This window comes from Lipophrys pholis (assembly GCF_963383615.2).
Source record: "Lipophrys pholis genome assembly, chromosome: 10".
NCBI lineage: Eukaryota > Metazoa > Chordata > Actinopteri > Blenniiformes > Blenniidae > Lipophrys > Lipophrys pholis.
The window spans coordinates 4,489,078-4,561,166 of NC_137640.1; the positions used below are offsets into that span (position 1 = coordinate 4,489,078).

A 72,089-nucleotide genomic window follows, 5' to 3' on the forward strand; every position below is an offset into this window, starting at 1 on the left:
TCAATCAATCAAAAATAGATAAACGTGTGTGATTCAAACAGATGTGTGCCGTTTTAATTCTTCTGACTCACAGACATAAACGTGTGCAAACATTATCAAGGTGAATGTTTTGAAGCAGTTATTGCAGCTATATAACATCTATGATCTGATGAAAGACCAACAGAATGTTCAAACATGGGCAGGGGCTGATGGGAATATCTGTCAACAAATAGTTCTTTTGAAATTGTTAATTCATTTGAGACATGTCAAAATAAAGATACAAAAATGCAGATATACAGAAAAAGAAAATCGATTTATTATTCTGCATTTACAGTTCATCATGTTGATGTGACTATTTAAAGAGTTGGAAGTCACAAAGCACATTGGACTTCAAGAATAAAACAACTGCTATAGCTATTTTATATTTATTACTGCAATACATAAGTGGCCTATAACTGGTAACAGTTCAGCAGTTGTGTATCTAATAAATGAATCAAACAAATCAAAACAAAGTCTCTCAGATATCACAATTCAGTCCTCAAAAATCAGTCCTACACTGCTGTCCATTCGAGTCCAAATTACATGTTACTTCACACTGTATAAGGGAGTTAGGAACATTTCAAAGGAGACATCTAACAAGATCTACTGATACTTGCACTGATATTATGGCATACTGCCTTCCAAAATGTTACACTACTTAAATAACCTTTCAATGTGTATCTGCGCAAGATTAAATTATTCTAAAATCAATTGAAAAACTGAATATCGAACTCTTTTATGAACATATTGTAAAATTAACCTCAGCAAGACGAGTATTTCAATCCAAAAACAACCCTAGTTCTTCATTTCTGAATTGACTGACCATCATGGCCAGTCAACGCTTCCCCAGAGGCCGGATGTGGGCGGCAGGCTTGAGATTGACCATCACTGCTGCAGGTCAGCAGTCAAGTTAAAGGCTCGAGGCTGAGGGAGTTGGAAAACTAAAACTGGGATTCACATCTGCTTTTAAGTGAGGAAAAATAATCTGTCACAGAAATTTCTGACACCGCCGCCCGCTCTCTCCACGTTAATTTCATACCGTGTACAGCCTGGATTCCTGGAGAAATAAATAACACAGTAGTCAGTAAACATGTGAAGAAGTTTTTTATTTGAGCTCAAGGCTCAGCCTGATCCACAGAGGATGTAAAGACCACAGTCATCCCTTTTCACCAGGGACCCACACCAGGAGATTTCCCACGCTTGGAGCATTATGTGTTGTTTTTGTTGCATTTCCTCACTCTTGTCTTTTCTGGTGCTAATAGTTCTGTCATGCATTTGCTCCCGCCTGTGAGAATCTGCTCAAATAACATGCTTTTCCACAGCATCATGAAAGTCACTTTTTTTTTTTTTTTTTAAATGACTGTAAATGAAGAGTGTGGAAAAACTGGGACCACAGAGTGATGCAGTGGCTCCTAACACACTTTACCCACAGTGGCTAATCCTGTAATGAAACAATGAAAGACAAGCGTTTTGATATTTTTATGTGGAATCTCATTTGTTTTAAAAGCAGCTTAAATTCAATTAATTTCGACGACCATTCTACTGAACTGCACCAGAAGGTTTCATTTACTACACTTTAAAGTTTGAATTTAAAGATATTTATGGCACTATTTTACCTGTCCAGTTCACTCAAGATGAAAATGGGCTGTATGTGGCCCCCGACACCCCTGCTCTAAATTGTCCACGTCCTTAATTTCACCCATTGTTTGCTGCAGCTCTGTTGGATCCAATACATATACATGAATAGATGGATTAATGGAAAAACCTCTTACTGTCATTTATTTTTAACAGTTTAAAATACAAATTAGCTCTTAACCCATGGTTTATGAATGAGCTGAACATCAGGGAAACAGGTTTTTTTTTTAAAATTTGGCTGGCTGAGAGGAGTTTTGATGTGCTTTCAGGGATTTGACATTGGAGGGAAAAAAAAAAAAAAAAAAAAGTCCTGTGGACGTCGACGGGCCACACTGAGGTACGTCTGCAAAGCACATGTCCAATCCTGAGGGAGGAACCGAGGAATGTACACACTGGGTCATCTTCTCCATCTTAATGACCACCGAGGGGGTCTGAGTGCGTCCGTACTCGTCCATGCAGGACACTGTGTGTGTGCAGCAGCACCTATTTTAATCTCAAGGTCAAAGGGCGCAGGACAGATTGTGCTATGAGGACAATCATGGACAATGATCTTACAATATGTTTATCTTAAGTACTGTTTAAGGAATTAAAACTTCTGTATTTTCCCTGCCTACATTTTTTTTTTTTTAAATCATCGTATTCTGTAGATAAGTTACACACATTTCCTCAAACACATGTTAATGTGTCCACTTCATGTCGTAATTCCTAATCTCTTTTATGGATAAAAAAACAGATTGACACGTACTCGGGTTCATTCATAGCTTTACACTGCCCTCTGGTGTTGTGAACTTAACCGGCTACTATTAAAGTGTGGACTTTAATAACCTTGAATCTGAATTAAATCCATCTTCTGCACCACTTTATACAAATCAGAGGTGTTGAAGTCAATTGCAGCTCAGTGTGAGTGAAGGCAGAGCTCACCTGGACAGCTTCCCAGTCCATCACAGAGCAAACGCAGAGACATCCACCTGGCGTCAATTCAAGGTGAACCAATGAGCTTAAATGCATGTTTTTGGATTGGGGTGATCGTCAGAGTAGCTGGAGAAAACTAGTGCTTGCACAGGGAGAACATGCAAACTGAAGCCAACAAAATCTTCATTCCACTCTAAAAAGATGTTTTAGTCTTATTTATAACTCCAAACGGAAGTTTTCTCCCACATAATTTTTTTTTTTTTTACAATATTTTTTCAATAACACATGAAACTGTATCAACTCTGTGTTTTGTTTTGTTTTCAAATTATCATACATTTGCTCCAGACATGTAAAAACACACACAAAAAAGAGATCCATAGAGCTATTTATACTAATATGAATTTGTCTATTCCTACTGTATTCTGTGTAAAATGCCTCTATAAATGAATATAAAAATACAGGTTAATGTCTCACTTCAGAGTTAATCCAGCCCCGCTATCTATCTATCTATCTATCTATCTATCTATCTATCTATCTATCTATCTATCTATCTATCTATCTATCTATCTATCTATCTATCTATCTATCTATCTATCTATCTATCTATCTATAAATCATCTCCCATGATTATTATACTTTACTAACACGTTGGCTTTAAGGGTTAATGCTAATTTGTAGTGTTCAATATCGGTTTCTTTTTTTTTTTTGAGTTAAAAAGTGGATTTTTCTTAATTTTTTGTCATTTCTTGGGCCTCTAGTAGGCTGGTTTTGGCCCGGGGCTTTGTGCTTGACACTCATGCCCTAAACAATGTGTTTTCTACTTGACATTTGGTGACTTCCTCCAAAGTCGTCCCACATTAAGAAGTCAAGTGTTTTAGTTTAAAATAATCTATCAGCAATGAAATATGTATGCATTAGTTGTCATTTTTAACCCAGCACTCAAACTGATGGCCACGCAACACAAAAACTTAACTGACACACAACATTTACCTCAATAAATCTCTATATTTAGTCGATATTAATGCTTATCATATGTACAGTGTTTGATGGAACTCTACATATTTATTCAAAATGCATTTGTATGACTGTATCATTGAGCCGTTGTATTCTGGCTGATGAATAACATAACTGGGGTTTGTTTTTATAGACATATAATCAGTACTTTCATTCTATAACAGTGCATATTACATTGAATTTCTGGATCTGAGTCCAAACAGCTTTTCATGACTCTATACTTTGCACGTGTAATTTGGTTTGAATCCTTATCCCAAAACACACGGCATTATTATTACAAAAGAAAATATTATCTCTACATTTCTAATGTGTTATGAGGTAATGTTTTTTGCAATACTTCTTCCAAACATTGCTGTACTACAAATAAATGGTATCCACTGAGTAAATGTAGTCTTTCTATACTAAAGAAAAAAAACAAAAACTTTTAACACAGGTTATGATGAGTGACCTTTCTTTTCTTTATGAAAAATATGTTTAGATTTTATTTCAATTCGACCGCTTGATTTTAGGGCATGGACTATATATATATACAGTATATGTGTGTGTGAGTGTGTGCCTGTAAAAGTTGGAACACCACCTTCAACCACCAGGTGTCACTATAGCTTCAGAATTTTCCCACATTGATTCTACTTGCTTCTTCACACACATTCCAATCAAGATATTTACTTGTATCCATATAGAAAATAAGTTTGTAGGTTTATTATCTAATTTCTTTTCAACTTTTCATGGATCAAGCAATAGTTAGTTATGCATAAATAAAATATTTTAACCACTCAGGCACGATGAATTAGACATGCTGTATTCATCAGAATGGTCACCCCCCCCCCCCCCCCCCCCCCCACACACACACACACACACACACACCCCCCACTGAGAAATCATGAGAAAATTCAAGGAAAAGCTCTTGCTGCGAGGTTTGCGGCTGCTTCGGGATGTGTGCTTCCTTATAAATGAAGTTTCCTGTAAACTATCACACCAACACAAGTGACGATTCATTCACTTCTTTGGAACTGAGGTGGGGCCAAATATGCACACGCAACAAACTTCAAAAACCTCAGAAAATAAAGGAAGGATTCTTCAGAGAAAAAAACCATTATGACAGGAAGCGCAACACGTCCGAACCATCTGCATGACTTCCCTGCTGTGAGCTGCAGTCTACCAGACTGAGGACGCAAGTGGAGTAAAGTCACTTGTGGCGTTGCTTTACGTCTCAGAGAAGTGGTCAGTGTGGTTAACTGGCTTTTAAAAGTGACTGCGACACGCCGTTCCTCAGCCTGTTTGCCTCTAAAACATTGTTATCATCAAAAGGGCCATTGTTGATTAAAGTGAGATTGGAGCCATATTTCGATATTAGCATAAACACCTTGGACAAAACTACAATGGACAAAAAGAAGAATGTTTTCCTCCAGAGTGAAACGACTGCCGGTCCTTATTCTCCTGGGACTTGGTAGTTTTATTTTGACAGTCACGTAATAACAATACAACTTGTTCGTCTGTCCATACGAACGTCTGCGTAGTCCCATAGTTAATGCTTTATTATTACATTATTATTTATGGCAGAGACGTTTGAAAATGTTGTCATTAGCAAGCCAGGCCATGAGATGGCGCTAGGGCACACAATAATGTTGATTGACAGCCTTTTGGTATCAGAACTGTTTTTGCTCTTGCCCCAAGAAGACATGACGATAAGATATAAACTCCATTTGGACATTTCACTGTATTTTGCTTTGGCTTTAAGTTGAGATTGTATTAATTTTTGGGAGCAATTGTTAGTTTTTTCTGAAACTATAGACCACATATTCACCACAATGAAGAAAAACTTCAAAAGCCTCCATTTTAAAGCTTATTATGACAGTATTTCGACCTGTCCTGCCAACACAAGATAGAAATGGGATGTACTGTATGTGGCCACTGAACTGAAATGAGTTTGACACCGCTGTAATACAGAATACTGTATACCGTATTCCAAACATCAAGAAACTTTCCTCCTCCCCATCTGTAACTGAATACATGTTTGTTATCTCCCACAGCAGATTTTAGTACACTGGCCCTGCAAACAGTGACACAGATGCTCATTGCGATGCTCACAAGGGCAAAGGGTCACTATGGTGAAAGGGAGCGGCATCGTGAGACGTTCATATGAAAGAGCCTCGGACAGCAGCTGTCCTCCACTCTGCTCTGATGACATTTGAATATACAAACTCGACATTCAGCCACCTTGTGTCCTTCGCTCGCAGACAAAACGTGCGGCACCGAAGCAAATACACCAGCAATATTCAACATTTTAATGTGAATGAAATTACACCAATGCCATCATTGCTTAACTGGACGCTCTGTTTGGGGTCGTCTCATCACTTTGTTGTGTGGTTCCCATGTTTGGTTAGCTTCAGCTTGACCGCCGTTTTCCGGGATTTAAAACCCGAGCGTCGATGGTTTGTGCAAACAGAGTCCCAGGTCATAACGGAGTTTTATGGCTCTGCCTATTACGTTAATGCTGTCACATCAGCCCTTGTGCTTCCTGTTTGCCTTGAAAGCTTCTTCTCGTTCTTTCGATAAGGGACAAAAGCCCCGGGCGGCAGAGTCTCGTCTGCGTTTGAGTTCTTTACGACACAGAGCGGGCCAGTTTCCCTGGTGAGAAACACAACATACAACCACACAAACGCCCTGTGATAGACTGTAAATGTATCATTGTAGTTTCTGTGTCAGATGAGCAGACATGCCGACTCGGGGTATTTGAACAATGACGTGTATGGTTCACCTGACCGACAATGTTATTATTCCACCACTGTTGATAGGAGAAAGAAGATATTAAAGTTACCCACTATTTAAGCTAAAAACGTTCGTAGTGACTTTGTTTTGTTTTTTCCCCCCTGCTCATCTTTAACAACACATACAAAACATGATTGAACAACATCTTCAAGAAGGACAGCACATTTCAGTATTTTTCCACACTTTCTTTTAGTTTATTTTTCTGGTATGTAAAAAAAAATGACAATATGCAATATAAATATCATTATATAAATTAAACTGTACTTTTTTTTTCCAGTCTTTGCAAAAAGAATACAGATATACAATATTGCAGGTAAATAAATACAAATAAATATTAATTCATGAAGTGTTCTTCACAAACGACAGAAACATTGCACAACACAACTACAAACGTTTGTCTATGACATGAGAAAAGTGCATCTTCCAAGTGTTCTTCTCCTCTCTTAAGTTGTGAATCATCTTTTTTTTTTGGTGTAGCTCCCCTCTCTTGACTCTAAAGTCCAAACTCCACGTGTGTGTGTGTGTGTGTGTGTGTGTGTGTGTGTGTGTGTGTGTGTGTGTGTGTGTGTGTGTGTGTGTGTGTGTGTGTGTGTGTGTGTGTGTGTGTGCGTGTGCGTGTGAGTGTGCGTGGCACACCAAACCCTCTATGTTTCAATTTTAAGGCATCCGCCTAAAACTTTTTTGCCCCTCCGACCTTCGAGGAGACGCCGTCGACAGAACATGCCCCATCGGGTGGCTTCACTCCGGACAAACCTCCACGTCTGCACGAGTGCTGGCATCGGCGTCGCGATGCAGCCGCCTTTCGCCGTTCTTCTCTTGCGCAGTCTCAACTTTTAAGGCGTGAACACGAACTACAATCCCTCAAACGCTTCGAGAGAGAGCGAGAGCGAGAGAGAGCGACCTCACGCCTTCTTGTCCTGCTGGGGCTGGTTGGTGGCCTTGGCGCTCGGCTTGGCTTGACACAGAAGGTCCCTGTAGTCCGGGGAGCGGAGGAAGCGTGGGTAGCAGTCTTTGGCCATCAGCATGTAGATTTTGTGCTGCGCTTGGTCGAAACAAGTAGGCGAGGGTGTCAGCATGTTGTCTTTGGTGATGTCTCGGGTTTCGTGATCGATGTTAACCTACAAAAAGATCAAGAGGAAGAAACGCATTGGAATTTCGATTCTTCTATTAAACTCTGAGGTGTGCAGTCGACCTGTTTCATCAGTTTAGATATTTGTTGCTTCCTCACCTCCCGGGGAGCATCACTGCCGATGAATTCATCGTAGATCTTCTGAGCTTTGGCGGGTAGTTTATCGTGTAACTTGGTGCTTCTGTAATCCTCACAGGCAAAGTAGAATGCGATGTTTTCCTCGCTGAACTCGGACACGAGGAAGGCTGTGAAGGCGCACAGTCCATCTGAGGAAAGACGGGGGTATTGAATTAGTTACTAGACAAAACTGCAGGCTGTGCCTGTGCATTTAAGGTGCGTTAGAAGAAATCCCAACATGTGCAAAAAATTGCTTACATTTGCTGGACAGGAGTTTTTCAAATGACTCTTTCCACCTGAGACATTCTTCCATAGTTGGCCTTAAAAGAGAAATAGAAGTAACAGTTAGATTTACACTTGATTAATATCTACTGCAAACAAATCACAAACAAATAGGACATTTAGAATCTGTTTGATGCTTACTTATTTTTCCCTATCTTGCAGCAGGATAGATTCCAGTTCGGCTTCAGCAAAATGCTTCCCAGTCTTGCTTTTAGCTCCTTGGCCCTAAGAGAAAAAGGAAAAAAAAACATTCATTAATCACAAAGACCTTGACTCCTCGTTTCCACAGAATGAATCCTCTTTGAGTGCAGGGCCAAGATTTACAAAACCCTGAGCCCCTGAAATGCTTGCATGCACATGCATATTGTTGCGCTTTGCAGCGGTCCTCTTCCCCATCACATAACCCATAACCTCCAAACATCAGCGGCTCATGTTGTTTGCATGAAGCTCCATGTACCTTTCCAAGCAGCAGCTAGGCAGAGATGATAGTCCTTTGCACATAGCAGCGGAGGGGCAGTCGGGTAAGGGTGGCGTCTCGGCAAGGCGGTTGATTAAATGTCCGTTCAGTGGAGCTCAGCGGGGAGCGAGATTGTCTGTGTCTGAAGGGAGTGAGAGGAGAGGCTTTATAGTGCCGCCTCCTCAGCTTCTGATGTGTCATCAGCACTTTCAGCCAATCAGAGGGAGAGAGAGGGAAAGAGCGAGAGGGGGCGGGAGAGGGAGGGACAGAGAGAGATGCAAGGATGAAGCTGGGGAAATAAGGGGAAATGATAAGAGCCCCTGACGTTTCACACTTTGTTTTTCCTGCATGTGCCCGGAAAGAGAAAGGGAAAAGAAAGGATATTTAGATCTGTGCTTTACAATCCTCAAGGACAATAGTTGTGAGTCCCAAATTAAGCACTTTTCAATATGAAAATACAAGAAGCCTTAATAAACTGCCTGGACTGTAAATAAATCACTATTAATATCATTTAAATGGTTTAAATGAATTTTAGCAAGTCCGAGTTAAAACACTTAATGACGACAACTTAAGAGGTTCGAAACAAAATGTGATATATCTTGGAGGTGTAAGACGTACATCAATTCTAATTACATGACAGCATTTCAAATGAAAACACTTTTGTGTTTTCGTTTCAGAGAAGTTTGACATTTCAAGAAAGGAAATTTTCAAAAAGTTCAACCTTGGAAGCTGTTTTCCAAAATTTTGCATTTCCAGTGTCCCCTAACTGCTGTTGTCCTGTCAAGAGTCTTGTAAAAGTAACACATGTACAAACACATTACTAATATATATATATATATATATATATTTTTGTTAAAGTGGCTGTTTTTGGGGTTGTTGTTTGTTTTTATACGGTGTATTACGCTCACTGTATCACAAACTGGGACATAGTAGTAATAAGACGGTATTAGCTATGTTACATGCCACCAAAAAAGGAACCAAGAAAAGAAGATCTACGCCAAAATCGGGGATCATTAAGCAACCGCAGTAACAAATTTAGTTCAATAAGAGCTATGAGTGATGAACAGAGTAAAAGAAGCTTCTTTTCCCCCGCAGACATGTTTGTCTTTTAAAACATGGTTTACTTTGGGAGCTGGAAAAGCTTCACCAAGGCCGCTCGTAAACACCAAGGTCTTGAGCGCCATGTAACGTCAGTGGTACATGTGAACAGAAGACATAGACTGTGTCGTGGTTCTGCTACAACACGAGTTATCCTACATTTCAATCCGGGGACATATTCGCAGAATTTTGGAAGAATGACATAACTGTTTGGAGACACAAAAGCCCACTGTAGTATTTGTTGATCAGCTGCCTCGTTGGTAAGAGAATACTGTATCTGTAGCGTTACGTGTAGTGTTTGATGTATGCGGCTGTGTTGGCTCTCACCGAGAAGCCATTGATGGGTGTATGCGCTGTACTGTGGATTACCGAAGACAATGAGTGTAACCCCTCGGTTACACTGTAGGACTGACAATAGACTTTCTATTCGTATCCCGAGTAACAGGTACAGGCCCCGTTTACATGTCAACGAATACAAGTGTATCCGCAAAACTCTCTTTGCTATTTGCGTCCGTTTAGACGACACCAGTGTGCGGATGCACTGTATCCACAAAGTTTCTAATCCGGCTCCCAAGGTGGAAAGATTCTTTCACGATTGCTATTCCCTCCTGCAGAGACTGATGGAGGCTATGGAGCACTGTTACTGCGCATCTCTCCCCCTCCCTCCCCTTCCTTCTGCTCATCCGCCTGTAAACAAACATGGCGGCCCCCTTGTGGTACGACTCGCCGTCCGTATTCCAGTTTTATCGTCCATATCATTAGTTTTACAGTTGAGACTCACCTGATAGCATCCGATTCGTCATCAGTCCATACGAATGTCGGGTTCTCTCCGTTTTCTTCACTTTTATAGCGTATGGTTCTCTGCACACAAGTCTGTGTGGTTTCATTACAATAAGCAACAGCGCCCTCCCATGGCCCGGCATAATAACTACATCGTTGTCAGTGTGTCTGCTGCTGCAGTGTAGACGCACTTTTTTTTTCTATTTCGTTTTTTTTTTAGGTGTTGTCACGGGAAACGTGTAATCTGGGCCACAGCGTGGTCACAATTTCATCTGCCACTCGTATTGAAGTTCAACTATGAAAATACTTGTCTTCCTCATAAAAGATGCATTTTTCTTTAGAGATCGATAGAAATTCTGATTTGGTCACTTTTTTAAGAGATTTGATGACATGATTGGTGGATCTGTTCATATTTACTTTAAAGGGGTGGAAGCAAATATCCTTCAACAACACCTTCAGCTTTATATATTGAAAAATATTTCAGGGATTTCTTTATGAAGGGTTCGAAAACAAAATGAAAGAGACAGAAGTCGTCTAGAAATGTGGTTGAGCCAGGCAATCTAAAATCTGCTTTTTTGCATCAGTAAATTAGCAACTAGACATGAAATCTACTCAAATAGAGGCTTTTAGATGACACATGCATAAATGTGGTAATGATAAACACAACCTCTGTACAGGTGAATACAAAGACTTCAGACTTTCATTTGCTTTAAAAAAAAAAAAAAAAGAGTAATTGTTCGGGGCCATTTGAACATCCTGCGCGGTTAAATTGCTTCCCGTCTCCTGTGCTTTGTCTATGTGTCATAGTTTTCTGGCAATAGACAATCGCACCCTCCGAGCCCGATAAAGGTATTCAGTGAATGATGGGAAGGAAACTCAATATTCACTCTGTATAATTACATTACTGTAAGCTGACTGGATGCACAGCCAGCTGTTAAACACAATAAAGATAAAGTGCGACTGCTTCCCATATGGGGAGCTGCGACTTGCTTATCTGCGATTTGTTTGTCATAAGTCGGATTAAAAGAACGGCAGATAATCTCGGGCAACACACGACCCAGGAGCGGCAGACATAAACAGCAGCTTGCTGTGCTTTTACCACACAGCTGCTGGCGGGCGCTTTTCCAAAACAGACGAGTTGGTTGACTAATGCAAAATTGCTAATGAATTTCACTCTGCAACAACAAATACAAAACCAAAACAAGACGGGGAGCAGCTGGATGTAATTATGAAATCAAAGCAATAAAAGACCTTCAACCACTTTTCCAATCGACAGAGGAAACATTGTAATGCAGCAGTTACGTAACCTTACACCCTTGGGCATTTCGAGGTATTGAGAAGGAGCGGGGCTGTGTGACAAATGAAAAAGAACTATTAAAGGCACACCACTCATTAGGAAATCTTGAAATATAAATAATTGTGAAAATGGATATGAAAAATGTATAAAAAATGTGTTCCTTTTCATTTACATTTTTTTTTAATGTAAAGCAATATGAAAGGTGTTGTTGCTGAAATACACTATATTAGCAATGTCACACAGCAGATGTTTAAATAAACAGACAAACAAACAACTTATTCCAACAATCAATACTGACCATGGATTTCAATTTATGCCGATTGAACAAATATAAAACCTCCAACACGAACCAGGGTTTGAGTCTCTACTGACAATCTATCTTGTGCTTCTCTCCCTCATCCCTAAACCTCCACCCAGATCAGTGAAAACTTTCCCATTCTACAGAAACTATCCACATCTTAAGCACCGTCCACACAAGGCTGCTTCATGGAACCGCATCGTTTTTGCCTGACTGTTCATCGGCGCAACGTTTTAGGAGCCACAAAACTGTTTTGTTTTTCAAGACATCAGGTTCCAGAGTGGAGAAATTTGAAGACGCCACCTCAGCTTTGAAGTGTGGATGGGCGAGATGCACATATGCTAAAAACCAATGATGCCATCACCCCATCGTACCACTTTTTCTGTGACATCACTTAACAACAACAACAACAACAACAACAACAACAACAATGGCGGACAAGATGCTCCAGGTGGAGTTGCAGAAGCTACTGATGCTATTTGATTTAATATGGCGAGATGTTGGATTTCTCAAATACGTGTCTTCTTCTTTTCAGTTTTTGGTGTATTTTTGTGACAGAGTTACAGAGTGCCCCCTATAGGCCTGGTATAGGTACTACATCATTTTGAGTCATGAGAGGGCGTAAAAACAACAACCGGGAGAATGAAGATCGTTTTGACTAATGTGGACAAGACCTTAGTCAGCTTTCTTCCTGTTAAGAGGGAGTTCTTCTTTTCCTGCTTGTTCATGTCAGATTGTTTTATTCTCTGTAAAATGTGCCATGAAATGACGAAATGCCATGAAAATGTATTTAGTGCAATATAAATAAAATTGAATTTAACTGAAGTAAAAAGGGAAAATGGTGAGACTAAAACACATATTTATTGAAAAGCTTTTTTTTTTTTATCCAAATATGTAATTTTGCATCCCATCTATTATAATGGAATGCAAAGTGCTTAAGAGGAAGAGGCTTCAACCCTCATCTCACCCTACTACAACAACATGAAGACCTGGAAGGATCCTGGTTTCATGAGCAGATGAAGGAACTGGTTACACCTGGGACAAAACCCATTTCCCACCTGACACCCATCTTCCCATCCGTAGATCTTCCTCCACAGTGCCTTCTCCCCCACCATATATGAAAACATCTCTGGCTCCAACAAAACTTTGCTCGCCTCTTAATGGATACAACCTCTGTCGCTCTAAAGTGATAAGCGTTAGAGTGAACAAAATGTTGTGACTACATGATTAGTATCGGGTCCAGGCTTGATGGATGATGATGTGTACAACCGCTTCCAGGATAAGCCAGGAACTTTTTCTTCAATGCCAGTTGTGATTAATAATAGAAAAAGAGAAACTAAACAGCAAAGAGAAAGAAGTTGGTGGTTATGCAGACTTATCAGATTTAAAAGCAGTTTCTTGTCCTCCAAACTGTGGCTCAAATAGCAAGAGTAATGATAACACGTCCAGCACATTAAACATTTGGTCTCGAACAGGAAAACAAAACACATTTCTAATCAAAGATACTTGGCTGGACAGAAACAATAGTGCAGCTATTCTTATCAAGTCAGCCCCTCCTAATTTTAGATTTGTCATTGAAACAACAACACATATGAAATGAGCCACAGTATTGTTTTATCTTCAACGGCAAGTAAATACATTACAGAAATGTTCTATCTTTTGAATATGTTGCTCTTCAGCTGAACACAACTTCCAGATCTCTGTTCCTGAATGTCCGCACAACGGAATAATAATTATTCTGAGCCGCTGTCCGTCATCTGTGTTGACGCCGACTGATTTAAAATTTTTATGTGGGTTAAACACCGAGTGGATTCTTCCTCGTTATGAACGTAGACAGCATGTGACAGAGCCCGCACACAAGAGGGAGGACAGATGAATCACAACAAAGGTCCTGAAACCTTTCCAAGGTTAAAGTAACAGAGTACTTTTGAAGAAGACACAGGAACAATCAGAGAGGAGAACATCCAACGCAGAGACGCTCAGACAGGGATCAGTTCAAAAAAAGATACGTCACTGAAAACATCAGTTTAATTAAGCATTTACGTCCACACACACATATAGCTGTCTAGCTTTAATCCAGTTTACTTTAAACCATTAGTGCCATTGCACCCACAGAAATGAAAAATGCCTCAAGTAAAATTTTTTTTATAAAAAGCTTTAACCTGCCAAACCTCAACCAATTTGTTCTCTTTACCAACGGATCCCAACAACAAAACAGTTCAATGCACAATTACTAAAGAAGTCTGACATAAACAAAAAGTTAATTATGTGTCTTTCACTCTCAATGTGACAATTAGCAGCTCCGCTTTACTGAGGTTTTAAAATGCATTTGATTGGTTTGATAAGATTGGTTATTAATGTTTGAGAGAGATAAAATGAAATTAAAAAGAGATAATATAGGATAAATTCATGTGAGAGACTTTAGAAAAAATAATACATTTTTGAATGCCCATATTCAGTTGTATGAATGCGCAAGTGGTAATTTATACAACTTAAAATAGCTCTGAGACATTTTTCAGTGGCGGGATTGTATATATGACTTCCATCTTCACTAAGAAGTGCGACATGCATTTCAATTTTTCTTTTGTATGTAAATTCAAGTGTGTGACAAATCTTGTTTTAAGAGTTTTAAAGTCATTTAATGGACACACTTCCACTGATCCACAGGCAGTAAAATGGATCAGACTATTCCCGATGCTACAAAGTTGTATTATTTTGTATAAGATATCAGAAGTGTTTTCAGACTTCACTGTTTTCCTGAAATAATCAGTTTTTTTACCTCTGCTCCTCTTTGCTATTTCCTATTTGTCCACACTTGAAATGATTAGATCCATGACAGACAGGAACAAACAATTCCAAAAGTCAACCGGATAATGAAAAAGCAGAATGTGAAATATTAAGCGTATTAATCTCACAAGTGATCATTTGTGGCCATTTGATGACTGTGTAATCTCAGACGTGGAAGCTGAGGAAGGGTAGTGTTTTTATCGGATAATTATTGTATTCTTTACTGAACCTTTAGTCGAAACGGACGACTGCCAAAAAACCCGTGAAGGCCTCGTAAACACAGAAATGAGTCATTGTTGGCACGGCAAGTCCCACGAGTCATTTATCAAAACAAAAACAACAAATGACCCTTAAAGTATCCGGGTCCAGAGTAAAGAGCAAGCGAAACAGGAAACACAGAGGACGCTGCCTGTGATGCACAAGCATTTATTAAGAGAGCTCACCATGTACCGAAGCGCCGCGCTTTACTGATTCGGTTAAGCCAGCTAATATAGAATGTCTCTGAAAGGGAAGATAACCACGCAGGGATTACCTAACCTGTCTCCATCTATTGTGTGTGTGTGTGTGTGTGTGTGTGTGTGTGTGTGTGTGTCTGTGTGTGTGTGTGTGTGTGTGTGTGTGTGTGTGTGTGTGTGTGTGTGTGTGTGTGTGTGTGTGTGTGTGTGTGTGTGTGTCTGGAGGATGTAATTGCACCATCCGTTGCCACCTGAGAACAAAGTTTTTTTTCCCTGAAGAGCCTGGGGGAATGCGGCGGCCCACTCTCACACCCCCACTGTGATGTCAGCACACTCCCATCGACCCCGGTGACACGGCCGGAAATGAGACAATGAACGAGTGAAGGTGAAAGAGAAATATCCTGTATCACGATGTTGAACGGAGCGCTTCTCAGAGAGCTGTGGGATCGCCGTCCTTGGAACCAGCTGATGCTCACATCACACAGGAGTGTGCGCGCCACTGAACTAACACACTGATGTCATACCAGCAGCTCAAAAACCGTTAAACTGGGACATACTACAGTATATGTTGAAAATCCGACGCTCATTCGCATACAACTGCTGATCAAATTGCAGTGGAGTGCGCTTACATGACTGTGTCCTTTATATTTAAATTAATTCAAAGGGCTAATATTAAATCCTTAAAACTGAATGTTTCAGTTGACACAAATTAAATAGAACGCATGTTGTAGATGGATGAATAAAGATTATCAAGAGAATATAAGATCTTAAAATTGGAAATAATACAAGAGCAAGAATAACAGATGTAATTGTTACTCCAATAAACGATTCATCACTTTACCCTAACCGCGCTTATTTATTCATCTCTTTATTGATTTAGCTTTTAATCGTGGTTTAAATTGTATGTGATCCATCCAGTCATTCATCTTCTAGTTCAGATGGTTTTGCTTTTGCTTTTTACTTTGTCTACATACTTGGAATGAATTCACGGGCTTGAATTGTATGTGGAGGTCAAAGGACTTTGCAGAGCCTGACGACACTTTACCACTGATTCAATGCAGTGAAGTTTGCAGTGCCAACACCACCAAGAAGAAATAAAACTGCATATATGGCTTAAAACAAAGAACAAAACTATAGTGCTACATGCAAAAGAGAAGTTAAAATGTTGAAAGAAAAGTCATGTGAATCCAGCTGAGAATAAAATCCCTCATCACGATGGGAAAAGCTGTTATAAAGTAATGGAAGTGATGCATATTTGGGTCGTGTGTTAAATTGAGTGTGTTATTTTGCATGTCGTCTGCACCTGTATAGTTTGCACCTGTATTTATATGCACCTTTAATGAATCAGGCTCTGGGTGTTTCTTGTAGGTTTGACCCAATGTACAATGTAAAGTGATTTGGGGATTGCCTTAGCGATGCCACAGCCGTGTAAAAGCTAAATCCCAAACGTTGTTCCACCATCTCGTTGAAGGCTGAAGCTCAGTTTGATGTGCTGTCACTGTTGGCGTGTGAATGTCTTTTGAGTTTAAACCGCTGCTTTTTTAAATTCATAAAACAAACTTTTATGCCATGAGTTTTCCAATGTATACACCCTTATTAAATGATATTTCATATATGTACGTATATACACGAGATGAGCTGGTGGTATCTCAGTACAGTAGTGTTTTCAGGATTTGTACATTTAAAAAATATAATGAAAAAAACCACAGTCTGAATAAACTATTGCTGTTGAAAATCCATTTTCACACAGACGCATGCCACATAGCCAATAGGTAAGATTAAGCTGTGAGAGATTTTTTGACTTCTTGGAAACGTCTAACTATGATTAAATCAGCTGTGTGGTGACAGCCTCGGGCTGTTCTACCCTTACAGATAAGTCCTCCTACATATTCCCAGGATGGAATTTCCGCATACAAAAATATCTGTAGGATAAATGGCCGCCGCAAACAGACTCGCTGTCTGGTGAAAACAGTGCTGCGCTTAATATTGAGTTTGGATAGCGGTCTTTCTGAGATAAGCCGGGAGTGTCCACCTATTTCTGAGTCCTAGAAAGAGGATTGAAATGGAATTTATTAAAAGGAGAGGGTGTTTCATGTTACTAATGCGGCCTTGACATAATTAACGGGATAGGGTGAAATATTTCTGTTACAATCTCCTACTTTGTGGTTTTGCTCTTCGTCTGTGATCTGCTGACAGTTCCTGGAATACACATGTACATTAAGTAGGACAAAAAAAAGGAAGTTTGAATATCACATCATGATCATATTTAAAAAAATATATTTTTGCAGTTTATTTTTATGCTATTTTTCCTCTTCATTCTAGCAATGAATGACAGTAGAATGGAAAATAAATATTCAGTTTGCTTCCCTGTAACTCCTGGCAGGGTAACAAAAATATCTGTCCAGTATTTGCAAAGAAAGGGAACTAAAACTTTTCGAAATCATTTCTTCCGCGTGTGCTTGTGTGCATACACGAACCTGTATAAGCAACATACGGTTCAATATGCCATGTTATAGATCTCTTTATACACCACAATCTATTGATTATGTATTTTGCGAGCTGCTTAAGAAGTGCAAAGTGTCTTACTATCCGGGGACACAACCGAGACTAATATAGTCATAAGTGTTCAGCATTTGTTGTCTGTAGCGCTCCCCAGGCTGTCCTCAGCCCTCAAAGTAAAAATACACGCAGGATTTGACAAAAGCTTTATTTAGAGACTTTGTGCTTGTTTTATGAATGAATTGCATTATGCTTACCCTGTTTGATCATAACCTCATGTCCTCTTGAGGGTTCCCACAGTGCCATGCAGCTTGTGTCCCACTGCAGTGAGACCTCAGGGCCTGAGGACATGTGCAAGCTCCCTAACCTCTTTCAGAATGGCCCTTAATGAAACGGTTTAATGACTTATTTGGAGTAAAGTTTAACCAATCTATTTCATATGTTCTTTTGATGCAGTTGTCATTCAAATTTTTATTCATTTGTTTATTATTTGCTGTGCTCTATCAGGTATTATGTGACTGTTTCAACAGTTATTATTCTTATTATTATATGTTCCATCTAGAAAATTCTTATCGAGCAGTTGCACTTCGTAACACAAATTAAATCCATTTCTACTTTTCTTTGAACTTATCAGTAAATGTTGTCCATACAGGGTTATTCTGAACATTGTAACATTAAACTACATAGTATTAAAGGCTGCAGTCCTTTTATTTATATGATCTATTTACTTCTAACTAAAAAATCACACAAAACAGCTACTTTGTCCTGTAGAGGGAAATAACTAAGATTCATAACACTGTGAAGCTCAACAAAATGCCTGGAAAAACATTTGCAGCATAAAACGCTGCATATTTTTGTTTTTATCAAACAATTATTAGCAAAAATCTAAACACAAATGTCTCAATTCACATTACAGGTTTTGAATTATTGTCTCGCTAGACGATAATGACAGGCGTTAACATCCCAGTGTGGGATTTACATTTGTTGTGAATATACAGTCCCTCTTATGTCACATGGATTAAACACACTACTGTGTCAGCGCCATCATTTTCTCAAGTCTGATAAAGGCGATACATAATAGTTGAACACGACAATCTTCATAAAAATAAACACCCATGTTCACTATGAGCTCAATAAATATATATTTACTGGACTTTACATGTATTTACTCTCACACACTGATCGTGTGACAGCTACCATGGAAATTGCTCACACATCATTGGGGGCAACTTTGGGTAGATTCTGTCATTCAACGACAATATTGGGATTAGGTAAGACAATAAAACATTTATTTATTTATTTGACCTTTATTTTGCCAGGTAAGTTAATTGAGAAATGGTTGAAATCTTTCCAATGAACTGTTGCACAGTTAAGTTGTAGCCAAGAGGTCAATGAATGAATGACTTTAGAGGTATATTTCTTTGCATGGGAACATATTTCTTTTAATCTCGGTGGTACAGTGTCTAAATTGGGGTTTAGGTTAGTCAGTGATTTGAAGAATTTCTTTTTTTCCCCTTTTGCACAGAGTACACAGGCACAGTTACAATGTTATTGGCACTGGAAATTAGAACTCAGATTTTTTACATTTACATGGAGACTAATATCATTAGCCAGGTCGGTCTAGGAGGGATTTTTATGATTTATCTTTGAAACTAAAGCACACTATATCTTGTGTGTCGTACCAAAATATTGAATGGCATGATGGAAATGCGGCACAGAACAATCCGGATAAACCAGAACCGACATCAACCCGAATGAAAGAGCCTTAAGTAAAAGGTCACGTCTCACTGGGACAGATTGAGGGCTGCGGCCAGTCTGGGACACCAAACAGTAAATCTCTACGTGAGCGAGTCCTGCCCGTATCACTCACCTCATGCCACCTAAAGCTGAAAGCCCTCCATCTCCACAGGCTTCCCATCTTCAGCCCGGTGAAGACGTGTTCTTTTCATTTGGGGCTCAGCTGTCATGGACAAAAAGCCCATCTTCAGCTCAGCGTGTTTCATTCACAGCCAACCTCCACGTGGGTTCTGAGATTGTAGCGCTGGGATCATCTTCTCCTCGGGGGGATGCTTTTAGGCTGTTTTCCAAAACACCGTCGTCAGTGAGAAAATGACAAATCAGATGAAGTGCCTGATTCCCCTACTATCACCCCCATGTTGGAAACAGAGCAGCCAAGGCGAATAACGACTGACGATGGGAGATAATGGGCTTTTGATGCTAAATTACACCCCGATGGCAAATTATTCCTTTTCTTGTCACATTGAGAAGATGCCATTAGCATATAAAGTAGGTCAAGGTGCTGATGATGATGATGCTGATGATGCTGATGATGATGATGATGATGATGATGATGATAACCACAGCACTTCCAAAAGTGGAACAAGAGTTTATCAGATGGAAAAAAGGATTAGACTCACATCCCCACAGTCACCTCATACATTTCCATGAGAGGGGCAGAATATCAGAGGGCATCTCAACATAATGCAGTCCAGCTCCACAAAGCTGGAAACTACACCGATACAGGTGTACCTCTTTGACAGTCTAAAGCAAAATGGAACATTATCGTTTAAATATGGGTTGTATTTACGGCAGATCTGTTGTACTGGATCATATGTCAGTCGCACAAGTGTACATGATAAAGACACCATTGTGCATATACACTCCACTGCATATGGAAGTCAAAAAAACATCTGCAGTTTTGATATTTAGTTAAGTAGTGTTGGAAATAATGCACGATGTCTTGCTCATTGAGCCTAAGTCTGAGGTATAACTATTTAACTGAACACATGGCATTACGTTTAAGTTTATTTCATTCATTGTAAAAAAGAAAAACCAACAATTCAATATGATACAATGCAGAACAAAAGTTTATGATTACAGAACATAAGCTCATGTAAAGTAGCTGACTTTGAGTAGCATCAGCATTAGGCCCCGTTTACGTGACGTTTCAAGTCCAAACATGTTTTTGCTTTTTTTATTTGGAAAGAGTTTTTCGTTTACATGGCAACGTTTTGAAAATGATGTTCATGTACAGGCCGAAAACAATGTCGTTACCATGCCAGGCCACAAGTTGGCGCTGTTGTTTGTGTTGGTAATGAAATCTCACACACAAACGTGCAGAAAACAATGTGCGATAAACATTTAACAATAGCGAGTACACGGACATTCGTATAGACAGGAGACGGAGTTGCATTGCTATTCCGGGTGACTCCCATCTATAAAACTACCAAGTCCCAGGAGAATACGGACTGGGAGTCATGTGCAGCATTTGCAGAAGAACTAAGGAAAGTTGCATTTTTCCTCAGTTTCCATGGCGATGCAGTCGGACCATTTTCGAAAAGTTCCACCTTGGGAGCCCTCAAATCAAGTAATTATGGTTAAATTCCACAATGCCAGTGTTTTATGAAAAATATGAGTTTGTAAAACTTTTCAATAAAACGTTTTAATAAAATTAATTTCTTCACAATATCATAATCCCCATCATACTCTGGAAGAGTTAGAATTCAAATGGAGTATAGTTATTTCTGCTGATACTTTAGAATACAAATGATGACTACAACTTTTAGGGGAAGAAAAACACATTAATATTGTAATATTGCGGATATTTGAACTCTCTGACGTGGAGAAAAAAACCTCTTCGTTCCCCTTGTGAATCATTAACCGGCTGTTAAAATCGCTTCGTGTTGAGGAGGCGATTTGCAATGAGCACAACTAAATGACTAAGGGCGCAAACGCCGCGCTGCAGAACGAGCGCAGTGAGCAGCTTCACTGCACCACCTACTTCCCTTCCAGATTGCTCGATTTGCTACGGATGCGTGTGTGCAACATGCATGCAGTGAAAGCAAAAAAGAAATCAATCGTGGGTAAGCTTCCTCACAGCCGTGTGTGCGACTCGACGCAGGAGGAGGCGACGCAGGAGGAGGCGACGAAAACACGGCGGAGGCAATCACATTCAGTCCCTGAGTGTTTTCCGCCAACTTGTTTGTTTGTGCTGCTCAACGCCTGTACAGTATGTTTTGGATGAGGTGAGACGGAATAAGAAAAAGGTCAGAGCCTCAGGAAGTGTCTGACATGATTTACTGGCATTACATCAGCCTGTTTGTTTGTTGTTGTTTTTTTTTTTCTCTGAAGGTCCTCTGCTCTGAATGGTGACTCGGCTATGAGCAGGAAATCCGAGACTTGAAACAAATGGTTGACGGTGAAATGACTCGCTGGGAAAGTTTTGTGATTGAAGGTTGAAATAATAAGAGTTTTGATTGGAAATCTAAAATTAAAAAACGAGGTTACTTTGCCTTTGATATGTCATTTTCAGAGTTGCTTAAATGAGGAATGGGGTTATATTCTTCACTGCATCTTCATTATAATTTATATATTTAAAATGAAAATATGGACTATCATTTTAAAACACACACACATAATATAGACATTAATTAACATACTAGTAAACAAATACAAGCAGATGCTTCATTAGTCCCTTTTAGGAACTGAATGTGTTTTGTGGCTTGTTTACTTGAAATGACAGTTAGTCTGAGTTTAGGGAAAACAAAAAAAGTACGTCAGGTACATTGTCAAACAACACATCAATGTAATCTTTGAAAACATTTTAGAAAGCTTTGACAGTGAAAAATAAACTGCTTTTTTTTTAAGCACTTAGATTTCCAGTCATTAACAAATATGGTTGTATCTGAACATTTCTAAACATTAACAAACCTGGACCCGTTCGCAGAATTCTCAACATATTTCTGTTTGTGTGCCCCGGCGGCCTCTATCGACCAGCCGCCACTGTAAATAAGAGCTCTCCATACATCGAACGTGCGATTCACCCAGACTCAAGGCGGCCCTGGCTGAACGAATCATGAGTGGAGTTTCTTATGCTTGAACGGTACGTTTGTGAAGTGGCCATGCTTGGTCTCTGTGGGAGAGCGTCTGGCAGTGTGCATGCCGCAGCCTCAGGTTGCTCATCTGTCTGATCGCTCTCTGGGGGGCGGAGGAGCAGCCTGCCGCAGGCCCGGACAGATGCTCACCGTGGATGTTGAGTAATAACCACTGGAGTGTGCTCCCCTCCCAAACACTGCGATCTACAACGGATCCCAAAGGGGCCGATTGGTCAAAAGGTTCGCCAGCCGACACCGTGCACACCGTCCTGAGATTCAGAGCGACGATCCGAAATGGTCTCAGTTCCTGTTTGGTAATGTTCATTACTTTGGTGTTTTAGGAGCGCTTTGTGCAACGCATCCATTTATGTTCACACTCCTTGACTTCCTTCAGTCAAATAGGAGTAAATCCAAGGTGCTTCATTGGACCGTCCATCCATCCATCCTTCGTTTGATGTATTTACCTTTGCTAAGGCATGACTTCCTCCCAGTGAATGCAGTTGATTAAAGCATTTAACTTCACTATTCAAAAATAATTTATTTAAATAAAAGTGTTAGAACGAATAAAACTACTGCATTTGCTATTTTCAGACAGACAGTGTAGCCGGGATGTATTTAAAAAATAAATATATAAATCGAAAGATTTAAAAATATATATTTTTTGGGGTCAATATTGTATGTGTAACATTTTAGTTATGCTGTTAGACCGAGCACAAGTGGCCCTTTTAATTTTTAAAGTACACCGCCACCAGGGCCAACCTGCATATCAAAAGTCGTGCCACACTGTGAGCCATTCGCTCAGACTTTGTGTTCTTTGTGACGTTACAGTCACATGTGGTGTTGGATTTCGCTCGCAGTCGCTCTTGTCCCCTTGCGGTGTATTATTGAGGGAAAGAGGACACTTTTTTCTTTTGTAAAATGTATGTCTAAGTGTACATATGTGCTGAGGAGGAAGTGTCATCTGGGTGAGGTGGAACAGAATTCACATCCATGAATGAAAAAATATGACACAGATACTTCCCCCCAACAAAACCCGCCACCACGGCCCTTGAATGTCTTGCAGATGGTCCTTGACCAATATAGAGCATACTCTGGATAAATGACGGATTATCATTAACTGGCTGTTTTGCTTTTGTTTTGTTATTTTTCTGCTCTCCTTAAGCAGCGGGGTAGTGAAATGTCAGGCCTGCGCAACAACAGGGCTGATATTTGACTCTTGTCAACATCCCATACATAGTACAAATGTGCAGCCTGCTGCCCTGGAGATCATAACAAACAACCAGGAATGTCAATATCAGGGAACAGCTGTGTTGTGGATTGAGCTAAAAATAAATGAAAGCACACAGTACAACAAAAGTAAATGAGCCAATCGCATCATTCCAAGTAAACTTTCTGGGGCAGGTGTAACCTTGGCTTTGTTTGGCGTCTGATTGTGACCTTTTCATGAATAATGAGGCCAAGCACACAACCTGGCCTAAATCTATATTTGTGGTATGTTTATTAATGCACTGAATGCAAATGAAAACAGTTTGTTTTGTGCTTTGATATTCGAAATAAACATTTCAAGCGAACAAACAAAGAACTGAGATGTGTGATGCTGCCATGAATTTGCATCTTTGTTTATGGAGAGGTATTATTTCGTTATAGAAGTGAATTGTATATCCATACAGGAAACGGAATTATAAAGAATGTGTGATTAAAGTTCCAGTATAATTGAAATATTCACCAGCATCCACCATTACCCAAATAAAAAAAGAAAAGAAAAGAAAACAACAACAATTTTTGGAAAGTCTAAATATAAAAGGCAAACAGGCAAATGTGGCTGCAGATAGGGAATAAATATATTACTTTTTGGGTTTTTTTAAAAGAAACTGACAGCTAAACTAATGACAATGAGAAGAACAATTCCTAACAATGCTACTCACCGTGAGACATTTTTAATGTTGCAGTCAGGAGAATTGTATTAATTAAGGATTTCTTTTACTTGAATTCACAGTAGAGTGAAATGCTGTTGAAGCTGCTCTTCATTGGAGTAACAGTGATGGCTTACGATGTCAGACTTATGAATCATATTGAATTATGACAGTGTAAAAATGCCATAAAACTAGAGGAAATACTTCAAAACTGCATCACAGTTTCGATAGTCATCAGGACACAGCAACAAGATTTATATTAATGTTGCGCATCACTGATGAAACTACTGTACTAACAGATTTGACTGTACTGGTGGAAGAAAAGACAATCCGACATGTTTGGTTGTTTTCTCCACCACACTGCTCGTGTTGTTGGCCTGCTGGTTGAACAGGAGTAATTAACTGTTCTCTCGTCCTCCTCTTGATCCATAGTCATGGATGTGCTGCTCCATGGGTATTGTGTTTACTGTTGATTAAATGAAATAGAGGGAGAGGTAGAGGTAGAGAAACCGTAACAGGTTGGCGCTACACCGCAAGAAGAGGTAGGAAGAACAAATCGAAAGGCTCCATGTATTTCTGTTTTATGAATTTTAGAAATCAAGGATGAGGTTTTTCCTGATATTTACCTCAGACAGGACATCCGTGTTTATTTGTCTATAAAGAACATATCTCAAAAACTAATGCGCGGCTCTTCATAACATTTGGTACACGGGTCTATTTTGATCAAAGGAAGAACCCGTTACATTTTGGTGTCGATCCGGATCAAAACAATTCTTACAATAGAAATTTTTAATTTTGCAATATATTGTCTTATATTGTGTTCTTTCAAATTATGAAATAAAATCACGTGATCACCAAACTACACAATAAGTAAATAAAGAATAAAGGCAGTTAATCTGTCTACCCTTGGCGGAGGTCAGAAATCTCTTGCTTTTAGACAAAATCTTGGTCGAGATTAAAATATAGTGTTGACTTAGTATTCCACAGTAGATCATGTTTGTCATGTGCAGCCGGCACATAAATCTACGTTGCTAAGAAAGCAACTAATGATGGACCATTTCCAAAAAGACGGCAAACGCACCAAAACGTGGTTATGAAATCGTTATTATTCACTAATTACATGGCAGCGATTTACACTTTCATAACCTCACATGATTTCGACAGTGCTGACCTAATGCTCCGTTTCTTGAACGAGAGATACGCCGGAGTTCTTTGTAGCCCAGTGGCCCAGATAGGCTCGTGTTGTGTCTAGCGAGAGGAGCGCCGCCCCACATTCACCCTGCTCTTCATTCTCTGAGTGACCAACACACACAACAGCAAAGCTAATGGATGTCAAAGAGCTCGGTACAGAGCTTCATCCTCGTGGTCTCCAAATACTTAAAAAAATAAGAGTGCTGCTTTCCTTTGCTTGCCGCGTAGAAATGGTGGCAATGAATGTTTGAAGATTTTTCTGGTTCTAGTGTTTCATCGCTCTAAAAATGACCGCAAGGCAATGCAATTATATTTTGGTGGTGAATTTCCTCAGTGCGACTCATTGCTGAGAAAGTAGCTGGAAAATCAATTCTTGATGTCTCCTTCAGAACTGTGTTTTGAAATAAAGTGGTAGATGACCCAGTCTGGGTTTTCATTTTTGAGACACTTTTTTTTTTTTTGGTGGTGGTTTTGTATGTGTTCCTGATTTCACTGCGGTTACAAAATAGCTTTGAAAACCAGGTCAATCCCCGTCTGATCGGTTGATGCTTTCATCACTCTGAAACCTTTTGGTATTATAAGAACAAAGTCACACAAAATGTAGATGCAGATTTATTTTTAATCAAAAATATATAAGGGCTTACATTCATGTGGAGTACAGTAACATACTAGATGTGGCAAACAATTGTTATTCAGTCATTATTCATGGAACAACAGGTCGTCCTAAATAGCACACATGCACTACTGCATATATTTCACCCCTTTAAATGTTCAGGGAAGGTTTAACTCAACGCACTCATTTAAAGGACGCTAAACGCAGAGGAAGCACAATGCCATTACAGACACATTGTTACATATTTGCAGTCATTTTCATTACATATTGTACCAAGTCTAAGAATATATAAATATAGTTATCATGAGTACTGCCTCATGCTGGAAATCACTGAGGAAGTTAGCACAACACATTTCCTTTTGAACTCTAAGCAAATCATAAAGGGTTCTGTCTGACTTCTGCAATACAAAACAAGCAAGATGGTTGTGGAAAAGACCCGATACTGAAGCAACTGGTGTCAATCAATAGTTTTAATCTCTGCTCCGTGACTACAAATTACTCACCATGTCAAACGTATGTTTGACGCCAAAGCAACCAATGACAACCAGTTATTCTGGACAATGCTAGAGTAGATATTCAATTGTTGCAAAACGAACTCTAATGGTGCTTTTCACTAGTTCCTACTCAGCCCTACTCCACTTGACTCTACTACGTGTTAGCTCGCTTGGAACCCTCGGGTACCCCAGGTACCACGAAGGTACTTGGTAGAGGGGACTGAGGCGAGTAGAGAATGTGGCGTCGGCAGAGGGTGATTGGCCGGTGTGTGACAATACAGATGAGTCAGAAGGCGGATCAGTCATATTTTAAGTCACAACAAAAACGCTCACAAACAGAGTTCGACGAACAGAAATCAACCCCGTGGAGCAGCGACGAGGTGATCAGAGGATTCAGCGGAGCGACTCGCTACGAGTATCGGGAGGTCTCCTAGCCGCGGATACCACCGGTGTTTCGGATTAACCGGTTTCCCTCTTAACTGGTTTATGCACAACAGGGAAAAGCTCAGATGACTCCGCCCATGCCGTGGTGGTAATGGAAAATGATCAAGGCTGAGTAGAGTGAAGGCGAGGCGAGCCGAGTCCAGTAGGGCTGAGTAGCTACTGGTGGAAAATCCCCATAATACCATTATTCAGTGTTGTACTGGTCCTGGTGAAGCCTCCGTTCTACATGTTTGGACTTGAGTAAACTCTTAGGGTGAAAAGGGGGCGATACCACACTGTTACTTCTCTGTATGAATGAAATCATAGCAAAAACATATCTTCTTAAACACTGCACACACAATATCACACAGAATACCTGCAAAACATCACAATACACCCTATCAATATCTAAGTGCAAGTTATTATTTTGGCACAGTTTCAGATGTTAAGTAATCACTTTGTTGTTCATTGTAAACACAAGACTACCACAGCAGGTCGAGTCACCCGCATACAACAGCTTCTAATTCACAAAGATGATAATATGGTAGGAGCAGGCAGCAAAACAAGTCATGATCTCAATGATGAAATCGAGCAAAACAAATGCACTGGACTTGCGTGCAAAAGGGAGAGAACGCAGAGTCTACAGAGAGATTCAACCACACTTTCATTGTGTATGCAAACCCTGCAGTGAAGAAACAAACAACAGGATCAATGCAAATTGGCAAAAGCATTTTCCCCAAGTTCCCCGCGCTTTGATTCCACCCAAGTCTTTATAGAAAGAGATTAAACAGATTATTGGTGATCTTGGTGTATGCGATTGCAACAGCGCCCCCTTCCATAAGAGCTCAATGACGACCAAGGAAGGAAATTCTGTGGATGCATAAAGCATGCTCAGGGAAGAAGGCCAGGGTGAATAGATAAAACATTCAATTTTTATCTTGGAGACTATTATTCTGTCCCAGAGCAATAACCCTGACTGTTGCACAACCTTAGGCTGTGTTTACAGCCACAAAAGTGAATATTTCCAGTGGTAAAATAGGTTTGCAAGATCAGTTGTGGTATCTCAGTGCGATAACTTTTAAGATTTGTTGCCGCCTTGAACTCATATTTTTGAATAAATACATAAATACCAGAGCTTATAGATACCAGTGTGTGTGTGTGTAATGAAAAATATTATTGCTAAATATGGTCATCCTGTTACTATAATCTCACCATACACATCACCATACCAGCACTAAACAAATAACCTTATCCGCGTCTACTCTCCTCTCTGTACAGTGTAGTCCACAGGGACACGTGTAATCTAGAGGAAGTGCATGCATGGAGCTGGTGTTGACAAAGGAAACAGTCAAGCAGGTCACCGCATCCTTGTAGATTCACAGTATTAAGAGATGATGTCAAAGGGTTAATGAATGGTCTACAGTGTAGGTCCAGTCTTTGTTCCTCTGCGATCGCCGCGTTCAGTCAGACAGACCTCCGCTGGCCTTGCATTTGTGCCCTGTTGATTATGTCTTGGTACATCTTCGACCTGAGAAATCGTGGGTAGGAGTCTTTTTCCATGAGGCTGTAGATTTTAGCCTGGGCCTCATTGAGGCTGGTCGGGGAGGGATCTGCCAGGCTCTGCTTGGTCTTCTCCCGGGTGCGATAGTCAATGTTTATCTGTCAGGATGAGGAAAAAGAAAAATGCATCTGTTATGAAAGGATGGCCACTGACATCTCAACCTTTATTATACAGAAAAATACACAATTGGCAATTGATTTTCCCGATGGGGATTAAAAACTAGTACTGTTGTGAAGGGCCAACACATAAATTCTATTAAAAATCTGCTCAATATGACTGCATCTGTCTGCTCTGCAGGCCTTATCAAGCCTATGCATGCATGGGTTTGTTCAAAAAGTTGTATATTTCATAGAGACAGAGTGAGAGAATTTTCAAAAAGCAGGCTTCAACCTCGAATGATATGCTAGAAAAGATAGTGAATGTGAAGTGGATCTTGGGCTGTAGTTTGTATACCAGCTGTAGTCTGGATACCCAGCTCCACTGTTTCCATTGTTCACAGCAAAATCATCGTTCAATTCTGACAAAAATAACATTTCTGGTGCATGTAAATACAGTTTCATGCAGTTTCCAACCCCAGTTCTTCGTCTTTTTTGGATTTAGTTTTTTATTTACTCTTTATTAAGTTGCTCCCTTTAACAGGTGTCCCACAGGACTACATTGTAGACCTAGTTTGTCCAAGTTTGAATAGCCTCATTCATTTTTTAACCATTTTAAATTTGTCTTAACTGCATTAAGCCTTGCTTTTATTATTGCATTTGCTATATAAGTTTAAATATTTGACAAAATTTACATTGATACACATGGAGTGAAATTGAGGAGAACATGCTGAGGTGTGTTGTTTGTGCCAACTTCCACAGATGTCTTTGCAGCACCAGACGGACCTAAATAATACAGTAGCTCCTGAGGCATTTTCATTTATTCTTCATACTTTTTATGAGATTAAACCACTTAAAACATGCAAAAACATTAAATTCTCATTATTGACTTCAGGTAATTTGGCCATCTATCGACTTTACCTACAACGTCTCAACGCACCTTCATTGTACCAAAATTCACACCAGCTGAAAGGTATACATGGGTAGCAGGAACGGGTAGGACGCAGTACCTTCGCCAATGCCACATTTGTCGCCATGAAAACCAGTGGATTACAAGGTTATTTGATGTACCACACCACTCCCTCCATCATTTGTCATGGTCGTTTGGATTGCTTCACGTTATCACTGTTCGACACTGACGTACACACACTTTACAATTTCCATGTGACCGTGGGCAGAGAATTTAAAACTGAACGTGTTTGCATCGGTTTGAGATCAATTGAATTGAAATTGACAGCGTTACGACAAAAATACGTTTGACCTTTTCTTGACCCTTGACCCAAACGCTTTTAAGGATTTTATGGACCCATCCTTGCATCAAGCTAAGTCATCCCTGGAAGAACTAAAAACCTGAGCAAAAACAACCTTCGCCCCAACTTCTGTTGGCAAAGGTAATGAATAAATATTTTTTTAAGCACATTGTGTGTGTTTCATGTTTTCACGTGAGGAGGCAAACTAAAAGTTTAAATCAGGTTGTGATGTCGCCCTGGCCTTAGTTTTGTGGACACACACAAAAAGTGACCTTTTATTTGAGTGCCCATTAAATTAAATTAGGACATCCCGACCTGGAACAACAGAAATTAGATGCATTATTGGTGTATTGGTAAAAAAAATGCATTTACAGGTTTATGGAAAAAATATAGAAATCAACACATTCTCTTTTTGGCTTCAAGCCTTCATCAGTCAATCATAATTAAACTTATTCTTTCTGCCATTGAAAAGCTTTTTATCGCCTAGAAATAATTGACAAAGAACTTGAAGTAAACACGAAATCAGACGCAAAATCAAACACAGAGAACGTACCTCTCTCGGAGCCTGCACATCGATGAACTCCTTGAAGATCTTCTCTGCCTTCGACACAAGCTTGGTGGAGCTCTTGATTTTTTTGTAGTCTTCACAGGCCATCCAAAACTCAATGTTCTCGTCACTAAACTCCGTCTTGAGAAACGTCCGGAAGGCAGCCAGCCCGTCTGGAAAGAGCAGATGAATCAAAGCTAAAAATGAGGGAGTACAACTTAAACAGAAATACAATTAATGTGGCAGCATATAACATATGTGTTTTTGTACAATGGCAGAACAAACCACCTCTGAGGATGTTTTTATTTATTGAACCCAGAATAGCTTATTCATGTGACGATGCCTCGTGGTCCACAATGTACACACTTTGTGGGAAAGAAGGACATGTTCCTATGACTGGAACACAAACAAAACCACAACAGAACTCTCCCACTAAGAGCCTTTTACCATCACGGTTTTACGGAATAAAGATAAGCGATCAATTAAGGTGCCCCCAAAGTGATGTTACCCAGAGGAAAATAGAATCAGTGATCATCTGGGAGCTGAGAAGCCTGCCACAGGTGCCGGACCGTGCCGTTTCAAAATGCTTTATCTGATTTGGATGCATGAGGACAGCAAATAGGGTAGAATAGGCTGCTGGTTACTGTATGCTGTGTGTAATGAGGAAACATAAGAAGTTAGGGTGTGGCTGACCGTTCTGCCTGCCTTTTAATCCAGAACACCCTGTGGAAAATTAGTGCCAAGTCATTTCTGCACGATCCCGTGTTTTTGTTTGACCTAAAAATAAAAAAAAAGCCAAACCCTGATGTTGAGACAGCCACGTTAGAGAATCTCAAAGACTTGATCACTTGACGGGTTTTACTCTTTACAATCAGGGCTGTAGTATGATTAGACCATGCATTAATCAACGCATTGACATCGGAAAATCAGATTTTGTAGTTGGTTTTAATCACATACTTGTAATTGTGGCTGCAATTTAATTGATATGCTGTTGAAAGCGTGATCTGTAGTGAGAAGCACTTTGAGTGGTCAGTAAGATGAGGAAACTCCATAAATGTTCAACTGCTGATACTCAAGTGGATAATATACCAAGCAATTCATATATTCCCGATGGGCATGGCTGTCAATAAAGAATGTGGTGAAAATGCTCGTCGAAATGACATCGGCATCTTTATAAAAGGAGAAATCAAGCTGGACAACACTCTTTGGCCTAGGTTGAGCCATTACTTGACCACTGCCAAACACCTGAAGATCTAATTGGCTTCACTCGTACATCATCGCAGCAGTTGGATGATGAAAAACATTGTACGAGAATTCTTGGACTTAAAAAAATTAAATCCCCATGGTCTTGAAGTTGCGACCCACTTTTTAACGTTTCAATTAACAACATTCATTTTTCAACAATATGTTTTTTATATATTTTTCTGAGTAACATGCCTTTCAGAGTAAGTTAATAATAAACCATGGCAACTGCATGGTACACAACTACAAGTGAAATAAATATCAAGATGCGCAAAATAAGGCAATAAACCCCAAACCAACCTATGTTTTCACTGCATTCAGAGCACATTCATAAGAAAGTAAGAAAAACCATCATATCATGCCAAAAGTTTTGCACAGTATGTGTTGGAGACATCGCTACTGCATGTCTCTGACACATGCCAGTCAGAATAAAAAATTTTCAAAATAAAAAAAAAAGTCCAACACGAGACGAGTATTTTGAGCAGCGGCATAAATGTGAAGTTTTTGAAAGATGTGCCAAACAAGCCTCCTGAGGAGAGACCCACCACCAGTCACATGCCAAGCACCAGTGCAGATATGTCTCTGTGGCTGTACGACAGGAAGATAATAAATAAAACCTAGTGAGGAATGAAAATGAAAATAAGCAGTTGGAAGACTTGCATTCAGTTCAAATTCACTACACTGCTAATCATTTTAAGACATTTATTACATGTGGTTAAATTAACTAGGCAAACAAACTGAGATGTATTTGATTTCAAAGACAATAACACCGACACTTGCATTGTGTGACTGGATTTCGAACATTTTCTTTTTGCATTTGTTTTCATTTATGAAGCACTTCTATATGTGCAGCTTTTTGCTGTTGCAGCGTGTTTCTGTTTCTGCAGCTCGCTTGTGTATATGCACCCGTCTGTCAACGTAATAGAGGGATCTGCTCTGCTGCCCGTTCACAGTGATGAGTGACCTCTTCTCCATATGTATAATGTTTTATAAATGGCATCTAGTGCTCATAGTACTCCGGCGTAGCAGTTATGGCATTGCAATTTGTGCGTAACCTGTAGGGAAGGAAGTACTGCATCCTGTGTCTTGTAATCTAAACTTGGGTCAGCCTTGAAATCTGTCAGTTGCAGAGATGTCCCAGACTTCAAAATTCAGCCCTACAAGTCGGTTTTAGTGTGAAAATGACATTCAAGTCTCTCATGATATCAAGTTTGCGAGATTCTTGCCAATTTGATTTGTAGAAGAAGAAAAACGAGTTGCTGTTGGGTTCTGAAAACCAATTACGATAACATTTTTAATATGGCAATACTGTTCGACAACACAGAGTACAGTCACCATTTGCATTAGCAAAAACAATGAGTTTGTGTTCGGAGATACGTCTGCAATTTTCTCATAGTTTATTTGGTGGTTTACTGCAGTATTGGTAAGTCGATGCTTTAAAGACCCTTTGTGCAGATGAATACAAATATTTTTGTTTTATTGTATTCTTGTTTTTTTCTCTCAAAAGCTTTATAAAAATAACAGTTTTGCTCATGGTCTTAATGGTGTTTCTATTCTTTGTGACACTACTACGGACCTCGGCCAATGTATTTGGTACAAGTACCCCTAATACCCCTGAAAAATAATTATAGACCTTGCCTCTGCACTAATGGCCAAAAAGCCCAAATAGCGTTCCATTTGCTGTACTTTGCGAAAGCAGTTGATCATCTTTATCAATGAAACGGCACTAGCACAGTTGTTGAAGTAGTTTCACTTGCTCTCTAATAAAAGGAGTTGAAAGTTTGGAGCGGGGTAAATGCATGTGGGGGTTAAACTGGGACACAGTTGGAAGTGCTGTCAAACAATAACGGATGGCTGAGGGACATTTGAGAGGACATTAAAAAAAAAACTGAATCAGGGTGAAATCGGGATACTGCTCGAGTTGAAACGAGAATTCAGAGTATATGCTAAACAGACTCGATGCTCGCGGAGAAACTTCCAAGTGCAGTGAGGTTACTTGTTGCATTGTCAAGACCTGAGGAGACACTGCCAAGAGCCTGAGCTTAAATGCTTTCCTGCAATTAGTAACAGCTGGGATTACCAAAGGCAGCAGGTAGGTGGGGCTGAAACAATCAGCAGATAGTTAGGTGTGATCATGTGGAACGACACATCGGCTGCATTTACACTTTGACCCAATTCCGATTTTTCTTTTTTTCCCCTGAGGTGACACAGATTGGCTCTGCTTTTGTAGGCAGCAAAAAGATGCATATATTCAAATATTTTGACATTGGATACAGAATTCATTCACATACTGTGTATATGTTATGTATATATTTGCTATGTAAAGTACCCCGCTGTTCTAAAGTCTTGATTCTTTTTCTCACTCTTGTACCCTTGGAAACTGCAGTCCAGACAAAATTTCCATACGAGGACAATAAAAGTATATCTTATCTTATATGTGGACATAAATCAGGTATGCGTCAGATATGTGCCAATGCGTTCAATGAAAAGCATGAATGATGTCCAGAATCGAACACGTGTCAACATTTTGGAAATGAAAAATTAAATCGATCATAGGTCTATAGAGTTAGTCCCACTTGTGTGGATTCTGCAGATAGAATTCTTCCGCATCTTGGAAAGAAAATTCGACCGGATTCCTCCCCTCTGCCCCGACATTTGAACGCATCAGAATGAGTCAGAGAATTACGAACCAATCAGAGGCCGCCTTTCAAAAGACAATATACCATATTTGACCAATCACGTTGCTCGTTACCGGGCATAATACAAACCGGAAGTCAGTTGTGAGTCATGCACTCGAGCCGATATTTTTGCTATATTTTAGTGAAAAAAGATAAACTTAAGCAAAATTAGCCGGTGACCAGTGGTGATGGACGTTAAATACATATTTTAGAGGCTTTGAGCAACACGTCCGCTATTTTTTCTTTTCCAAAAACTGACCGTCCTGCGTGGTCCAGCCTTAAAAAAAATTTACAAAACTGAATTTTCAAATAATGGAATTACAATTTATTTAAATGACACTAAAGTTTCAAATAAGGCCTTTTTTATGGTAGAGATTGCACACATGCAATTTAAAATTTTAGTTTTTGTCAATCAATTTTTGATTTCCAAATGGTTCATACCATCTAAATACTACGCATTTTAGAAAGCTTGGATTTTCCTTGTGTGGACAAACACACTGGAAGTCATTTTCATGGATATACAACAGCCTTCTCCTGCAAACAAAAACTTCACCTGAAATTTGTAAACAGGGCCTGAGAGTCATCCTATACCTTGAGGCAATGTGATATAAAGAGCCAAGTCGCTGGTACAACGTGTTCTTGTACCAATAAGTCACGTAATAGCCAATACTGTGTGCACATCAGGCCTTCAGGATACTCAAAATCCACTTTACTCGGTGAAGAATAAATAGCACCAAAATTCTGCAAGGTGTAATTCACCATTTCCTCTTTTGAATCGAGTTAAGGAAATTCTGAATACAATATCCTACCAGGGAACATTCAGTACTGTGTCCCTATTGATTTGGCATTGTGTGTGTGTGTGTGTGTGTGTGTGTGTGTGTGTGTGTGTGTGTGTGTGTGTGTGTGTGTGTGTGTGTGTGTGTGTGTGTGTGTGTGTGTGTGTGTGTGTGTGTGTGTGTGTGTGTGTGTGTGTGTGTGTGTGTGTGCGGGTGCGGTGCCTTTCTCTAATGTTTGGTTTTTGGAAACAGGATGCTCAGATGTATCACCTCTCTTTCTCTCTCTCTTCTGGGGGCAGGCTCTATTCTTAGAAACTTTTATGGGTTTTTTTCCCCAGATGACCATTATTACCTCTGAAGTGCTCGTGTATCAAGCCAATATGTTATGTCATAACCTCAGTCAAAACAAATCTTAATTTTTATGTGAGTGCAGGTTATTTTTTCATTTGTGTGAGCGCTTTCACGTCCTCCTTTTCACAAGCTCAGAGTGACACTTAATAAACTACCTCATAAATATCACAAAATGAATGTAAAGTCTATGAAGTCTCATCATTTAATCCATGGAAATCCATTGGAACTGGCTTGTAGTTTTTGACTGATATAGTATTTCTGATTGTGTGAAAGAGACTCAGTGAAAACAGTGTTATTTCAATACTTTTGGGTTTTTAGTAGCTTTTGAAGCTCCAAGTGTCATAATCTGGGGTTTTGGTGCTTTCCACGTGTGTTTTGTTGTCTGTTTTCCCTGTCTGTCTGCTCTTCCTGTGTTCCCCCTTCCCCCCCCTGAGCTAGATTGGTTGCAAGTGCTTTCACAGGTGTGGATGATCATCATTAGCTCCACTATTTAAGCCGGCTCTCTCCAGACAGTAGGTGCCAGATTATTGTCTTCATCTCGTGGCTCCTCGTCAAGACGACCTATGCGCCTGTCGTCTACGGTTCCTCTCTCTGGATTCACCTCACGCGTCACCTGGATTGTTGTTTCACCGCTCACGAATGAGCTTGGACTCTCGCTCATCTTTGTCACTAGTGTCACCTCCCCTTGTTATATTAAATCATCACTAAGACTGCTTGCTCTGTTTCTGTGTCGTGCATTTGGGTCCAGTTCTGAAAACCGTAACACCAAGTCAATAAATGATTGTATATGACAACTCCGGCCAAAGTGGAGATTTGGAAGAACTCTGTGTCCATTTGCATGTAATCACAAGGAGTGTGTGTTTGGCCTGTGTTTATAGTCACTGTTTTAAAAACAGTGCAAATATGTCCTTGCATTTTGATTGGCATGATTCCCAGTAGATATTTTCTTTACTTGATTTGTACTCTAATGCCACATTGAGGAAGAACTCCACTTCTCTATTGGTCCCAGAAAATTATCCTCATGGCGTTATCGCTGAAGGAACGGGGAGTCATTTGTACCATTCATTGTTGTTAGAATCCTGGAAAAGACACACTGATTGGCCAGCATGGCTTCATACAGGTTTGACATGCTCATAGTAGCACTTAGCAAGGGTTTTATGCAGGTTTGAGTAGATGATTTTTTTTTGGGGGGGGGGGGGGAACGATCTTCAGTAAACCACTTTGTTTTGGATAATGTTGACGGTAAAATATTCGGTTTGACCCGGCTTGGTGTAAATGTGACCTCAATGAACTAAATGTATACATCTAGAACTAATCATGTTGGTTTGAGTTGGATATCAGTGTATATAGAACCTTCCCTTTTGATATTCTGCATGAGCGTGCTGCAAACAGCTGGATTGGTCTCCAAAAGCAAGGCAGGGCTGTGCATAAGAGCACAGTGCATTGGTCATATTGAGTATGGGATGGAATAGTGCATCTACTTGCATACAAAAGAATCCAATAGGAGAATCTGAGGAGGGTTACAAGCACAGCACTTCTGCCATTATTATATTTCCCACCGACTACAATACATATACATAGAATCTATTCATCAGTTGGTCCATCACTCACCACCTCGCAGAGCCTCAACATTTACAGCCTGTCAGAAATTTAACTAATTCACTACAGCTACAATTTAGTTTTTACACATTTCAAAGATATCTTGCATAACAATGCCATGATTACCTGTGTTAACCTGGTCCATACAGCACTCTTACATAAAGTGCTTGGGAGGGAAAAAAAACCTATATTTAAGAGGCTTTAATTTTCTCTGTGGTGGCAGAACCCATCCAACACATTCACACCCAACACATTGACTTACATTTGTGAGAGAGGAGGTGATCAAACGATTCAGACCATCGAACAACTTCATCCGTTGAAACCCTGACAGAGAGAAAAACCAAAGGGAAGAGCCTGAGTAAGCTGCCAACCAACCGCTTCGCTTTCATGTATTTTTAACACAAGATGGTATTGTATTTATTATTGAAGAGCTGCTAAGTTTAATGAATAATTTATCTTCAGTTCACAGCAGTCCTTCCTCCCACCACTATATAGGACTTCAAATATCTGGTTACGTGTGTGGGACGATGTCAGATAGGAGAACAATAGCTGACCTTTTGCTCACACTTGCTTTTCACAAAATGGTGAAAACGTGGTGGTAGAACACCAGAGAATACGAATATATCAGCATTATGTTGTCCTGATGTGTGTAGACGCTACTTATATACAGCCAAAGCTGGTATGAGAGTGTTATTTTTGATTTTCTAATGTATTGAATGAATTTTGATTTGATTTGGTACTTTCTTGTTGAATCAGCTCCAGCTTTTATTTTGGCAGGTCAACACAGTCTCCACTTTTAAGATCCGGTTCAAAAACTTTTCCATGAAATAAAACTTGTAGATTACTCTGGGCCATTTTCTACCTAAGCTGCTATAGGTTCAGACTGCTGGGAGCTGCTGAATCAGAAGCTCATGATTTATTCTTTCTGCCCCAATCAAGTCTGCAATGTGTTGATTCGCTTCCTCTCTCATGTTGCCTCCTGTGCGATTTCTTTGACTATTTCTTTGAAACCAAAGCGCCATTAAGTGACTATATTATAATTGGCATATCCGTGGTCATTAAATCGACTCCATTTCTTAAAGGTATTTGAAGGCACCACAATGTTTCCACAGTCAATTTTACTGCTGCTTCATTCCTGAACTTACAAGAGTTTCAAAGTTGAAGAGACTTTCCAATTTTAGTTGGCAATTTAGAAACAACATCAGGAATGATGCCTTTATGAACAAAAGACTTTGTCTGGAACCGTTCATTTTTTAATTGAAAGTAACGCAATGTATGTAACGCACCTGCTTACAGCTCAATCTTTTCATCCACCTGAAATATTTTAGGTGAAATAAAAGTAAATCAAACCAGATAGAAGACCTTAGTTATTCTGAATTTATGCAAAAAGAAGCACATATTCGTCTTCTTGTGCAATACTGACAATGTTCATATTCAGGAACATTAATAAAGCAAGATGTGCTTTGGAAAAGGGACAATGTAGTAAAACTGCATGATGCAAAAGCTTTGCATGGTTACCCTAAAACACACCAAAGCACAACGTGTCTGCAAAAGTTTAACCGTTGGATTAAGAAATTGAAAGTATGCACAATGATTGTATAACACGTGCCAAGTAGCCTATGCCTTCTGAAAGTGATTTCACACAACAGAAGGGTGACTTTGAAATAGTTCTGTGGTTGTTGTCCCACAGGAACAGAGCAGGACAGTGTAGGTTTTTCCTTTTTGTTTGTTTTTTTTGGCAGACTTACTTCAGAACCCTGGTTGTGGTCTCGTGGGCAGGAGGCAGAAACTCGGAGAAGTCATTGTAGGAGTCAGATTTGTTGGACAAGCAGCCGAGTCTGGTCTTCATTGTGCGAATCCTGCAGGAAGAGAGCAAATAATATTCAGATTTGTTTTCTGTCTTCAGCTTTATGCAAGTACATCTCACATTATGTATGTGATTGTGTAACCAAAGCATTTAGGGTTGCTAAACTTCCTCCGATGATCGTGTAATCGTGGTACTTGGTGGGAATGTACAGCTCCGGTGAGAGCACCACCGTCACATTATAGCTGTTGCTACAGCGACTAATCATATGTTATGGCTTCAGGGAGCCAGGCTTCTCCTTTGGATGTTTTGACTATGTGTAAGTTCCTAAATGTTAAATCAAGATACAGAGCGATAAGGCCAACTGTGACCGGACAACAGGTGTAACTCCATATGCAAAAACCTGACTCAGTGCAGTTCTGACTCATTCAGAACAAACCTTCAAACATCACTGTTGCTCATCATCCTCTTTTCCTCAGTTTGACTTTTTTTTTTTTAATGCATTATGAAAAGTAAACATATTGTTGTTATCTGATAGCAACTTCTATGTTCCATAAGGGGCAGAAATCCAAAACATGCATTTTGGATATTTTTGTTAACATAAACAGACAATTTCTAGCATATTTTTAGTCTTTATAACTGCCTCATGCCATGTGATGCAACCATTGTGTTTCACTTTTGAAACAGAAATAAAAAATGACCCTCTCAAACTGAGGATGCATTTGTACTGAAATAAACCATATTCACAATTGTCATCGCTGCCTGTCCCGTCTCATTCGCACAGTCATGCTTGTCATGTACTGTTTGTCACAGTTTTGCCTCTGGGACACATGGGTCACTCCAGATAGGGCATGGTTGTGATGATGTTTATTCAAAGGCCAAATGTTTTTTTTTTAACCATTGGTCTGTTGTGGAGTACAAATAAATATCAAATAAATTATATAGAAATCAAGGTTAATTTCTTTTTAAATATGTTTATTCAGGAAATAAAACATTTGAAGTGAAAGTGAGGAGTATACAAGATATAAAAGAATATGTTTTTTCAGAGTCTGTCTTGATTGTTGTCAAGGCTATTCAGCTTAATTCTATAAATCGGGTGACCCACAAACTCGCACAAGTTCTCAGTCGTCAATGTGAAATTTGTAAAAAGTGGGTGAGACTCCAACCTGTTTCAATGACGGGTCAGATTTTGTGTGGAAATGGTACAAAATGGCACATTTTATTCAAAAACATTTGGCTTCGTCTACAAGCCAAAAGCAGTGTGTACATTTCTGTAAATTGGAATTTTAATATCAACATCAAGCGATTCAAATTTGAAACACTACCTCGGAGTAAAGCGTCTAGCAGTAGTTAACCTGGTGAAGTAGACCAGTAATTCTCTGCTGTAGGAGCATTTTCTTGGGAGGTTATTTTATTAAAACAACCACTGTACAATTACATTACTTTGGACTACATTAAACACACACTTGGAATAATTACTGTATCTGTAATACTGTGTGTGTGTGTGTGTGTGTGTGTGTGTGTGTGTGTGTGTGTGTGTGTGTGTGTGTGTGTGTGTGTGTGTGTGTGTGTGTGTGTGTGTGTGTGTGTGTGTGTGTGTGTGTGCGTTTCCTGGGATCAATTCGATGTATTTGACCTCCCAATTGCTTACTATGCGACGTCACGTTTCCACAATGCTTTCCGGTTTTCGTGACGGTTTCATTATATAAAACTCCCCAGCGTATTATAATGAATGAGTAAAAGCTTGAGAACAACTAATGTAGTCTCTACGCATTTCTTTATCTATCCATCCATCTCTCTGCTCATCGCATTTGTCCATTCACCTTAAAAAGCAGGGGGTTGCATAAGTGGTCCTGATTACTTCCCATTTTTTGGGATGATATCAGTGCAGTCTGAGCTGTGGACTGTTTTGACGCTTGGATCCTGAATTAGGAACGTTGCATTAAGTGTATTCCTCATTTTTCCACCAAAAGTCATTTGTTCATATTTCTTGTCTTCATTTAGTGCATAAACTTTAAAGTTAATTCTACATCCATCAGTTTTGCATCAGATTTCTGGTTTAGTTTGTTCATGGGATTTGTTTTTCAGTATTTATTTATTTTTTGTGAGTGTGTGTGTGACATGTAAGTCCGTGAGGTGAATATGATTTCACAGAGAAGGACGTGGGATTGATAAAAATCATGAATGAAAACCCTCCCTTCACCCGGCGCTGGGAAATATTTGTGTTTCAGTAAGGAGTTAATGGTCTACAAACTCACTCAAAAGCTTCTCTGTGCTGCCAAGAATAAACCTCAAAACACCGAAGGCATTTGCGGCTTGTTTGAGATGCACGGTGGATGTGACGCAGGCTGCCCTAGAAACCCATGTTATGTTCTGTATGAAGCAGATGCGCTGAACTGGAAGGATAGTTTCCGTCTCGTCTGTATGAGTCATAATCTCTAGGTGCACTTCATTTACTAATGAATAGTTATTTTCAGACAGGGCTGCAAAAATTGTTATGCGGGGATATTTTTGGCGTAGCAAACTATGTATGGAGTCTGAGTTAACTGAAGTTCAGCGGTGAGTGTTGAGCTGCACGTCAGAAAGGTTATAAAAGAGTCTTATTAGAATAAACAGCAGGATGAATGTGTCATCATCAAAGTCAAAGCCACTCATAGAACAATAATCTACAAGGAGTTGTTAAAAAAATAAATAAAAAAATGCAGGACTGTGGTACTCCTAGACCTTGATTCAAAACTACAAACACAAAACATGTCTTTGTTCACATCCTAATAGAGCTTCAAAAACGTCAAAGATTATTGAAAGAAAAAGCAGATCTAAGCCCACGTTTAGTCGATGTTTGAGTTTTGTTTTTCTCTGATGGGACCCTGTGTCTCATTCATATCTTAATCTTTGTTCAAGTCTTTTTTTGTTGTCTTGTTTTACTGTCTTTGGTCTTGATTGGCGCCTGTTTCCAGTTCACGTCTGGATTCGTGTCCCATATCGGCTCACCAGCCCTCCATTCGTCACACCCACCTCTTCTTTTTCTTAGTTTCTAAGAGGCACTGTTCTCTTCCACATGATTAATTATGCGGTGCATCTTGTTTTCCTGTGAACGATGAGCCACATTCATAACATCTATAAAGGGAAACGTTGCTTATGTATGTAAAAAGAGCCAGGCAGTCTTTATACATTGAGATTATGACCAAACACGTGACTAACGCCTCAGCATCAGTCCCTCCTGGACAGTAAAGACATGGAATGATATGATATTCACCTGTGGGGTTCCTCAGGCTCTATTCTTGGGCCTCTTATATATTACATCTACATCCTTCTACCTCCTCAGATCAAGGAATATCACATCTCCTATCATATTTATGCAAAATTCTAGTTATCACTGTCAGTATCTGCTCGGTAATGAGAGGATGTCTTAATGCAGAAAAAAACCAAGGTAATTGTTTTTGGCCTCAATAAGGAAAGGTTAACAAGTCAGTGCTCAGCTCGACGACTCAAGACAACAAATCAAGGAGTGTAATTATAGAGTCTGACCTGAAATTCAAAAGCCACATTAAGATAACAGAATCAGCTTACTACCATCTGAAAACCATTGCAAGATTTAAAGGATATGTGATCGAACAAGAGTCAGAGAAACCCATCCATGCATTTATTTTCAGTAGGCTGGATTATTGTAGTGAAAGAAATGTGTTTGACAGCTGCAGCTTATCCAGAGTCATCGCCAACACAAAGAGGGTGGAGCACATTACACCTGAGCATCAACCTCTGCACTGGCTGCTGGTACGTCAAAGGATTGACTTCAAAATGTCCCTTCTCTCCAACCACGCTATCAATGGTCTCAATCATGAATACATCTGAGATTAAGTACCCCACAGTCAGAAGGAACAAGGTGAAGCAGCTTTTAGTTCCTTCGCTCCTCACCTGTGGAAGAAATTTCACCAACCCCTGAAGACTGCAGACACACTCGCTTCTTAAAAATCAGGCCTTACTTTCCCAAGATTTCCAACATTTATTCAAGAAAATCAAACAATTTTCAAGCAAGTTAAAGGTTGACAGCCTGCTTTGTCTAAGGTCAATAAAAAGTGAGGAAATAGCAACGTCCAATGTTAGTTTGCTTCCTTCAAGAAGCAGCGGACAAACCATCCTATTGTATTGCCTCCTCAAGATGTATTTTTTTATTTTATATGATCAGGTTGTAAAACTGTATACAGCAAGTGTCCAGTATCATTTCTAGCATATGACTTGTAACACAATACAAAAGAAGGTCTGGGTAGACAAATAAATCCCTAAACTTTAAATGTTTTAACTTATCCATAATTGGTTCAAACAGTGTTGTGTTTTACTTAAAACATTTAATACTTGAAATAAAAGGATGTGACACCCACTTTGCTGATGGATAATATCATGTAGTAGCCTGGAGTTTATTTTTTATTTTTTCCAAGATTCAAGAAATAAACTTTATTTATCCCCTAGAGGCAATTTAAAACAGCACATACTGAGTAGTTCCTATAAAAACACCATAAGCATAGAAAAAGACCCATAAACCATATCATAAATACAGTAAATACTCATCTCGAGTCCTCATCAAAGTATGAGTATTGGACCCAATACCATAAAATGGTATCGTATCAGTGCATCCCTAAATATAGTAAAAGATTCACATTCCTGCATTAGCATCAGACTTGTAATTATGCTTTGAAATGATTAGAAGCTCATCTCATCATGGAATCCTATTTGGTATAAATCCATAGAGTTTAAAATATGAAATACTGACACGTCGTTCAGCAGCTTGAATCCGTCTGTGCTGCAAATAGCAACAATTTTTGAAATCTTTTTTTTTTCTTAAGGCCAAAACATCATGAGCCTTCGTCCGCAGGATAGTATCACTGAGGGGTTTTGATGACAGGCGCACTGGTCTTATTGATCAGTCTGCACAGCGTGCATCAAACTGCCAATACAGAGATGCCTCACCGCGCTAATGCGCCTCCTCTCCTCCGTCTCCTCTCTGTTTTGACAAATCAGTATCTTCACGGCTGTTGTGAGCCACATTCTTCATCTGCAGTGCGCTGCAGACACGTGCTGCGGCGCTGAGCTATTTATAAAAATCCCTGACAAATCCATGTAGTCAGGAGGAAGCAGTGCATGTTCTATTCAGCCATGCAGCAAGGCCAGCTCCTGGAGGAAAGAGGCTAAAAACAGCATCGGCACGCTAACGTCTCGGAGAGACACAAGTGTGCCTCTCCAATCTAAAAGCATTTCACAACATCCGCTAGACCTCCAGGATCTGAGATGCCTGGTGGGGTTGGTTGATTTAAAAGTAAAAATCTAGATCATGAAAGTTGTCTGTGCGCGCGCGTGTGCGCGTAGGAAAGCCTTCCTTGATGTTACCTAACTTGGTGCAATGCAGGTTTTTAAGATGTCTCTTCTTGTCCTCATTTGTTGATGCTGACAAGAGACACCCTGCAGTTCTTTATAAAGATGTGTGTCATCTTATCGGACTTCCTGCCAAGTAGTTATGAAAATGTATTTCTAAATAACGTCCATATAGTTACAGGTAAAACAACCATAACACTGGCTCGCCATTGATAAAGGGACCTGAGTGGAACTGATGTGCACAGGACATGTATGAGTGCACGGATGCGCTGGTGCACGATGACGACTGTGTTGGCGTACAAAAGGCAACGGAGACACGTGAGAGTGTCAAGAAGTCTCACGGGTTAAAAAAAAAGATCATCCTCGGCAACCATCATATTGCTGCTCTACTTCCTGCAGCGTGAGTAAAAAATAGCAACATGTCAAGTAAAGTCAGACATTGTAACTGTGACCAATTAAAGACGATTTTTATCCTATATGCATGCGTCATGCCCTTCCTTATACAGCATTGGGCTCTGCCAGACTAATCTAAGAGCATATTTTACAGCACAGCATAACCACTACTACACACAGAAACAAAAACCCCAATATACTTCATATAGGTTTATAAGTTAATAATAGTATGCTACACCTTTTTTTTTTTTGTGGTCAGAATACATCCATCTTGATTGAGAATCACAGTTTCAGTGAACTTGCCCTGCCTCCTGCAGCCCTGCCACCGAGACAGCTCTTACCTGTCACACATCCATTAATTAATAAACCTTGTGTTAGGTAACGCAATCTGTTCCACTTATGTCTCACACGCTAAACTCGATTACATTGTCTGTGTCATTCACTGAATAAATGAGCCATGTTGGGTGCTTCCTTTCTCTATGATGTCTTGCAACCTCTTGTTCGTTGGAGAATAGGATGCCATAAATTTAAAACCAATGCCACAGAGGTCACAAGCAAGTTAGTCTGCCATGAGTCATTTTTTACTGTGCTTCCATCAGTGTGTAGACATCTGACAAGGGAAACGATGGGCACATTGTTATCGTCGTTTAGGATGAAAAGTATTTCATCCTTACGACAATAGAGGCAAATTGTGATTAACTGCATTTCAGTTTCAAGGATTATGGCATGTAGCATGTAGCAGGGCTCAGAGTTACAGGCTCGGCAGTTAAACTAATAAGTGCCATCCTGCTAACTTTACTGGTCCAAATGTCTCTGGTGAGGAAGTTGCTGGTGTTGCACAAACTATCTGTCGCCTCCTCTTGATATTTTGGCAGAACATAAATTACAGTCTGTCTTATGTTTGTCGTTCTCATTAATATTTGACAATTTCCGAACCACGGACATCGCTCGTGCTCTCTTGTCTACCAATCATCTCTTTATGTTAATGTATAGACTCCCAATACTTTCTCATTGCTCTGCACTAACATTATATAACCTCTCAATCTTTTCACCACCTCTTGCAAAGTGCTTTGGAATAACCTTCACCTTTTGAATTACTGCAATTGATTTTCTCAGGGGGCACTTTAAGCATTACCTAACAGCATTTGTATGGCCACATAATGCCTCTGCATTACCTCGCAGTAATCTGTATGTTACCTCACCATTCCTTCCCGGAACCTGACTGATTGGACCCATGCTCACATGTAACAGCTTTGACATTCATTGGAAATTCGAAACAAGTGAGCGACAGACCAAAGTCTCCAAAGTACTGGGAACTTTCCAAATTTTGGTGTCATAACTGTGAAATGCCTGAAGAATTAATTAGATTTGGTGTCCAGTTTTTACTCTCTATTCTCTCCATGTGCCAGTCTATGCTGTTTTCAAGCTAATTAAGATGCGGCGTGACTCAGTTGACAAGTTATTAAGGGTGACTGAGCAGCAGCTCCATTTTGGCAAGTTTGTGCACGTGTGCCTTTTTCTCTCGACTACCAAGTTGTCAGATTTGGGACTTGAATCACAAGAGCACGACTGTGGTCTTGCACTTGTGTGTTTGCTTGTGTGTACTTCTGTCGGCTGTGCCCTGAGAGCGGAAGAACGAACTGCCCACAGAAGTGTGTGTCAGACCATCTGACATGTTGCCACTTTCAGCACCAACAGGGGGAGAGAAGAAAAAAAAATCTGAGCCAATTTTGTGTTTATTTCTGTCCTTGGAGACGACTGTGCTCTGTTGGCTCAGGCAGGTCTGGGGAGAGTTTGATGCTCAACACTCACTGCCTCCAGGATCTGCTACCTGGCTACTTTGACGCTACAGCTACAAACAACACAACCCAGCTCTGACACGTGCCGCTTTAAAACGACCTTTTACGTTCAGGTATTCCGGGACTTGGTTCAACTTTTGAGATCGGCTCAAACTGCCTGGAAAATGTCACGCAATAACAACAGCTGCTGGTTTGGGGGCGCTGTCGCCCGAAACAAACATTGACCAGAGAGGAAGTAAAGAATAAACACGGCTCAGTGATTGGTCCGGAATGAAACCAGAAGTCTCACCACTTTAGCCCGTGGTGGCTAGGTTAGTTAGCTTGTGGCTAATGGGTAGCCACAAACAACCGCAATATACAGTATAGTCTTCAGACCAGATATCAATGAGAGTCTTCCTCACTACTTCTTAATCGGATATTTTCCAACTTTTTCTTTCTGCGTCTGCTTCTTCCGATTCGTGTGATTAGCTTTGTTTGTTTACTACCCAGAATGCATTGCGCAGTACGTCACCCATCCACTAGAAGGATTGATTGGTACTAAACCGAGACAAAGCATTTCAAGGGGACCAGAGATCTCTTGTTAGATCCGGTTCAGAGTTCGAAGGAGGTTTCACGTCGCCCAAGCAAAACGTTTTTTCCTTCAAGAGACTCTGGTCCGATCAAACAGGGGAGTGTGAACACGCACTCAGTAAAAGGAAAACAATCTTACAATCGATACTAATTGACCCTTATTTTGGCAGATGGGTATGGGTATCAGTGCATTTGTAGTATATACACTTATGATCGATTCCATCTACAAAATCTTGGGTCAGCAATGATATAAAACTTAAGGAAAAACTGGTGTCAGAGATAAATAATGGATTTCTCTGCTAAAAAACACGCACCCAAATATTAAAGTACTCGTGCAAAATGGTGTTATTAGCTGCTAAAAATTGGATTCCTCAGCTCAATTTTAATTCGTAGCTCTTTTATTTGGTAGTGGTAAAGACTGGATATATCAACATGACTTACTTTTTGAGGTTTCAATGTTCTATCAGAAAATTTTCGTGTACTAAAACTAAAAGCATCGTGCAGGAACACTTGTGGATAATTGTTGACTTGTATTAACACTACAGATGATAAACACTTCAAAAATACAAATATCACACATCCTGCACTCGGCTCAGCACCTTGTTATTCACCACATCATCATTCTAGTCATCAACACACTTGAACATTTGATTTGTATTATATCAATACTAAAATATTCAGTGAATATGCCATTCAGTGTTGTTTTATTTGAATATTTCATGTCTATTTTTAGCATTACATCGTCGCCGTTTCAATCTGTTGTTTCTGCTACTGTGCATTAACAATCATTGCATTCAGAATTTGGACCCAATTATACTTTACACCTTTTGCACTTTTATTGCCTATGACGTGTTGCCCTGCAACAATCGTCAACTTAACATGTCTGTGGCATTTTATATCGTGTTTACTCAGTTTTATATTTAATGCCTATGTGGTTTTACAGTTATTTGTATTTCTTAAGAAAATAATGAATGTGAGCCGTGGCCCTTCCTATTACTCATGTTCCATAACTCCAGCGTTCCTGGGTCCTTTGAGACATGCTGTAGGGACCCCTGCGCTCACTCACATGAAGAGTCAACCTGGGATAAAACCACCCAGGGGGGCTTTTCAGCACATAACACCCTGATACTATTTTCATATGCCTTCTACTCGGAAAAGTACATTCATATAAGGTTAGATTAATGTTACTTCCCCGCTGCACAGACCCTGCTCTCTCTGTTTATTGTGTATCGCCATAATCTGTGTTCAATTCGCGAGCTCCAGCAGCTTATAGATTAATCTCCAAAAGAATACATATGCGCCCAAGCAGGCCTCACAAGGGCACGGTTGCATTATCTGTCACTGCAGCTTGCAGAAATGAGTTTCCTCTTCCCCTACAACTATGTTTTTATCCTCTTTTCGCTAACGTGAAATCATGTTCATTTGGATGTATGTTCACAGGGTACCATCAGTGTTAAAAGCCAGAGGGGGTCATCGTCTTGGTTACAGTGCAAACATGCAAGACAAAGCAGTAGAACTTCATCACAATACGATTTCAGTTTCAGTGAAAACTAATATATCAGTTGCCTGCACACCCAAAACAAATGCAAGCCAGGGGCAGGGACTTCTTAATACATTTTCAGTTACTAAAGAAAAATGTAAACAGCAACAGTTAACTAATCTAATTTAATGAATTTTGTTGTTGATATACTTGAAAATACAAAATTAGACCTAAATTTAACACTTGATTTGCATTCAACTATCAGCTGTGTTACATTCACTATTGATGTTTTCGAGAGTGCAGTCTGCTTTACTTGAATTTAGATTTATATCCTTGTTTGCATGTGTTCAGAGAATATACACCCATCAGAGTGAGATGTCTAATGCATTGCATGCAGGAGGACTAAGTCTCTTGGGCCTTAGTTAATTTAGTACTAGCTGATTAAAAGCTTCAGTACATGCATTGATACGTTCATCCAGTTAATGCCATCATTATATATTTTTGCATCCAGAATCAGCAATAATATTTGTACTTGTATTTGTCTATGCACAATCCTATTTGTCCAGGTAGGATAGTTGAGCTCATGCTGTTCCCCCGAGCTTGGCCGGGTTGTTTAAGGCCCTGTTTCCATGACAACAGTCAATCAGTTTCGAATGGAGCTCCAACATTTTGAAAATGATCACCGTGTACATGGAAAAGCCAGAAAAGGCTGAAGATTGTATAGTTTGCCGTTCAACTTGATTTGTAAGCATGTAGAAATTGCTGGAGGGGATTGACAATGGGTAGGGACGTTTCTGTTGTCTCTTTAGGTCGAGCTTCTAAGTAGCTATATACAACTTACAAAACTAAGTGATCTCAAATCAGACATTATAATATTCCATTATTCCTCCTACACACAGTGTGATTCAGGAGTATAATGCGTTTATGACCTGCAACTCTCTTTGAGTACGTCAGTGAGTTTGCCTGCACATTGTGGTTCTCCACAGAAGTACTTTATTATATACTCGTAACAATGTTAACCTTTACAGCTTCTACATAATGTCTTCAGGAATAAATCAATAAAGAGCAAACTCAATTGTTCTTCTAGCATTCATGTAGAAGAAATAAGATGGGTATAGATATGAACTGAGAATGTAAACATGGTTCATTTTACCCCCTTGGAAATTTGCAAACTATTGTTGTGGTGTGATGGTGGTCGTGAATTTTCTAGCACTTATATGTCAGAATATTTGTAGTCATACAATCAGCGGAGCCCATTTTCCTATATGACAAAAATCACAGATTTTAAGCTTTTATCAAAATTATAACCACCATTGGCTGCCTTTTGTCTTTTACAGCCAAAATTACATCATGTACAGCCGGCTTATGATGCAGAAGCCTATTGGTTGGTTGATTGGCCCAGGAAATGTCAATCGTTCGAGCAGCACTAATGACTCATTGGCTTATTATGGACACATAAAGCCGTGAAGGCTTACATGTTTACCGGCATTTGACCAATTGCACTGTAGAGATTGACAGCACAGGGGAACTATGCAGCTTGGTCAAGACTGTCAAAGTGCATTTTGTTGTGAATTAGCATTTTATTATTAGTTTGTCTTTCACTTTTGATGATATTTAGCCAAGACAGTCCACAATCATTTCAGATAACAACAATAAAAATGAAACAAAACATCAGTTATTCTCTCACTGAGGTGTTTCTATGCATTTTCTCACTTGCCAAGGTAGGAAACATTTGAATGCAATCGAATCAGGCCAACTGGACCTGGTCTTATATCTCAAAGATGTGTTTCTACTCGTATAGGGGCAAAATGTCATCAAAGACCAGTTGACTGGAATTGCTTGCATTGAGAAACCTTCACTTGGCACTTAATATCACTGTCTTGCAATAAAATCTACAAATTAGAGCTATTGGGCAAATGTTTAAATATGAATATAAGGCACTAGTTCCAACAGCTGCATTAGCTGGGAGAACAGCAATTATTTCATCATGCATTTCAACTCAGTCAAAAATATAACATGATCAATGCACAAGTTTCTAAATATCGTCAATAAAGACAAACAAAACATATATTCTAGAGTCGCTGTTCGTCTTTGCTTGTACCTCACACAGTTGCTGCTGTTAAAGGTCTCCTCAGACACGGAAGTAGGCCGATAAGGCTTCCTAGTCTTTCGCCGTTTGACTCAGAGCTATGTCAGATTACAGTCAAGTAAATCTGGCTGTCACTGGCTGGACAGCACTATTAAAAGCACACGCGTGCACGCCGGATGATAAGGGCAGGCCACCGACTTGCATTTAGCTTCTGGAGAACATTTTTGCTTGGTGATAAAATTAGAGCTTGTCATCCACTGGAGGCTAAATCCAAACGTGATGTGATGTGACTGAGCCGAATGGGCTTTTGTGTAGTCCCGCTAAATGTCTTGTTTTTGGTAATGTTATGCCAAGGACGGGGGGAAATTAATGGCTGCAAATTAGGATGATTTGCAGTTGGGGAAATAAACCTTGCCAGTTCATGCAAATATTTTGAACGTTAGGCAAAAAAAACCAAAACAAATCTGTCATTTCTGACTAAATAAAGTGAACACAAACAAAAATACAATTTGTAATGAATATATATATATATATATATATTTATTTTTTCCTTTTTGTTTGTTTGTTTTAACCCTAAGCTGTATTGCCTGGGTGCTTAAACCTTTTGCCCTTTTCAATTCTTCCCAGTTTATTCTAAAAATTGTGCATGTCGCTCATCCCGCATTTAGCCATTTATATAATCAGTTTGTTTCAGGGATTTATTTTGCATTGCTGAAACCGGCTTCATTCCAAGGTTCGTCACTGTGTCTACTAAAAGCATTTCACTTCGGAGGGATTTAAAACTGTGTCGACAAATGAATATATTAAGCACACAATGGTTTCCACTGCAGAGCATCGTTGATGTACTTGCTCTATGGCTTGAACTTACCACTGCATATGGCGATCACACTGCATTCCGCTATAAGATTAAAGCATAACCACTAAACTGCTCTCAAGGGAGTATCTATCTGGATTCAACAGAGAACTATGAGGACGGTGAGCTTTTCACTGGATTATGTAACACATCATCATATTGAAACTCCCAAAACATTAAGCCTAAGTGCCGTCTATAGGACTGGCAGTTTTGAGGAGTTTTATGGGTTCAGGTGAAATGAACTCAGAAAGTCCATCTTTACTTCTCGCTCCTTTTAGTCAGAACTTTATTCCCTGCTGCTGCCATGATGGACACTGGTTGTCGCAATATAAGAACTTGCAAGTTGTATTTATTGCTTTTAACGCCATGAGAACAGTTTGATTTATTTATTTTTGCTTACTATTCTAAGTAGAGCCATCAAAATGAACCCGTTAATCTGGAATAATCTATCATCAGAATTAATCTGATTTACAATGTTAACATAATTAAACTGCGGTGCATGCTGGGTACAGGGCATTTCGAGCTGCGTCGTGTCGCCGCAAGCCTTTCCAGAGCTCACCTATATAAAGTGGAATCCAGCCAACTTTGTGCAGATGAGAAGCAGGGAGTGGCGGTCTGGCGCATCGAGAAAACTTTCGGAAATGGTCTAAACTTTTACCGATTCAGCAACTGCGGAGCTTTTTTTCTCCCGTCAAATGGCTCATAAATACTTTTCACTGAAATAAAAGATAAACTTCGTGAGTGGGCTGTCATCTTAGTTTGGCTTTTACCCCGGGGTTACACTGAAAAAGGAGTAACGGCACCACGTTAATGAGGATACATGTTTGCTTTGGAAAAAGATAGCATGCACTGTTAAAGGTGTGTGTGTGTGTATGTCTATCTATCTTGAGTCTGTTTGCTCATGCAATATAAAACATAATTATTAGAGATTAAAAATATAGATATTTAATCATAATCAAATTGAATTCACAGCAACCGTGCGATCAATCTGATTGATCACTAATCTTAACACATACTAAGTATTTCTATTATGTTTGGTGTTTTTGTACTGTACAAAGACCTGAATTCGACATCCTGTCATGCATACTGATCCTCAGATGTTATACTGAAAATGGAAAAATATATATATTTTTTTTTGTTAATTGTTCTACACCAAGAGGAAAACTGTGGCCAGGGAAAAATTGTAAACAAACAACAAACAGGAGCTTGACCTTTAAATTATATGAGCCCAGAAGACTGATAACAATGAATCAATGTTGAAGGGTTTGTATACACTTCATTCTGAGGGAATTCTGATGTGGGCTTCAAAGCCTCACTCCATCTTTGAGAACTCTAACGAGTGACATTTAGCGGACTGAACAGCCCTCAGAGAGAGCTTCCAGGAGGGGTGGGGTGGGGTGCGGGGGGGGGGGGGGGGGGGGGGGGGGATGTGTGAAGCGACTTCCAGAAGTGCTCACAGGAAATGGTCCTGGAAGCATTTATCTATTTGTTAACAGGTAGAAATCTGGACATGCAGGGTAGAGAGCATGAAAATCTGCAGCAATAATAACACTTCTAAGCAAAAGCCTGCGTTTCTCCCCTGAAACTGTTTTATTGCCAGTTTTATCTCTATTTCCTCAACTGTGTTTCCCCTGATTTTGACAGTCAGCCCAACATAAAGCTGCACATGTTAATCAGCCCGGTGAACCATTAGGAATAACAATAAGACCTGCACAATGCCTGCAGCTTAGTGTCCACAGCAGAATTACATAACACACTGTCATTCGATAAATGAATATGGATCTTTTACCTTGTGTCCGGTGTGAGTGAGAGAGCTGCTGGACTCTTTCCTCCCTTCGTTTTTTTGGTTTTTTGTTTTAGCACCGACTAGCCCCAACGTGCGCTTTGGCAGGATGCAGCCTCTGTCGCGCCAATGCTGGTGTGTATTTGTTTGAAACTGTACGGCTCTGGACTGAAGATATCTCGTGTTTCTGATGCCAGCGAGTGGGAGCTACATGCGGCATGCTCATTGGTGTGAAATTGTGGGGGGAGAGATGCAGCCGGAATGGATGGAGGCAGAGGGGGTGGAAACGGAGAGAGACGGAGGGGGGGAAAAGGGCTTTGTTTGCACAGGGAAATCTCCAAGGACAACCCCGAGCACATCTGTGAAGCGGGGAAGTGCTGCTCAGTGATGTTGTGCTTAGAGAGATGGAGACATGCATGACGGAGTGCAAAGGGGAAGCCGGGGGTTGATCCAGAGGCTGAACAGAGGCTGTTTACTGGTAATATTTCACTTGTGCAGGACAAGGATGCCTCAAGACCCCCAAAGTGATTCGATCACACACTCAGGCATAATTGATATTGACTCTTTAAATGTATTCATAATAAAATAAAGTTATTAGTCATATCATTTAATATGTTCAAAAGACTGTAATGGCTATGCTTTCAAAGGCATTGCAATGAGGAGGACTGAGTTATGAGTTTCCTGTGCAATGCAAGAGCAATGAACTGAACACAGAAGATTGTTTTCCCTTTTGCTTTTGATGCATGCAATCTTGTTGATGATATCGGGAAGATCAGTGCTCTGTGTGGGCCACACCATCTGTTGCAAAATCATTTTTCAGGCTTAAGGTAGATAGTGGTCTCGATAATGCTGTATATTAAATAAATCTACAGACAGATCAATTAGAACCCGAACTTCTAATAAGCTTTGAATTTCTGCATTCCAGGGTTCAGCCAAAATGTTTAGATTTTTTAAAACATTTCTTTTGTTTGTCTGTGTGCATGCATGGGATTTTCTTGCTCAACACCTTGTGCATCTTTCTGCAAAAAATAGATGGTTATCTAACACAGCATCCATGGTGAGCATATGCAAACGACTACTCAGAGGGTAATGGAATTTTATAACTGACAACCTCCTGATGGATTATCCAACTGTATCTTTCATCGGTGGTATCTTAACGCTCAGTGTGATGTTCACTATGAATGAGCACAATGCATACAAGAGGTGTGATTGCACCTGGATTTGTTTTTTTTAACCAGAAAGCATATGCGAAATGGCTAATGACAAGCGTTAGAGCTTATAAGAAAGAGCATATTAGACATTTTCTTTTTTTTTTTTCTTTTTTTTATTCTGCAGTCAGATATGTGATCTGCAAGGAACGGAGTGTGTGGAGGAAGTGTCTTGGCAGAGAAAAAGATCATTTCTCGCTACTTAATAGACGAACCAAGTGTTACATAAAATAACACGCACACATGCACACACACACACACCCACACACACACACACAAATGCTGCACAAGCTCTGCCTACACACACATGCTCTCTCCACCGTCCTCCTTCTGTCTCTCCTTCCTCCTCACTCTTCAGTCCTGCACACACTCGTTTGAGCGATGGAGTGACCAGCACGGGATCATTAGCAGCTTCATTTCACACCATTGATCTTTTGGGAAACCAAGTGTTAGACGTGAATGCATGATATTTTCCAGCAGGGCTTTTTGCACGTGTTCATAAACTGAACACTAAACTGTGGACAGGAGTGCTGAATGTGTACCCTGGGAAAGTAAAGTTAAGCAGCTTGATTCTTGATCAGTTGAAGTTAAACCCAGCGGCCATCCACAACGCTGAAACAAGCAGCAAAGAAATAAAAGAAAAAACATTTCGGAAAAGAAACTCATAAGAAGAAAGAGACAAGGCAGGAATCTGAGCCGAGAGAAAAGAGGCATGAGAGTTGGTTTTACCTCAACAGATTTAAGGTGAGATCTGAGATCTGCACATTTCTCTAAAGATATCTTAAGATTTCAACTCTGGCAGCTTTTCCTGGCAAGTCCTCTGAGAGTGATAAATGAATCTCTTCCCTCAACTTTGCAGATAATATTGCAGCATCATCTGCTGGAGAAACTATCCGATCTCTTCCAGTGTGCTCTAGAAATCGCTGGATAAATGTTTTGGAGCGACATGGCCGCGTGTGGACATGAGAGCCAGCAGCAGGTTTTATAAAAATATGAGCTCTCGATAAATAGTGAAAACTTGATCAACCAAGGCGTGTAAGGCGAGCCAGCCACACCAGGACGCAAGGAAATATTGGATGGATCGGCTCATAGGCTTGATGAATTCACTTCATGCATCTTTTTCAGTGGATCACAGTGATTCACTAGTACCAGTGTGTCGGCGGCTGCTTCACGACAAAGTTTTCAAGTGAAAGTTTAAAACTTTCATGTTTTTTTTGATGTCAATCAAGGTGGTCAAGGTGGTCATTTTGTTAAGTAGACGGTGCCTGAGGAATGAAAACCATTTCCAATGTCAACGCACTAATAGGTTGAAATTAAACGTTATAGCTTTGCAGTGGGGCATTCCCAGTTTGTAAGGGACACATCGAGGGACAAAATCTAACTGAAGCCTGTGACCAAAAGTAGCCTATAAAATATATTTGTATTTCTTTTCTAATCTAAGGCTGGATAAAATACCCATAAGTATGTCAGAGAAGTGCAAATGACATAACATCGTCCCCCCAGTACATATAATTCCAGCATCTTAATAGAGAAAAACGCAGTGAAGTTTACAGCTGCGTGAATAACTCTGACAAATGTACCTTGTGTTTCCTGTCCTCCGGTGTGTCATAGACAATGTCACATAAAGTTAAAGCGGTTGAAAATGAGCTCTGACAAAAGAGAATTTTGATGACGTTGTGTTCGTGCCCCGGAATTCACAGTTTCTAACTTCATCTATTCATTTTTCCCGTAAAAGAGTCATCCATCAGCTACATAGAGAAGCAGAAACATAAGACGAAGCATAATTCGAAATCCTTTTTCAAATGAAAGAAAGTCCTCCACAAAGGCAGAGTGATGAGAAATCCTCGCCCACACAGCTGACTGGGAGATGTGTGACCTTCGTGATGCTGCAGCTGGAGAGCTGCAGGTATTGTGAGGTTCCCCAGCCGTCTTTGTCTGCCTTTATGACGAACCGGAAATTCCTTTTAAGGAAGCAATTTCTTTTCTTTCTTTCATTAGGAAGTACGTAGACGTGCACTGTGGCCACGTATTATAGCATTTGACACGTTTCAAATGTCAGGATTTGACAGACTGACTAGATTCACAAGGATGATTAATCCTAAATGTTTTCACTTTAAAAAAGAAAAAAAGATTTATATAGCTTACAACATCTCTATTCTTACAATTATCAAAATTAACATTCATTACAGATTTTTAAGTTATCTAAATATTCAAATAAACTCTCTTTGATTGATTAGATTTATTCTCATTGTGTGAGTGTATAATTATCAAAAAATGAATAAAACACAATTAGAGAGTGCTTTGGCTCCTTTTAAAAAATATGGCTTTCAAGATCTAACATTGATTCAGTCTTAGTCTCCGTGTTTGACCTTACTGAGGAGATTATGTCATGAAAGTGTGACTATTCGATCACATGGCCTGTGTTTGAATGGCCACACTGCAGAAGTCCTTGGGAACACCATTATGACGATATCATGTGACCTAAAGACCCTTTTCCTGTTTATCATTCTTCTAGATGTCATGAACAGTCAGTAGTGACAGGATAGGAGGAAACGGGTTAATAATTACAGCATATTTTAAAGTATTTTAAAACATTTTTTGTTATGCTTATGTCTCGTGCTGTCAAACGAATATCATTTCCAATCTGCTCGCATGGTGGCGCAGTGGTGAACGCTCTCCTTTTGTTGATTGGTTTTCCTTCAAGGTACTCCGGTGTCCCCCACAGTCCAAGAAACATGGACCGGGGGTCCCTGAGTGAGACCCTTGGCCCCCACCAGCTCCGGGTTGAGCTTCATGCTATGTGGCTGCCTACTCATGGGTCAATTCGGTGAAGAAGTTTCCCCAAGAGGAATAATAATGTATGATTCTTCTTCAATCAGAGTAATCACAGGATTGCTGTGGTTTAATCACAATTAGATATTATTATTATTTTGTAATCAAGATGAAACACGTTTCATTATGCATGAGTGAAGCGTGTTTATTAAACACCTTTATCAGTTCATGTTAATAGAACACTTCTCTTTTTCAAAACAAACATTTCTCCACATTAATGTTCCTGTTCCTCCTTTTTCAGCAGCGACTAAGACAAACTGACTTGTTGGCAATGTCTGAGTCTCTTCATGGATATAGTGTATTAGGCATATCCCCAGATTTTCTAAAACACTTGACTGAGTTTATTCTCATAGATTTACGTCAAATGTGTAAATGGGTTGACTACGTTTGAATCTTCCTGGAGTGTTTATGATTGTGTTTGATTATGTTTTTTGCTTTAGATCAATGGGAGACTCAAACTGGCTCAACCTTCGCCAGAAACACTGCAGCTATTGCGAAGAGAGGAATTTCCTTCAGGTGGCTCATTACGACTTTTGCTTGCAGGTTTTATTATACAGTTGTTTGTTTTCCAATCGCTTATACACTAAAATTTAAAGTGACACACATGCATGTGTGTGTGGTTTCATTATAAAAAACAACCAACAGCACCTCCTAGTGGCCAAACATGAAAAGTACATCGTTTTCAGAATTTGTGCCGTTTCCGTGTAAACGGACATCGTTTTCAAAATGTCACTTTGTAAATGCAAAACTTTTCTGAAATGAAAACACGAAAATGAAACATTTTTACTGGAAACGTCTAAATGGGGCCTCGTGGTATCACCCACAAAACACGTGTGTGAGCATGCAATGCAGCAAACCTCAGGCAGGATCTTAACCCCTCTGACGGGAGACTGGTAACTTCATTATCACGCTGCCTGCAAATTTGCCCTCAAAAGTGATTGATATATTTGCACATTCCCCCCCCCCCCCCCCCCCCCCGAAAAAAAACACCAAAAAAAACCACGAGTCAAATTCACAGGTTCATGCTGACAGATGGGATCATGTTTATCTATAGTCTCCTCCTTATACATGGCGGTGTAGGCGGAGGTGAGACTTCAGAGGGCAGATGGTGGAAGAAGAAGATTCCAAATGCTTAACATTTGCATCTTAAAGGACCAAGAGATCATATGTTCACCACACACACACACACACACACACACACACACACACACACACACACAGTCAGTGACAGAGCGCCTCTCCTTCAGCTGTCTCACGTACCAGTGAATCATTCATGTTAGGCCATGTGATTACCATGTGATGTTGACAAATACAAACCACATTGTTTTTGGTTGTCATCTAAAGTTGTCCATTTACACAATTCAATTCCCCTCACTTTCATCGTATGGGTGTGGATGCAGTAGCAAATAACGGGGGTGGGGTTGGGGGGGGGGGGGGGGGGGGGGGGGTAAGACCTATGTGTATAGAGGTTACACATTGAGCCATGAGTAACGTCTGTGAGTTGGCCCACGCAACATTTGACAACTATTGATTAAGGGGTGAGAAGCCTGTAGGGCTTCCCCCTCAGCACTTCCCTGCCCACAGTGTGTTAATATACAGCCTTACTAACGGATGAGTGGGCAGGGTTGTTTAAAATGCTAATCATGGAGTGTATTTTTGTCAAAATTACAAAAACATATTAGCAGAGCAGGCACATTTCTGTTAACTGCTGCAGAGTCGAGGTTCATTGAAGGCTGGGATATGTGCTAGTGACTTGGCTAGTTTTTCACGTTTCCCATTTTGAGACTCAATCGGTGACTAATCCATTTGTTGAAGTGTCTGCGAAGCTTGACCAGGAACCCACGTGGCACCCAGTGTCCTGCGAGGTTATATAATTCAAGGCTGCGATGAAGTCACCCTTCCTGCTCCTTTCCACAAGCACACCCTGTTCTGGGTCAGCTACGCTTTTTTCAGTTCATTTTTTCACGCTCTGTTGTGCATCCTCACTACTCCTGCACACGCGTCCAGTTCGCATGCACATCACACAATGCAGACTTTACCAATTCCCTTAGTACATGATGCAATGGCTTCTTTAAAACTCTATTTAATGACAGGTCATGAACTCCATTTTACGGGTGAAGCCAGAACGAATGTGTGGTGCGACGGTCGAAGCACATAGGAGTCATCCGCATCAGATAAAGCATCTTGGAACATCTTGCTTGAAAAGTGAAGTCAGTGTGAAGCGGTGCAGAGGTGACCTTATCAGTCACTGCACAGAGACAACAAGCTCAGCAGCGTACAGATTGTGGGCTGATTATCACACCGTTCACTCAGTAATGAAACGGTACTGTGTGAGAACAGCAGCAGCAGCAGCAAAACACAGTAAGGAGCTGAACTTGTACATCTCTCTAGCCTCGAAAAGAGCCAATGTTAGTGTACATTCATACATTAGGTGGCTGTGCTTCAGGCGGTTGTGTCGGTTGGCCCCATTTTATTATCGGCAGTTCAATTCCCAACTCTGCCTGTCCATGCATTTCCTAATAATGAAGGAAATGTGCTTCTTGCATGATGTTATGTTACATTACATTGTGCTGTGCTATGTTTTGTAATGTTGTGTTATCTTCTTCTATGTTGTGTTAAGTTATATTATTTTGTGTTCGGTTTTGTTATATTGTCCATCCATCCATTTTCTTCCGTTTCTTTTTTTTCTCAATAGTTTTGATGAACAAGTCAGTCTGTGAAAATCTGTGGAAAAAAAAGTCATCTCATCTCAAACGTCAACTCATTTCAAATCTCTTTTGCTATTTAACCAACAACTTTGTCATGTCTAAATAGCCAACTTTAATCTATATTTGATTTTTCTCTAGATATATTTTGATGAATGGCAATAATGAGAAGAGGAAATTGAAGTCACTTATTTGAATGACAGAGAATTGGTTTTATTATTTTCAGGCGGTTTCTCTGGCAGAAAACCCTGAAAGCGAATTTCTCCTGTGCTGTTTTATCTGACATTTAGATTTAGTATTTTTTTTTTGGTTTCTTCTCCTAACAGGAAGTCTTGACGATCACAACGGAATCAACTGGGCACATCTTTTCTATTTATTAATCACAGTTATGTTGTTTTATGTGATCTCACAGGAATAATCATCAGTTTCTTGAGACGCACCTCAAAGAGGCTTTAACACCTGTTTTTGAGGGGGAAGACGCAAATGTTACATCTTCTGGGAATTAAATCAAAGACTTGAATCTCTCTCGCTTAGTTTTTTAGCACATTACTGATTTTCTTCTATGAATTACTCAATATGGAAGTAGATTCAGAAGCTTTTCAGGTCGAGTGGTTTGAAGATTGAAACAGAGACCAGGGAAGAGAGCAAAGGCAGGCCGATCTGTATTGAGATGCTCCAGAATGTCCGTTCAGTACCACCATCTCCTCTTTGAGAAGCACCTGTACAGATTCCATCCACCCGACCAGTCTTCCTGACACACAGTCCTTCATATGTCATCAGACAGTCATGGACACGAGGTGGGCAGCTGCCTACATCGACGAGCAGCCCGCTTTAGTTGAAGGCATCAGAGAAAATGAAGAACATGACGAGATACAAGCGAAACAGAAACTAGGACGGAATGAAACTGAACGATCCAAATATGACATTTCAGACAGGACATTTAGCGTACTTCAACAGTTAATCGACAGTCAACTAAATAATCAAACATATGTATAAAAAGTATACTTTTTCACAGCATTAAACCTATTCATAGTTAACTTTAACAACACATGCAAGGAGCAATGGATCGATGTGGTGCCCTGCTGGGTGTCAAGGGCCTTGCTCATGAACTGTGTCACGGCTGAGGTTGTTGAAAAATTACAATTAAATTGTGGTTTATCTCAGTTTGGTTTTTTTCTGTGCTCCCAATGCTGCTGCCTGTTGGCTTTAGATATTGCTGTTATTGTTGTTATTGACACCTCCTGAATCCCGAACTGATGCTGTTCTCCTGACAGCAACATGAAAAATATGTTGCTCTAGTAAGCATTAGCCTGCATCCAAGGCAAATGGAACCTTCTTGTAACCTTAAATAAACAGTAGATTACCTTTAGGTGCCCTCTCTTTTTGTGCTGCTCAATAAACCCACTGTTTGCGTTAACATTATATGAACTGTGTTTCATTTCTTTTCTAAGTAGCTTATAACTCAAACTAATACCCAACTCCACCCATGATACCCAATGACACAAGTCTATGGATTTATTCGAGAATCAGTATATTATAAAATAACTGGAAAGAACGTATTTCGCCGTACGTCGCCTTTGGGCAGGAGACAACTTCCCCCCAGCATTTACCCTAACGTGACATCTCCTTCACTACAGTACAGCTGAGACAACAAGTATAACTACTTTTTCTTTTAATCTAAATTTAGCACACAGTGAATCACACAGGGATGCATCATTTAACCAAACATCTTTTGCACGAGACAATCTGACAAGACAAACTAAGTGGAACCATCATATATATATATATATATATATATATATGTTTGCATTTCAATTTTTGTGTCACTGATTACACGAAACCAGAGTGGAATGGCTTAATTAAGACATCAGTAAGCCTAATGAGGTCTGCAGAGTGAGATCCATGCCGAGCCTCTTTGCTGTGCTTTCAGTGAGGTGGTCTATAAGACAACGCCACACACAAGCAACATGCCGTTGTCAAGACCTGATCAATTAGCGTGTGTGTGACACATATGATATTCCAGCTCATTCCAAGTATTATCTGCCCTGCTTATCGTCTGGGGACCTTAATTAGCTTACTGTTTTAATTTAGGTCAGACATGAATACACATTAATCATCTCACCACTTGCATATTTCAGGCTGATGTTGTGTAGAACTGAGAATCAGGGGGTTACACCTCGACTGGATATCACAGCATGAAACATGAGCAGGGTTATTTTCCCTATCTGTGGGTTTACTTCTTGGAAATTGACTCATGTGCAAGTATCTGCACATATTCAATGACGCATGCTATGCGTGCAAGGTATTTGAAAGAGGATCGAAGCTGTAAAAATAAATTAATTTTATAACATGGCACCAACACTTTGCTTCAACATGGGCCTCTTCTCTTGTTACTGCACCTACTAAAACCCCCGATTCACTAGATTTACCTCTTCGTTATTGCTAAGCAAGTAAATTATAAAATCCATCTTCAAAGAATAATTAGCTTTCTGTTTGCACACTTGATCAATATAATTTTAATCTAGGTTTTGCTTAGTATCTGTAACAACCTGATTATTTTATTGTGAAATGATGAATCTCATAAGGCCTGGTGATGAGTACAAGGAAAATCAATAACAATACAAGGTTTGTAAACCTATTCGTCCATCTAATTACATAATTAGTAGGTGTCTGACTGGTGAGTGATTTTTGAAACATGAGTTTTATAGAGTTTACCATTCAAAAGAGGAAAATTAAGACTTTGTATACCGATTCCATCCATGCCTTGCAGGGACCTGTTTGTAAATTGTTCCTGTGCCGCCCTCTACTGGCTATAGTGATGAAGTGCACCTCTAATATTTGAATCTCAGGCACGTCCACACATTGATTGCTTAAATCCCACCGACATACTGAGAAAAAAGAGGAGGGGGAGGGGGGATCAATTCACAAGTTATTTTCATAAATGAATTGCATGAGTTGATGCACATCCAAGTGTAATATTTATGTTCCTGGTGACTGCTGCTGTAATCCTACTGACAGGCCCCAGTGTTGACAAAATCTCCAGGTTTTCTCTCGTTACAGAGGCTCATCATGAGCCCACTGGCAGGTGGTTTGCTGTCTCTGTCTGGTCGCCTGCAGCAGGATGTTTCATGTGTGGCACAGTGAAAACGCGCCTCTGGCTGCGAGCAGCAGGGAGACGGCGGCAAAGTACGAGGCATCGACGGGAAGCTTGAAAAGAGAGGCGAGGATTACTTCCGCTGAGGATTAAACATCATACATGACTGAATGAATTGGTCTGTTTATTTGCTTTCCTTGTTAGTTTTTTTTTTTTTTTCATCTTTATGTTCAGCGAAAGCAGCAGTAACCCCATTTACATAAATGTGTCCAGTTTATTTTCTCTTCGACGTGTTTTCATTCCTCACTTTGTCACTGACGCTGAAGTCAGATCGTTAAAACATGTGATTGTTTGTAGAAAGCTGTTCCTACCAATGACTCCCACTAACTGGCCAGCGGGTCTGAAAACTGGGAAAAACACGCACGCTATGATCACATAAATACAGTAATAGTGCTGAATAAATGTGTTAAAGTTTAAGGGAAGTATCCAAAACAATCCAGCAAAGTGAAAATACTTTCAAAACTTAAAGGTTTCATAGCATTTTTTATTTATTTTTTCCTCCCGCTTCTCCCCTGATATTCAACATGCACAGAATAGCTGTACAAATGTAGTACAGGAAACTACTTCCTCAGAATGGATGTTATGTGTCGGTCTTTGTCATAGCACTTCTTGCCTTCACTGAACATCCGATCTCCAACATCTGTTTTTCTTCAAGAGCACACTTTGTTTTAAAACTGTATTAATGAGGTTCCAGTAAAAAAAAAAAAAAAAAAAAAAAAGGTTGTGCTCCCCCAATTGATATTCATTCTATTCAAATTCATTCTATTCAACCAATCCTCTTCTATACACTTTCTCACTCAGGCCTTGTTTGCACAACAATGTTTTTAAGCAAAAACCAAAAACTTTCATTGAGTCTTGGGAGTCCGTTTCCATGACAACAGAGCTCTCAGCCACTGAAAGTGCCGCTACGGCGCATGTGAACCGCGGCTGTCGTCAACGCTTATTTTGCACGTGTGTCGGTAGAATGACAATAACAATCACAGCCTCCAGAGAGACATGACTGGCCCTTGCAGCCTTTTGATTTTACGTTTGATGCCAGGAAATGATCCCATTCTCACTTTCCATTTCATTTGGAAATTGGAAATCAAAAAACTGATAGAGCCTTTATCTATTTTCCTTTATTAATGTTTATAGCGTACTGTTCTCTGTGAGCATGTGCGTGTTTTTTTTGTGTGTTTTTTTTTTAGTAAAACACCCAAATGCACCAATTTATGACCGAACACACTAACTACAGAAATTTCCGCATTCATGGCATTTCTGTGTAAACGGACATCAGCTTCAAAACGTTGCAGCATAAACTGAAAAACTGTCACTTAAAACGCAAAGACGCTGCGATTTCACTTGAAACTGGGGCGGTAGGTTCCACCCTACACACAGAAAGACAGACACTCACACCAAGGGGAGATTCTGAAGTATCAGCTTTTTTTTTTTTTGGACTGATTGTCAGTAGGTGCATGAACCCACCCAAGCACAGACCAGTTGTTCCATAAAAAACAGAGTTTGTTGTCGAAAATGTCCAGGGAACACAAAAAAAACAAAAAAAAAACCCACAGGGAATCAGGAACGACAAGATGACAATAGGCGCGACACGTTGACAAGACGAGTCAACAAAGACGACAGAGGGAGTAAGTTTAAATACACAAGGAAACGGTGGACAGAGGTGGGTCTCATGATGAAGGGAGCGCACAGACGGAGAAGATCATTGGTTAAAAGGAAACGTGAGGTGAGACAGAGAGACCTGACACTGACGATGGAAACTTGGTTAACCGCCGAAAACTGAACGTGCTTTCACAGAATTATACTGGACTTGATTACGGTGGCCCAGAAGGGCCAACAGCCCAACGCAACAGCAAAAAAAGCCACAATGGAAGTGTGCAGCGGTCAGAGAAGAGGCTTTCTTTTCCGACGGACAATATTTTCTGACGGAACCAAAGCGGAACTAAAAGGTGGACGGCAGAGCACAAATAGAACGCTCTGACAATTTCAACACCGTGGCCAACAATCATCATGCAGCAGCCTGTTACTGACGTCGCATTAAATTCTACGTAATCAAACTGTTGAACTGAATTTTACTGTTGTGACTGTTGTTGGCCCTTCAGTGCCATTGCACTTGATTTAACTTGAAATACATATCCATGTATCTATATATTTTTATCATCCCAAAAGACTGGAACACATTTTGTACTGTGTGATAATAGACAATGTGGTTCTTGTCTGGTGACATTTAAGCCGCTTGTGATTCGGGTAAACAGCTTATTAAATCGGACTCAAGGAGCAGATGTTGAATGGAAAAACGGCACCAACGAGACGACTTAATATTAATTAACCTATGCAACAGAAAACAAGATGAGAAAATAAGTACACTGACTGAACTTTAAAAACACTGATATTCGGTTAAAGTGAAATGTTAGTCGCAGCCTTTCCGAGAGCTCAAGTGTATTTATCACTTCACCGAGGACTTTATGGGTTTAAAAAAGTGTTGCATTTCTTCTACTGAGACAGTTAACTGGATTAAACAGGTCATAAAAGCACCAAGGCTGGTGAGATTAACTGTAGTTATAATTAAATAATTATGAATACATTTAATTTTGTGGTTCCAGCTTTACACAACGTTTTGAAAACGATGTTGTTCACATGGAAGCTGCAGAAGCGCTGAAAACAATGTAGTTAGTGCTGTTGTTTTTTTTTTTTTTTTTGTAATGAAACCACACACACACATGCACACAGAGAACAATCTGTTTGTTTATTTTTTTGCTTTGTTCAGTTATGTTTGTTCATCTGTAATGTCTAAAAAGGATATTTTAAATCTTGACAAGTGCCAAATGATTTGCAGTACAGCTTGGATCGCTAAACAGTGGAGTCCTGCGTTGAGACGGTGACATTTCGTAAGGTTATATTCGTGGTCGTGGAGAGAAAAATAACATACATAGGGGGATACTTCACAAAGACAAGAAATATAATGCACAGCACACAAATGTCAAGGCTGAAAGTCAAAGCTGGATTCCCGGCATATTCCGCTTTAAAAAAAGAAAACATTCATTTCACAATTCCCAGAAACTGTCCCTCTGACTTTCTAGACGTTTACAGACTAAAATAGTTTCATGTGGTAAACTATGTATTCTTTAGGCATTTTATTGTTCTCTTTTAAACTTTCTACTTCCTTTTGTATATTTGTATTCTGGGACACAGTTTTTTTTTTTTTTTCCTTTTATTGCTCTCTTTGTTTTCTACCTTTTCATATGTTCTTAATGTGGCGAATGCACTGACTGCACATTTGTTGTTTTTAACAATGACAATATAGACGACATAGATTCTGAATGACGAACGTGACAAATGAAACCAAAATGAGTTCACATGTTCCAATGATGACATGTCTCCAGTTAAAAACAACAAAATTACAATTGGTCTGATTGATTTGAAAATCATTGCATTCATTTTTTTTTTTCTTTTTTGTTTATGTAAATAATATTTTTGTGATTAGACTATGTGGAATTAGAGATTTCTTCTAGCATCTGACCTCCCTCAGAGCGGCCACATCTTCTTCTGTGAGGCAAAAAAAAAAAGAAGAAAAAGATGCTTAACATTGCTGTAAAACTGTGTATGAATGCTGTTTGATTTTGAATATTTGTGCATGTCTGGCGAGAAAAATTTGTATTCCAGATTTCACAAGGCTATTATGCTGGATGTGTAGTTACTTGACCTCGTCAGTTCAAGTCCAACATGAGAGTTATTTCACAATCATTTGGCAACAGATGAAGAGATGAACTTGGAAAGATGAATGGATGGATAAGCATAAAATAGATTTTTTAGTTTAATCAGAGCTTTAAAGAGGTAAGATAAACTCAGTGACCTTCTAAAATCAAGGTTGTATTTTTGGCTTCTGCTCAATAATGATATTTCTTTATGCTCTCATAGTTGGTGGAGTTTCTTCTTTGTTTGTTTTTATTAGTTTGTATGTTTGATAAAGCGTCTGAACTCAGAGAAATTGGTTGAAAATAACACTCTGTTTGATGTTTTTAAAGGGTTCGATTTTAGTGGCTGTCATAAATAAGAGAAAGGAGATGTAAAGAAAACTTAAATGCAGTGTATGAGACGAATACGTGAAAAGAGATTTTTTATTTTATTTTTTATTTTTCAAATCGAAGGTTACATGTTTTCTGTATTTGCGGAGAAGTAAACAGTGTCAATACAAGCAATATGTTGAAGAAATGTTTTGTGTCGCATTGTTTGGCCATGAAATTTCTATAAACCTAGAGAAAATAACATTTTGTATCAGAACTTTATAATAAAAAATAATTTCTCTCTGACAGCAGTATATACTTGTACAAGTAGGAGCTGGTTACTAAAACTTTTTCATCGTTTCATCCACAGGGTGGCTCAGTGCAGCTGTGATAAGTCGTATGTACCTTTTTATAGTTGGTCTGCTTTTTTATACGTGCACGAGACCCTTCTCCCTCTGGGTGGATGTTAAATTGGGGACTTCAGACAGTAAATCTTTGGAGCATTGATTAATTCAGGTCCCTTTCTTTCATCCTCTGACATTATTTCAGACTTTTTTCCGCTTGCGTCAGTTTCTCCTCTCCTCAAGTTAATTGAACTTGTTTGCAGCCGGTTTTCCCTTAACAAGCCTGCAGCCGCACCGTCAAACTTTACCTCTAATTGCTGAACATTGAATAAGACTGAAACCAGAGTCAGGGCCGGTGAGGCGAGTATAAACAGGGTAAGCCCCGACTCCCATGAGACATAGATTCATTCACTCAGAGCTCTTTATCTACTGGAAATATAAACACAGGCGGTGCGTTTCCTTTGATTCCCGGTCCATTCCTGGTCAATCAGTCCTAATAGTCTAACATAAACACCTTCTGGGCCAGTCTCTGTATCTAAGATGGATTTAATCAATCCCCCTGGCTCTGATTTGCAGACTGGGGTCAAATGGAGACTGAATAATCAGGATGGAGTCCAGTGCAATGTCAGTGGGAGGCTTACTGGGGTCACTATGAAATATCTGTACAGTTTTATGGAGAGGGATCAATAACGCAGCTGTATTAATGCTGTGCCTTAATGCTATAATGGGTCATTAATACCAAATGATGCACATATTTCAATTTAATTGGACATATCTACTGTATTATATCATAATCCTAACCACAGCATGTTACATGAGCAAATAACCAGCAGTTCTATTAAAACTGAACTATTTGATTAAATAATGTTTATTAGAGAAAAAGAAAAACACAACTCCCTTTTCATCGCTATAATATTAGGTAATTTGATTGCAAGTAAAAATATTTTCAATTCATTCTGTCAGGAGAACATGTGCATGATTATAAGAATTGCACACAGAGTTTTTATTTATGTGGCAAGAGGTGAAAGAAATATATTAGATTCCCCTGCACACCCTTGTTTTGCTTCATGTCTGCAAACAGCAATTCTTGCAGCGATACCAAACCTAAAACAAAAAATACAAACAAACAATACCCCCCAAATTTTGAAAGCACTAAAAAGTGCCGACTGTACCGTACCGTACCATACCGTACCGTACCGTACCGTGCCGTACTGTGCCGTACTGTACCGTACCGTACCGTACCATACCGTACTGTTCCGTACTGTACCGTACCGTACTGTGCCGTACCGTACCGTGCCGTACTGTGCCGTACTGTACCGTACCATGCTGTACCGTACCGTACTGTAGAACTCAAGGTGCCAAACCTGCTATCAAAAAGCCACATTTGCGACACTGCCTTTTTTATTTAAAATGAACAAAATCTGGGCCATTTGTTGGTAACTTCGAAATGTTCAGTAATTCTTCGCACAAAAAAACAAAACACAACACAGTCCTGCTGGATCTGATGACGAGGCGCGAGGTCCTGCAGCTGTAGTCAGTGTTTCGTAGTGAGTGGGGAGAATGTGGACCGGGAGTCATGATGACACTCAAACATGGTTGTTATTGTCAATTGACTCGCGCATGTGCAAAAAAAAAAATCAATTAACGACAGCCGCTGTCCTCTTGCGCAATAGCAACGTTTTAGAGAAGTTACGTTACACCACGTTTCCACGAAGATGGAGCGTTTTCAAAAAGTTGGTTTTTCAGTGCCATTTTCAGCAAAAGCGTTGCATAAACGGGGCCTCAGTTTCACACACAGGTGTTTTTTTTTTTTTCTCCATTATTTCCATTCTCAACTTCAATATGTCTCAAGTGCCTCTGAAGTTTCCATATTGCTGCGGTTACAATTCCAATGACCACTAGAGGTCACCATAAAATGTCCTTTGTGATATCCAGTCCGTGTAGATTGACCCTGCACTCCACATATCAATGCGACTCGGTAAAAAAACCTAACAACAGCCTTTGAATTGAACCTGCATCACTAAAGCCGGCCGAGAAGGGAATGGCCTGACTGAAATGATGTTCTTGATATATTATTCACCGACTTCAAGCAGGTGTTTGATGTGTAAATTACTTGTAATTCCTCTTTTAGACCAGGGATAAATGGATGGGTCAAGGTGCCCTGCAACAACTTTTCCTTGGCTGTCACACTACACAAGACCCTCATAAGAGGCAGAACTGCACATGCATTCTGTTTTATTATAACACCAAGGAGCCAGTGAAAAGTGTAGTTTTCAAACTCCAGGGCAAGGAGTCATTAATATCATTATTATTATGCTGAATATGAAAAAAAAGGGAAATTATGGTGTGCATTCCCTCTATATTTTATCATGTTGGTAATCCATATTCATATTTTCCCTATCGGTTTCCACCAGGTTGTTTCCTCTGGGATGTTTTCTATGTGTGGAATAAAGAAAAAAAAAGAAAAAATACAACAGGGATCTTCAGGGAAATATCAGACATGGGCCCTACAGCTTGACTGCATGTTGGGCGGAACCATTTACAAGTGAAAGGCATACAGCTGGATGTGGTTTACACAGAGTAATTGCCTTTGGTTTCTGGGGAATACAGAAGTGTATCAGTACCATAATCAATAAAAGTGCACTGGCTGGATAGCAGCAGCTGCTGTACCCATATGGGGATGAGAGTAGGCAATTAAATAGTCTAATTAATGTTGCTCCTATTGTCCACTGTGCTTTGGGGGTTGTGAAATACTGATAGAGGAAATAGAATGTTTTTCTGTCTGTTGTTCTTTGTCGTGGAATTTGGGTAGCATCCATGAGCTCCAATGAAAATGTTTGAATTTAGACTTTTACAAAAATGTGAAACAATTCCTGTCATGTTGCGTCTATCACACACACACACACACACACACACACACACACACACACACACACACACACACACACACACACACACACACACACACACACACACACACACACACACACACACACACACACACACACACACACACACACACACACACACACACACACACATTGTTGAAACAAGCAACAGCAGAACTCAGAAACAAGAGACCAGACAAGAGACAAGACAACCACAGATTTCTGACCTCTGCCAAGGGTCGACATGGACACAAGGAAATTACACATATTTCCGGATCAACTGCCTTTATTCTAGTGATGGCCAAATGAAGCTTCATGAAGCTTCATGAAGCTTCATGAACCACTTTCTTTATTTTCTGACTCCACCAGATGGCGCTCTTGGTTTGAAGATAGAGGCTGAAAGACCGGGCAATGAAGTGTGCTTTCAAATATTTGTTGAACAGACATCGCCATCTAGTGGCTTCCGATTTTTGTTTTTTGGGGGAGATATCTTGTTAACAGACGCATAGAAAGACAAATAAACCTGCGTGATTTTCTAACCATCCTTGGCGGAGGTCATAAACTTGGATGGTGTGGGAGTGACTTCCAGAGTTTGGGAGCTGACAACTCTTCACCCAGCGGTGCTCAGGAGGGTGGGGGCGCACCAGGGGTGGCAATGTGGGGGAGGTCGGACAGATAAGGAGGGGCAAGATTTGGGAAGGCTTTAAGTGTATATAGGAGAATTTAGGGCTTTAACCCGTATACCGTCAGGGGACCGGTGGAGCTGCTGTAGAACTGGGGTGATATGGTGGAATCGGGGGGTGTTGGTGATAATGCCAGCAGCTGCATTTTGGACCATTTGAAGCTTCTGCAGGGATTTGTGAGGGAAGTCAAAACAGGAGGGAGTCCATGAAGCAGACTGAATAAGTAGAAAAGTATAAAGCGTATGGAGATAAATGCAAAGGTAATGCATTGAATGCCAGATAAATCTGAGTTACAAGTCACTCATTAACTTATCATTATAGTTCTTTTGTGTTATATTCTTACGTGGTTCTTTATATGGCAGCAGCAAATTGTTGTCATTCCTATTGTGGGCTGTTTATGAAAAGCGCCTAAAACGTGTTTCCAGCATCTTAACTTTTGGATTAACACAAAGAGGTCTTTTGTGACGTAAAATGCCATTTTCAGTTTTTATCGACAGTATACCCAGGACACATTTGCATTTATGTAAATGACTGCTTCATTTTTATTGGTAGTGGTGACTTTTGCTCAGGATTCATAATGTTTCTCTCACCAAACAGTCTGCTTTTATTTGCTGTGTTTGTAAAGTTTAATCATCTGTGCATTCCTTTTTATTTGCTCACATGTTTTCGGAATATAAATGAGGGCAGAGCACCAGGCAGTCAATTCTGAGGCATTCACAGGAAATACCAATGATTTGTGTTGATTTACATTTGAAGACAAAAATGACTTCTTTTTTTTTTTAAAGTGATTCCTTATTACCGTTTCTGGCATCGTTTTATTTTGTTAGTCATGTTTATTTCATGTAAAGTTGAACTGAAGTACATCAGAGAAGTGGTCAGGCCTACAGTTACCAACAGGTGGAAAACTGACTGGTCATGATCAAAACGAGAGAGAGAGAGAGAGAGAGAGAGAGAGAGAGAGAAGGAGAAGAAGCAGACCTGA

At 39.8% G+C, this 72,089-nt stretch overlaps 2 protein-coding genes across 2 annotated transcripts; both read right to left on the reverse strand.

Annotated features, from left to right (window-relative positions):
* Nucleotides 1-6,874: 6,874 nt before the first annotated feature.
* On the reverse strand, nucleotides 6,875-8,473 carry LOC308115366 (regulator of G-protein signaling 5-like). The gene is made up of 5 exons (XM_080472814.1): nucleotides 8,334-8,473; nucleotides 8,018-8,101; nucleotides 7,853-7,914; nucleotides 7,577-7,743; nucleotides 6,875-7,466 (listed from the first exon to the last, which is right to left on the reverse strand). The coding sequence occupies exons 1-5, from the start codon at nucleotides 8,375-8,377 to the stop codon at nucleotides 7,251-7,253; spliced, it is 573 nt and encodes a 190-aa protein (XP_080328940.1). The 5' UTR covers nucleotides 8,378-8,473; the 3' UTR covers nucleotides 6,875-7,250.
* A 17,652-nt stretch (nucleotides 8,474-26,125) lies between these two features.
* LOC308115367 (regulator of G-protein signaling 8-like) lies at nucleotides 26,126-53,652 on the reverse strand. The gene is made up of 5 exons (XM_080472815.1): nucleotides 53,299-53,652; nucleotides 38,903-39,013; nucleotides 37,417-37,478; nucleotides 30,515-30,681; nucleotides 26,126-28,714 (listed from the first exon to the last, which is right to left on the reverse strand). The coding sequence occupies exons 2-5, from the start codon at nucleotides 39,001-39,003 to the stop codon at nucleotides 28,520-28,522; spliced, it is 525 nt and encodes a 174-aa protein (XP_080328941.1). The 5' UTR covers nucleotides 39,004-39,013; nucleotides 53,299-53,652; the 3' UTR covers nucleotides 26,126-28,519.
* Nucleotides 53,653-72,089: the final 18,437 nt, after the last annotated feature.

Coding starts and splice junctions, on each gene's coding strand:
- LOC308115367 (XM_080472815.1), bottom strand. CDS start 39,003: ATGAAGACCAGACTCGGCTGCTTGTCCAACAAATCTGACTCCTACAAT. Junction 37,479..38,902: donor ACCACAACCAGGGTTCTGAA/GTAAGTCTGCCA, acceptor TCTCTCTGTCAG/GGTTTCAACGGATGAAGTTG. Junction 28,715..30,514: donor ATGTGCAGGCTCCGAGAGAG/GTACGTTCTCTG, acceptor TCATCCTGACAG/ATAAACATTGACTATCGCAC.
- LOC308115366 (XM_080472814.1), bottom strand. CDS start 8,377: ATGTGCAAAGGACTATCATCTCTGCCTAGCTGCTGCTTGGAAAG. Junction 8,102..8,333: donor CCTAGCTGCTGCTTGGAAAG/GTACATGGAGCT, acceptor TTTTTCTCTTAG/GGCCAAGGAGCTAAAAGCAA. Junction 7,744..7,852: donor AAAACTCCTGTCCAGCAAAT/GTAAGCAATTTT, acceptor GTCTTTCCTCAG/ATGGACTGTGCGCCTTCACA.